The 72,089-nt window shown below is 37.6% G+C and overlaps 3 protein-coding genes and 1 pseudogene across 3 annotated transcripts; all 4 read right to left on the bottom strand.

The window, feature by feature from the left end:
* Positions 1-19,814: 19,814 nt before the first annotated feature.
* Positions 19,815-29,102, bottom strand: LOC113281861 (annotated as a pseudogene).
* A 7,457-nt stretch (positions 29,103-36,559) lies between these two features.
* On the bottom strand, positions 36,560-39,252 carry LOC113279157. Its single transcript, XM_026527862.1, has 4 exons — positions 39,231-39,252; positions 38,119-38,797; positions 36,929-37,774; positions 36,560-36,692 (listed from the first exon to the last, which is right to left on the bottom strand). The coding sequence occupies exons 1-4, from the start codon at positions 39,250-39,252 to the stop codon at positions 36,560-36,562; spliced, it is 1,680 nt and encodes a 559-aa protein (XP_026383647.1).
* Positions 39,253-40,155: 903 nt separating this feature from the next.
* LOC113281860 (ABC transporter G family member 31-like) lies at positions 40,156-47,469 on the bottom strand. Its single transcript, XM_026530754.1, has 22 exons — positions 47,051-47,469; positions 46,371-46,491; positions 46,119-46,292; positions 45,708-45,870; positions 45,481-45,557; positions 45,227-45,368; positions 44,831-45,132; positions 44,470-44,751; positions 44,042-44,358; positions 43,817-43,977; positions 43,630-43,733; positions 43,362-43,518; positions 43,183-43,248; positions 42,949-43,076; positions 42,543-42,869; positions 42,164-42,454; positions 41,978-42,061; positions 41,689-41,822; positions 40,962-41,361; positions 40,772-40,859; positions 40,519-40,685; positions 40,156-40,422 (listed from the first exon to the last, which is right to left on the bottom strand). The coding sequence occupies exons 1-22, from the start codon at positions 47,383-47,385 to the stop codon at positions 40,156-40,158; spliced, it is 4,287 nt and encodes a 1,428-aa protein (XP_026386539.1). The 5' UTR covers positions 47,386-47,469.
* A 435-nt stretch (positions 47,470-47,904) lies between these two features.
* LOC113281859 (protein MICROTUBULE BINDING PROTEIN 2C-like) lies at positions 47,905-50,612 on the bottom strand. Its single transcript, XM_026530753.1, has 5 exons — positions 50,249-50,612; positions 50,043-50,126; positions 49,049-49,390; positions 48,362-48,577; positions 47,905-48,224 (listed from the first exon to the last, which is right to left on the bottom strand). The coding sequence occupies exons 1-5, from the start codon at positions 50,450-50,452 to the stop codon at positions 48,054-48,056; spliced, it is 1,017 nt and encodes a 338-aa protein (XP_026386538.1). The 5' UTR covers positions 50,453-50,612; the 3' UTR covers positions 47,905-48,053.
* Between the last annotated feature and the right edge of the window lie 21,477 nt (positions 50,613-72,089).

The raw sequence follows: 72,089 nt of genomic DNA, 5'->3' as shown, positions 1-72,089 counted from the left end.
AAGAAGCCACAAAAACAGATAGATAACAAAGAAGAACAGGAAAGATGCTAGGCAGTGGCTGTTTTTGGTTAAATCCTTGTCCCTAATGGAGCTAGGTGGAGGTTCTAGCCTGCCTATGTTCCAGGGCATACATAAATGGAATGGAAGGAGAAGAAGCTTGTCCAACTGTTTTACTCCTAGCATTGACTGTCTTTTAACAGCACAATCAATCACAAGCAACAGTGGACACTAAATTCCTCCATTTCTCAATCAGCTCAATTTACATGAATTCTAACCTAAACTTCCACCACTAACAGTGAACAAACTTAACATTTGAGGAACTAAACATTAAACACTAAACATAACAGTGAACTAACAGTGAACTATTGAGAAAACACAATGAAGGGAGACAGTAAACAAGAGTGATGAAAGAACACTAGGATGTTGAATCCACCATTAACCTAAGGGATATTCTACTCACAGCTAAGATAATTACCAAAGTGCTAATTGTCTGATTAAAGCACAACTAGTCTAAGGGCTTAGCAACACTGAACATGAGCTGCACATGATGAAGACTATCTCAGCTGGTTCATAATTTCATCTAGTCCTAGCATTTGGGATTCAGAACATACATAACAGAAACAGTACAGAACATGATACAAATATTACAGAAACATAACATAACAGGAGACATGAAACATAACATGGATAGCAAAGCACATTACATCAAATGGAGAAACTGAACAATACACAGAACATGGAAAAACATGGATAGCAAAACAGTGAAGAACAAAGGATAAAAACAGAGCATAAAATGGAATTTTTTACAGAACTCACAGTTCTGGACACACTGGCTAATCCAGGCATACCCAACAACACTTACATCAGTTCTATTTATACCCAAAAATCCCAATTTGGGTTCAGACCCTGTTTTCCCCAAATTCCCAAAATACACAGTGGACCTAGGGTTTCGACAAATTAGGGGAATGGTTTAATTACTTACCCTATTTCACTCACTCCTCCTCCCAATTCTCTCTCAACAGAATTAGGGTTCATATACAAAAAAACCCCCAAATTGACAGTAGACTAGGGTTTTGATTTTCGAACTTACCAAACGTGATAAGACGAGTCCGTCTTCAACCCATGCTTCTTCTCCCTTCTCTGCTCCTTCCCATGCCTTCAATTTCTCTTTCTAGCTCGACATATTTCACTAATCTCTCCTCTAGGGTTTCTGAAAAGGAAGAGAGAATGGTGAAATAGGTAGGTAGAAGGGTAGGATAATGATGGGTTTCGATTGGTGAGAGCCATGATGGCTTTTGGTGGTTGTGGCAGAGGTATGGTGGTGCTAATGGAACTGGCGAGGGAGAAGGTGTTTCTGCAGAGGAATGGGGGAGAAGAAGTCGATGGAATGATGGAGGGTATGTTTGGTTAAGGTATAGGCATTAGGTACTAGAGTGTTGGTCGGGTGTAGCGGATTTTGATGATTTGTGAGGGGAATCCGTAGGATGATAGGATGAGGGAAAGATCCAATGACGTGATGTGAATGGATGTGGAGCGACCGTCGGATGCCTGATACAACAAAACTGACGGCTCAAGATGGAGTTAGGTGCTGTAGTGTTGGTCAGGAATTTCAGACTTTGATGTACTGGCGATGCTGCGACCGTAGGATGCTGAGATGATACAATCTGACGGCTAGAAAGGGAAAACGGGTATGGATTTTGGGTGAGGGTTTTGGGCCTTGGGTATGCCAAGTCCATATCTTCTTTAAGAACAATTCTTCCTCTTCAAGCCCACTTCTAGCCTCTTGGTCTTGTGCACAACATTCTTCGCGGCTTCCTTGTGTAATTCCTCCCGGCTTTTCACTACTTTTCTGCTCTTTTCGCTCCGCTATTCATCCAAACTTTATTTATTACCTAAAAATGCAAAATTAATTAATAAAAATATTTATTCTTGAAAACAATGAAAATACAGAATATGGGATAAAATGTAGAATTAATGCACAAAAGATGAGTTAAATGCCAAGAAAAATATATAGAAATATGCACTTTTTAGCACTCATCACTAGCCGTGAGTGTGTTTGAGATGCTGAGAAATAGGCTTGAGCACTAGGTAAGGCGTGTGCCTATCATGTGAATCTCTCCGAGATTTTGCGAAGAGATTTGAATCTCTCCGAGATTTTGCTGACGGATCAAAATCTCTCCGAAGATTTTCGTAACGTATCTGAATCTCTCTATGGTCAGCTGGGACTCGTCCTAAGAGAGAAAAAAGACTTTGTACGCCCAATTAATGCCTCTACGAGACTTTGGCTCACTTGTCTTTGACCAGCGTATCTTGCAGAGACGTGCTAGGAATCAACTATGTGTCCATATGATGGGCTATCAAGACCAATGTATCCGAAAAGGATGTTCTAGGAGTCTGTCGAAAGGGCCCGGAGGAAGAATAACCAGCGTATCTCGCGGGGATGTCCTAGGAGTTATTCGTAAGCCTCAGTAAGTCGAGTCAGATCCTAGAGCAGGCATCACCAGTGTATCTCGCGATGATGTACTAGGAATCAGATCTTGATCTCAAATAGAGTCGTGCTTACAAGAGAGATATGCAAATCTCCGCTCTGGGTCATAAGTCCATTGGGGACGTATTTACGCATCTACAGATCCTACATGACCAGAAGCATCTCGTTGAGGATGTATACTAGGAATCATGGCATCACAATCAGCTGCGTCTCGCAAACATATGCTGGAATTGTGGTTGTTCTGGTTCATAAGTCCGCCGAGGACGTTTTACGCTCTACAGAATCTACGTGACCAGCAGTATCTCGTCGAGGATGTCCGCTAGGAATCACGGCATCACGACCAGCAGTGTCTCGCGATAACGTATACTAGAAATCGTGGCTAAGGATGCCTTGAGGGACAAGGGCTTAATCTCTTTCGTGAGAGTTGAGTTCTGCCTATAGGGTTGAAATGACACTTTTTCCCCTTATCCAAATTTCACCATCTATAACGTGGATAAGGGGTGTTGAATTTTACTTCCATAATGACCTAACATAAGTCTCGTCATGGTTCCCAAAAAATTGTCTCAGTTAACATAGGCATAGATTCAAAGTTGTTCATGTTAATCTATTGATAAAGTCAGTCAGAAACCATCGTCGTCCCGTTAGCTCTATTGGTTAGAGCATCGTGCTAATGTCGCGAAGGTCGTAGGTCCAAGACCCGCATGGACCATTAAAGTCAAAATCATCATATTTTTATGTCATTTTCTGACCCATTCTAAAAGTTGATTCAAGTGGTTGCATTTATTGTTTATGCACATTCGGATAAGAGAAGACCTCCCTCACTCCATATAGGAAAAACTAGGGTATTATTCCGACCTACGGCCGGAGCTCAATTTTTCTAGTTATCCAGTTTTGTGGTGTTTGCATTTATTTTTGCACAAATCCTGATGAAAAAAACACTCCATACAGGAAAACAAGGAATCATTTCGACATACGAGCTCAACCTTTTTCCAGTTTACCTGTTTTAAGCTTAGATATTTGGGGCAAGGCATGATCCACGTCGTCCAGAATTTTAGAAATTTCTTTGTGGTTATCCATAAGGTTAGCTTTATTCGGGCATGTCATGATTTCAACAGTCCTTTGTGCAAGATACACAACGTATAATTATTTTTTTCTTTAAGAGCTCTGCTAATTGCGCAGGTTAGAACGCTTGATTATATTTTGGTGATATTTTCTTTTCATTTTCTTTTTTTAGAGGGGGTTAGTCATTTAGAATTTCTACAGATTTTTGAAGAGATATGAAATCTCTGGTTAGTGGATCTAGACTCTTTCCAAAAAACACCAATCAATTGAAAAACCCATATACCTAGGCATTACAAACAATTCACAAGAATCTCATATGGTACGAAGTATAAGATACAATCATTTGACCTTATTAAATTTAATTTAATAATATGGTTAAAGAAAACTTACTTGAAGCAACGATGAACAAAGGGTTTATGCTTCAATAAGTATCCATGTCAAATCTCAAGTGTAGAGCAGAAAAACATCAAAAACAATTTGCATATCCAAAATCACTTCTAGATCACCTTGAATTCCGAAAATACGACAAATTCAGAAACACCATCTTGGCCAAATCAAATGCAGATAACCTGACATAATCTCACTCCTTTAAAAATATGCTTTAATTTGCTTTGTACACAATAAATTAAATCAAATCCTCCACATACTTGATAACATCAAATCAGTTGCGTCTTCAAAAAAATTGACGAACCAGAAAACCTAAAAAAACTTCTATATTTAAATTTTCAACCTAAAACTCTGATACCAATTGTTGGGATTCAGAGCGATCTACACATGCTAAAACAAACTAGCAAACAAGAAATCCTAGATTTCGCGGATCGCTTCATAATCCTAACTACGATCTAGAATGAGAAAAAGAAAACCACAAAGATTGCAAGTCATAAAAAAAAGAAACAAGTAAAGTACTCACAAATTTAACATGGTTCAACAATATACGTAATGTGTGTATACCATCTACATCCACCAGAACGGCTACGACCTCTATCTTTACTATAGAACTAGCAACTGAGAATTACACAAGAATTGAATAATCAATCCATTAACTCACCACAATGTGTCCGAACACGAGAAACTCCCGCAAACGCTCTATATTCAAAAGTAGTATCCACCCGTATGACATAATGTTTACCATATTATCTACCACAATGGATGATCTTCTCTGACACCCTGACATGAATTATCATGGCGCATGCTCAACACCAATAATTTACTCCAACACCACCAAGATGATCTTATCTTTTGCCGAGATGTCTTATCAACATCTCCATACAGATACTCCATAACAATATATCTCTCAACATCGACAAGTATTCATAAGCGCCATAACGATGCACTCCTTCCACCATTAATGGTCTCTCGCATCTACCAAAAAATATGGGATGAATTCCTCACATCTCTAATGAGAATTTCCTTGAGAACTCATATCCAAAAATCAAAGCCTAAACCTCATTTTATACGAGTCACATTACTTATCCTGCAAGTTTAGGGTTTCCTTAACTTAGCTATTAAATTCCTAGACTTTAGGATCAAGCAAACAACTAAGAATTATCCCAAACCCAAACTGACTGACCAAATAAGTTTGACTTTTCTCAAATTTAAAACCGACTTAATTACCTACATATTTGGGAGGCGTTTACATGTAATTAGGATTTCAGGGATTTAGATAGAATATTATTTAACCTGTAGGTAAGTGTAGTATAAATTTTAGGGAGTGCTTCATTCAATCTGATGAAAAGCCAATAAGAAATCACCGCCCTGCAAGTTTTATTAAGTTGGTCGCCATCTCATATTAATCCCTTTAGTTTTAGGTCCTTGGCTTAAGTTGTTTTTCATGGAGTTTTCTTGTTGGATTTCTTAATAACCTCAATAATTGTTAATAAAAAAGATCCTTTGTATACAATATGAGTTACAAAAATAAAATCCGCAACACTATTGTTTGTGAATTGTATTTGAGCGATGGTTGTTAGAAAAACCTCAAAGAATAAAAGAAACACACAAAATCTAAATAGTGCCTACTCGAACTTACATTGACTAAGACTTACCAAGGAGAAATAGAAGTGTTGTTGGACAATGAGGAATGAAGGGTGCATTTATGGTATCACTTGAGGGGCGATATGCAATGTGTTGGATGTTTTTGGTTAGTTTCGCTTTCTGTACATTTAATGGATACTAGGAGTGTCTGCTTTCAGACGAAAAACTATATTGATGCTATCTAACTTTTTCTTAACTTTCCGTGAAGGTATTTCCAAAACATATGTGAATCAGAATTAGTGTTTCTGTATATGCCTATACGGGTACCAGTTGGTAGCAATTCTATATTTGATAAAATCAGTGATTTGGTTTTGATGTAATCAGAAAAATAAAAAAAATGAGTCTGTTATTAAGTGTCAATATGCCGCAATGGTATGGCAACAAGTGTGTAGATATTTTAGAAGATAAGAACCAATTTGATCTTTGTGCTTATGATGTTGGGTGTCCATGTTACAAATTCCATTCACATTATAATATTATTACATTGCCTGACTTATGGGTTGATATGGAATACCAGCCATAGTTACAAACCAAAGTACGACAACTGACATTACCCGGTCATTTACAAGAACCTAAAGGCCAAGTCGTTACTGCACGGTTCATATACTAGTTTATAATATAATAGAAAAATGATTAAGAAAAACTGAAATCCAGTTGGTCTCTAATTGGTTATTATTAGGATCATAGTTAATAAGAGTATCATTTTGTCGAGACAAATAATACTCCAAATTTTTCACGCGTCGAACTATCTCTATCCATCAAATTGCTAACTACGCCCGATATTAGTCTCCTAAAGATCTACGCTTACCTGCCTTTTATCTTTTCTTCCCAAGGCTTACCAATTATGCGAGGCTAGGGGTGAGCATGGGCCGGTATGGACCGGTTTTCACCTCATCCGCATCCAATCCAATGTACTACGGATTTTAAATTTGGCATCCGCATCCAATCCAGATCCAACGGATTTGCATCCGATGGATGCACGGATGGACGAATTGGATGCGGATAATCCAATGGATTTGTTTTAGTTAAAACTTATAGTAAAGAAAATAAAGCCAACACAAATGAATCCTTATAGAACCTACATATCTATATAGGACTGGGTGTGTTTTGTGTCGATCATTTGTGTTATAGAACCTACATATCTATATATGGATTTGTTTTAGTTTCCCGGGCCTACAGTAATATCGCAAGTGCACGGTCGTCAGTTGTAGCTCGTGCAAGTACGGGTCGATCCACAAAGACTGGGTGTGTTTTGGAGTTTTCCAGCTATTTTTGGGTTCTAAATTGCTATTGGGCTTTTGAGTTAAGGTGATAACAATGGGCTATGGGCTTTGGTACCAATGAGTTTTGAGTACCAATGAAGTGAACTGATCCTTTGTACTCAAGTGGTCTGGGCTCAATATTCTTGAAGTGAACTGAGCTTTGGGCTCAGTTGGATAGGCCTCAGGTTAAGCTAGGCTTTTGGTTTACACCTGAACTTGGCCTTTCCTTGGAAATGAGATGAACTGAGCTTGGTAATGAACTTGGGTTTTTGCTTGACTCAACAGTGGACTGGGCCTTTGGCCTTACAATGAGCTGGTCCTTTGCAAAACAGAATGCAATTAAGAGACAATGGCCAAAGCAGGGCAGTAAGCTAACAAGCCAAGACAATGGCTCTAATGAGGCAAAGGAAGCTAGAGAAGACAATGCTATTTACAGTGAAATGAAAACAGAAAAGAAAAAGCAGCCCAGTTGCAGCAGCAGCAGTAAGGAAAAGAAAGCAGCAGCAGCATCAGTACTGCACAGCAGCAGCACGACAATGCAAGTAGTAGCAGCAGCAGAACAAGGAGTAGTTGAAGTAGCAGGAGCAAAGACAATGCAATAAATAAAATGTAAAGAAGCAAAGACAATGAAGTAAAGAAGACTAACAAAATAGCAAAGAAAACAAAACAAAGAACATCAATGACAGTGGAGGAAAACAAAAGTAACAAGGAAACAATGGAGGAAATGGAACAAACCAAGGCTGTTTTAGCCAAGGGCGGTGGAGATGGTGAAGGTGAAATGGTGAAGGTGAGCCTAGGCATACTACTAGAGTGGTAAGAGAACCAGTTTGCTCACAGTCACTAGTGAGCACTAGTTTCTCCCCACTGCTCAATCAACACAATGCTCTAAAGGCTTTAGCCTAACATTCACACAAAACAGTAAACATGAGTGATGAAAGAACACTAGGATGTTGAATCCACCATTAACCTAGGGGATATTCTACTCACAGCTAAGAAAATTACCAAAGTGCTAATTGTCTGATTAAAGCACAACTAGTCTAAGGGCTTAGCAACACGGAACATGAGCTGCACATGATGAAGACTATCTTATTTATTCATGGTTTCATCTAGTCCTAGCATTTGAGGTTTAGAACATACATAACAAGAACATTAGAGAACATGATACAAACATTACAGAAACATAACATAACAGGAATATGGGAGTGACAGCAGAGAACAAACATAACAAAACAGTGGAGTTCATAACAGGAACAACACATAACAACATCACAGTGACATAAAATGGAGAAAATCAAAACATTAAAATGGATAAACAGTGAACATACTTAACATTAAACATTTACAGTGAACTAACATGGCACTAACCTGACATTAAAATTAAACATAATTAAAACATTGCATGAGATCAAATATCCTAAACATCAGACAAAACAGGGGTATAAGCTAAATAGGGCATGGAACTGGAGTTGAGATTAAAATTAAACTAACATAAACCTAATTGCACTAACAGTTGAAAATTAAATCAAGATCAAACTTGCTAAACACAAAATTAAACCTAAACTGAACTGTTGAAATTGAAATTGACATTAAAACAAACTTAATTGTAACTGAAATAGAAAATTGATTTGGAATTTGAAATTAGAAATTAGAAGTGAACCTAACCCAAATTGGGTGGTTACTTGGCTAGTCCAAGAACACCCTTAAATTGCTCTACACACTCTCTATTTATAACATACAAAATACCCAATTTTTGTGAACCCTAATTTTGAAATTAGGGTTTTGAAAATCCGAAATTTACTCACCAAATCCGCTGAATTGGTGGTGACCCATGCCTCTTCTCTTCTCTCTCGATCCTTCTCTGCCCTCAATTTCAATCTATAGCCTCATCTATTTCATCAACTCTTCACGCCTAGGGTTCCAGCGAGAAAGAGGGGTAATGGGCTGATGTAATAGATGGCTAGAGAGTAGGGGGATGTATAGGTGATTGAGACAGAGGAGTTGGTGGTAGAAATGGTGGTGACAGGAGCGATGGATGATGGAAGTAGCAGGTGGAGGTGATGGTGGTGGAATGGGTGTTTCTGCAGAGGAATGGGGGAGAAGAACGGAAGAGAAGAAGGGAATGAGAGAAAAAACTCTCGATGGTTTTTAGGGTATAGGAATTTTCACTGTGGATCATGTACATCGGAGATGATGCTCAGAAAAGTTGAGCGTTGGATGCAAATATGGTTGGTAGATCTAACGGTAATATAAGAGAAGAATCACTTCGACCGTCGGATTGTGAAATACAACGAAGTCAACGGTGTTAGATGATGTTAGGTACTGTAGTGTAAAGCGGGAGTATCTAATTTTGATGCACAGGCATAGAAGCGATCGTTGGATTCAACTACAATCTAATCTGAAGGCTTGGAATTTATGCGCTGTGGCGTTTGGCAGAGACTTCAGATTTTTGATGATCTATGAATGAGCGACCGTAGGATGATGAGTTGGATCCAATCTGACGGATGAGAATGGAGGCGGTTTTGGTTATAGAAAATGGGTTTGGGTAAGGGTTTTGGGCCTTGGGTATGCCAAGCCCATATCTTCTTTAAGAGCAATTCTTCCTTCTTGAGCCCATTTCTAGTCTTTTGGGCTTATGCGCACCATTCTTCGCGGCTTCCTTGTGTAATTCCTCCCGGCTTTTCACTACTTTTCTGCTCTTTTCGTTCCGCAATTCATCCAAACTTTATTTACAACCTAAAAATGCAAAATTAAGTAAGAAAAATATTTATTCTTGAAAACAATGAAAATACAGAATATGGGATAAAATGTAGAATTACTGCGCAAAAAATGAGTTAAATGCCAACAAAAAGGGATAAATATATACAATATTAGGCACTCATAAAATACCCCCAAACCTGAATTTTACTTGTCCTCAAGTAAAACAAAACTAAGGAAATCCTAACTATACCACTGTCGCTGGTCTCTCGAATGCATTTAGCGTATGCACTAAGCCTTTTAAACCACTAAGTGTCCCTAGTGGACGAGTTGAAGTCTCGTGAAGGTTTGCTTAGAACGTACCTACAAAGTTCTAGGTCAAAATATAAGCTCAGATTCCATCAAATGTGACATGTGCAAGTCAGTTTAGCTCACAGCAAAATGGAGATGTCAATCTAGCTATCGAAGGCACAATCCTAGCACTGATAACAAAAAAAGACATGTGATAAGAGTGTAAAGTGTATCTACACATGTGTAAAGAAAGATCTGAAGTTATGACTACTAATCACCAAGAGATAGTTTCTCAGGCTAAGAACCAAGGTCGAAATCTAGCTAGCTGTCCGGACTTTACGAGAATTGTTAATGAGTTGGAGGTATTTCACAATTACTCGCGTTGTACATCAATGGCATACACCCTCCTTGCTTATTACAGTGAAACAACAAAATGACTATTTACATGACTCTTATTTACATTGACTACTCTCTTTTATTTTTGGAACAAGAGAGAATGGAATTGATAAACACTTGGTTTTTTTGTATTTTTTCTGATATTTTCTTTTTTTCTGAATATACATCGTTTTTTTTTTTTTTTTTTTTTTTTTTTTTTTTTTTTTTTTTTTTGATAAAGAAACACTTTTGATACAAATACAAAAGGAAACAAAAGATTACATGACACTTTGCAAGAGGTAGCCCTTTTTGATGCACCCAGTTAAATTCGATGGTTGTCTTTCTTAATGTAACCTCCACCTTCTATCCCAACCAACCAAAGAACAAGCTAGTCAAGTTTCGTTCAGTATTCTGAAGTGATTGGCAAGTAACTTCCTATCAAAACCTTGAAGATCGAGGCCATACATGTATTGGTAGATCGTGCGCGTGCAAATTTCTTATCACAATGTGAATTGTGCTAGAATCAGGGTGCCTAAATATCTAGATTAAGACTCCTAATAAATGAGCTCCATTTTTATGTTTTTTCAATTTTTTAATTTTTTGAATTTTGATTTTTCAATTTTTTTGGAATTTTTCAATTTTTCAAAAAGAAGAAGGAGTTCGTTTTCAATTATAGCATATTATCATGGTATCTACTCTATACCCCCAAACCTAAACTAAACATTGTCCTCAATGTTTCAAAATATGGAAAGAATTAAAATGCAACATATGGAAAGGGACATGCTGAGTAGAGTAAAAGGAGAGAGAATACCCGATTTCGGCGAAAGCAGAATTAAAACTCCGTTATCCAAGGCAAAACTCCAACATATTCGGAGTCACAATGGATGAGCACAAAATATACAAAAGGAAATTTAACTAACACATTATCTACAAGAAAATTGGTTTTTAATGGGATTGGACTTTTTGGGAAAAATTTGGTTTTGTCGGGAGACATTTGAAAAAGAAAATTTGGTTTAAAAATGGGAGCAAAGTAGAAATTTGGTTTTAAAATTGGGAGCAAAAGAATTTTTTTTTTTTTTTTTTTTTTTTTTTTTAAGAACAATAAAATGAAGAAAATAAAATTTGGTTTTTGAAATGGGAGCACGCCCACTGTTGGTTTTGTGTTTGCTTTGGCCCAGCTAGGTTGAAAACTTTTGGTTGAACTGAGTCCAAAATCTCGGCCTAGAATTTGGGTACTCGGCCCACTAACGAGTTCAACTAGCGTGATCGGTTACAAGCTCAGCTGGGTTTAAACCCAGAATACAAGATACAAGTCCAATTTAAACAAGCTCACAAAAATTAAATACAAGCCCACAAATTAAACAAACAAGCCCACAAAAATTAATTACAAACCCAACAGAAAATAAAAAGCCCAAAAATTGGAGAAACTAGTGCTCACTAGTGACTGTGAGCAAACTAGTTCTCTTCCCAGTCTAGTTGTATGCCTAGGCTCACCTTCACCATTTCACCTTCACTGTTATGTGCTTCCCATGTTATGTTATTGTGTTTAAATTCATGTTTTGTTCACTGTTAGTGGTAGAAGTTTAGCTTTGAGGCACTGTATTGATTGAACAGTGGGGAGAAACTAGTGCTCACTAGTGACTGTGAGCAAGCTAGTTCTCTTCCCACTCTAGATGAATGCCTAAAGCCATTGCCTTGGCTTTGCTTGTTTTTCCTTCCTTTTTTTTTTTACTTCACTATCTCCCCTGCCCCTGGCTTAGGCCTTGGTTTATCTCTTTGTCATTCTTTATGCCATTATCACCTTCACCATCATCATTGTTGTTTGCTGTTTGCTTATGCCATTGTTAATATGCACATGTAGATTATTGTTGTTTCATCATTGTATATTGCCACATTGTATATATTGATACTATCTCCATTGCCATCCTCACTGCCTTGGTCTTTCCCTTTGCTATATTGCCTTGTTTTGCCCTGTTATGCTTCCCTGAGCAGCCTGCATTACCCTTCTGATGCTGCTGAAGCCACTGCTGCTGCTGCACTGAGCTTGCCTCAGCTAAGACCACAGTTCAGGTTAAGGCCTAAGGCCCAGTTCACTGTTACCAAGCCCAGTACACATCAAAAGAACCCAAGCCCAAATTCAAAACCAAAGCCTAGTTCACTACCAAGCCCAGTTCACAAGTGAACTGTTAAGCCCAGTCCACAGTTCTCTCCAAAAGCCTAGTGTACTGATAGGCTAAAGCTGAAGCCCAGTTCATTCCCAAAGAACTCAAAGGCCCAAAGTACAATCATAACCCATTGGTTACCAAAATCCATTGGTACCCAAAGCCCAACAATAGCAATTTAGAACCCAAGATAGCTAGAAACTCCAAAACACACCCAGTCTCTGTGGATCGACCCGTACTTGCACGAGCTACAACTGACGACCGTGCACTTGCGGTATTACTGTAGGCCCGTTTTCATTTCGCTTTAATTTTATACGCATCTCTGGGACCACCAAGGTGATTCTTTATACTTTAAGACCTCATTCTTCTCACTACACTTTGTGACAAATAACCACATATGTCCCACAGGATTAGCACTACCACACCAAATACCCATATATTTGTCAAAGAACTAAGTTCTGCCTGGATTGCGTAGGCCAAATATGCTAGTTATTTGAAATTAATCAAAATAAAGCATGGTTCGATCTCATTGTGCTCTACTTCTAGAGTAACTATTTATGGATTATATCATCATTGTGCACGCATGATCCTTCCATTGACTCATATATGCATTCTCATAATCTGTCAGGATATCATTGTTCTCTAGAATCATTTAAAACTTCGGAGCGTCCTCCAGTTTGATTCATGGACATATTCAGAGACAATCTTATGAGATGATCTCTGATGATATAAATAAGTTGTGCCTTACTCACATACTTCCTTTCTAGGTGAGGATTGATCGAAGTAAGTGATCTCTCCAACTTCCTTTATGGAGCCACGACCTCAACCACACTTCCACTGAGTGTAGTTGCAACATCTTAGTCTATGGTGTATATCCCGTATTGAGGATTTAACTTTGCAGGTAGGTTTGCAGCTGGTATGTGTGATCTCATCACTTTAGCAACATCAGTGTACATTCTGAAAATCGAATATTCTTTATCACTTCATATTTACATTTGTGGAGTACAAGAATCAATATGAGGCACAGTGGGAACACACCACGACAATTCCTGTCGTTCCCTTAGAAAATTCTTTTTCTTATCTCCCCCTAACGATGGGAAGATTGTCTCATTAACGTGATAACCCGCAAATCTAGTGGTAAGAGATCTCCTGCCAAAAGTTTTAAAATGCGGATAATTGTTGGGAACTCATTTTCAACATAACTACTTAACAGTTTTGAAGACCTATCATAGTACGATGTGGAGTCGTAATGCCACATATGTAGTGCAACCAAAAATGTGTAAGCACACGAATGTCAGGCTTAAATCCAGTTACCAACTGGTACGCAGAAAATGTTGACTAATATTGGGTTCTAAAAACGAATTAAGTAAGATGCGTGTAATATTGCATATCCCCAAAGCAATAAAAGATAGGTTGGTATGCATAACCTATTCCTTAGGCACCATCTGTAACCTTTGATGGTAGCCTCTGCGAGACCATTGGGTATAAGATGCTCTATATTGATCCTATTAAACATGCAATATTCACCAAGTCCTTTTGGTGTAAATTCTCTAGCATTAATAAGGGTGATAATCCTTTGCACTTTGTATTGTGTAATAAGCGCTAGGAGTTTTTAAACGCAAATTTCTTGGGAACTATAACTAGTCCAAAATGTCAAAACATTCACCAGAGACATAAGTCACTTTAATGGTCCGCGTTCTGCATGAATATTTTTCTAAATTTCACCTTGTTATCTTTGTAATATGGATTGTTTACCATTTTCATCTTAGGATGGTCTCGATCCTATTTTAGTGAAGACTTTATAAAATGAGTGATATGCTCTCTTACTTAAAAGCATAATGCGAGGGAGGAGGGGGTTGTGTATGTGGTACTTTAGAAAACACTTATTGAGAGATATGTCGTTACTTCGCATTCTGTCAATCTTTTTCCCGTTGTCTCGTCCACTCAAACACAGTGATGTACGTATAAGTCCTTTCAAAACGAAACATCATGTCACAACCAAAGTGCATTTATAGTTATGTCAAAGTCTGTATGAGTCAATTTCCAACATTTCATCGTTGGAGTCAATATGGATTCAATAATCCAAATTAATAATATAGTGATTTACATTTCACTAAATTGACTCATTAGTCTCTCTAAAGTATGTTTTCTTCCAAATACATTCGTGACTATAAAAGATGCAATCATTTACATTATCATCACAGTCAGGTTTCACATGATATCCATTTGCATGGGTTTCTTTGGAATTCAACAAGGTGTGATTATCTCTCGGTACATATAGAGATTTTGTGACGTCTTTGTTCTATCTTGAAAACAAACTTTTGAGCAGTGTTGCGCTCGATGATCCAATCCTCGTAGTCACATTATAAGGAAATAGTTCAACAACTAGTTTAAATTCCTTAAGCTAGTGGAAGAAAAACAACTATGAGTTAGACATTTGAGTCTTGAGAGTTTTAATAAGTGGTGTGGCCTTATTACGTAATAAAAGTGGGATTCAACTCAAGTACTTTAGACTGAATATAAATTACGTTTCACCCAATATATCTCAAATACTTTAGAGAATTTATGTCTCGTGTTTTTATTCCATAGGTGCAGATATTTGATCTAGTTCAGCTGAATAAGATAGTCAATTGGCCCGGCAAAGTTCTTGTTGCCATTAAAGTTGATGTGAAAATTGGTTGCTATTATGATACATACATTACATTGTATATACCAACATCTGTGACCAGGTGTATTTCCAACTCTTTCATTTATGATGGGAGCTAGAGTTACATTTTAGCTTCGTCCCATATTCAGTTGATACCTGTACTTTGGTGTCGTCGGTACTGGGGAAATAAATATATCTTTGTCTCATGATATATATGTCCCTTTTCACATGCTTTATATGAGTCAGTACGTCTAACCCTCATTACATCGGGGTTCTTTCCATTTTCAATTTTTGCTACATTTAGCTTAATTTGAGAAATTTCTTTATCTCGATATGCCAAGAGAATCTCACTACACATGTCAACCACTTACTTTAGGTTGAATATATAACTAAAGATAGTTCTGTTTTTGTCATACTTCCACATGTACTGGTTTGTTAGTATCATGGATGAAGTAAAGAAATGGAATTTTTCTGACTCATATCATATTTTGTGAGTTCTTCCACAAAAATTGGAATACATGTGATTTTATTTGAACGTATCTTTTGAAACTACTGACAGATTAATAGTCGAGTAAGTGGATTACATTCCACGAAACGTTCGAATTTTGGGAGAAAAAAATCGAGTACACAATAATGTTCCAAGTACTTCTAAACCCCAAATGCATTGGAATCGAGTAGGTACAACCAATTGAACAAAAGAAACCATTTAACCATAGCCAATATCATATTCAAGAGAACAAAATAACATTAAGGCCAAAATTCTTAATGATCGAGATCAGCAATCATAATTTAAATTGACCCCTTATATACCGTGGAATTATCTTAAGACAAAATAAACAAAACTAGGCATGCTCTAAAAACAAATAAATAAGCCTAGCAAGTTTTCAATGTAAAAATCCACGTTATACTTACATACCTCACACTTTGGTTCCCGCCGTATATAGACAAAATCGGAACAACATTGGTCGCGCACGCCCCGGAACATAAACCCATTGCTGGAACAGGACAGGCTCAAGGCAGGGACGGGACTGGACAGGTACCGATTCGACTCGTCTGGACAGGGACCGATTCGAATCGGCTGGACAGATTTTACTCGAGGGGTTTCCTTTCTCCTCCGTCTTCCTTTTCCCCTTCATTTTCCTCATGATTCCAACACCCACACTAATTGCCCACAACACAGGCACACAAATTCATTATATTATACTATAAAATATAATCACCCAATTGGATTTTCTACGTACACCAAATCAATTACTACATATCGGTATACAACCACAGATCGATATACTACATGCATCAAATCACTACATACATATATCGAATTACTACATACATATATCGAATTACTACATATCGAATTACTAAATACATCAAATCAATTTTCTACCACAGATCGATATACATCCACAATTATATTGGATTTGCACAGCGACAGCTTTTGTACGGGACAAATTAGATTAAATCAATTCTCAATTAAATCACTCAACTAATTATGGATTTGCACAGACATAGCTTGTACGGGACAAATTAGATCAGATTAATTTTCACCATGAATTTAATAGCTACTATGTATATACAGAATCACGATCATATTAGATATGCCGAAATCAAAATATAGGGAAAAAAAAGATCCAATTTAGCTAATTGATTTGATTCCAACGGAGAAAAACAAATATATAATATCAATCGATCTAGTCTAGCTCTCCGTTATAGCATCGTGCATGAAAACGTGATTGAGGAGAATCAGAGATGTAGAGACAAGAAAGAGAACCATCATATAGAGAGATTAGTTGTAATACATAACTAGGTTACATGATATACACATAAAGGGGAAACTAGATGGACCGCACATTCATGGATCGTAGGCCCAGTAACACTTAAAAATTTATAAATGATCAATAGTATTTTTTAGAACTATATAAATGCCCTTAATTTAACGGATATGGATGTCCAACGGATTTTCAAGGTTGCATCCGTAATCTGTCGGATTTCAAAATGCATCCAACCCATTAACGAACGGTCCGGATATCCATCCGCAAAAGAATGGTTGGTCCCGGTAAATCCGCGGATTACGGGCCAAATGCTCACCCCTACGCGAGGCAGAAGATACCATAACTTTTGATATGTGGGCTTCGTAAGACTTGAACCACTTGGTAGAAGGGGAGATCAGGCTAAGGCCCAAAAGAATTATTAGTCTTATTGTCACACCCAAAAGGTTCTTCAGTTTCTGTGACAACCTGCCTTAATTATTTGAAATTATGAAAAATTCTGCATAGCCCGTTATGCTTCCTATTTTTCCAGGGTATAATTGGCAAGTAAATTAGAATATAACAAATTTAAAAAATCGTTCCTTGGAATTTTATAAATTTATCTCTTTGGAAAGCTTTTAAAGAGATCTAAACAACGAGTACAAATAACAATATCAAATATAAATTTTTCATGAAAAAGTCGGAAATAATTGTTCTTTTAGGCAAAAAAAAAAAAGAAAACTTGTTACATAATCATTGTGTAACTACCACAAAGAACGCGTACCACATTATGCAGACACCACAAAGACTGCATAACATATTATGCAGCCATATTTTGGTTCATGCATCTGTTAATTTGTTATGCAACCACTAAAACGATATATGTACTTCAAAAATATCATTCGAACAAAAAAAAAAGATGTATAATGAATTATGCAGGCACCACAAAGAATGCATAACGCCACAAATGATGCATAACTCCTTGTTCAGCCATATTTTAGTTCATGCATCAACTAATTTGGCTATGCAAACCACTAAAACGATGTATATGCCAAAAAAAGTAACACTCCAACAAAACGAAAGATGCAACAATTCACTTATTTCAGTGCCAAGACCGGCTCCTATGGGTGTGGCAAATCAATAGATTTGCCAGTTTTGCACCCACTATGGAGCTGGAAAACAAGCAAACTGGCCTGGCTAAGTGGCAAATTTGCCACTTAGCCAGGCTAGGTCAAGTTTCCACCGTCTCGACCGCTCGGTGTAGCAAAAACCGGTAGGTATACTTTCGACCGCTTATATCATCTCATCTAACGGTCATCATTTCATCATCCTATAAATACAATATCAAATTTCATTTCAACTCACACCATTTCTTCAATCTCCATTCTTTCACTCCACAAATCCAACATGTCAGTTCGAGGTTGCAGATTTAGCATGGCTGAAGATGAATCCATTTGCAGGCATTACGTTTTTGTTATACAAGATATGGTCAATGCTGGACAACAACAACAAGGAGTTCTTTTATGGAGTCACATATTTCAGAGATTTCAAGAAGAAACATTGAACCTCAATATTTGATGCAAATGGGTTGTGTCGTCGCTTCAGAATAATCAGGAATGATGTGAATTTATTTGTTGTTGCACTTACTGAAGGCTATCGAAACCAACAAAATGGCCAAAACGCATTTGATGTGGAGCAAATGTATCGAAACAATTCAATGGTTGTTATCTTATCTTGAGGGTGTTTCCCCAATATGCTGAGTTTAGATTATTAGCCCAAATATGATGCATCTTTCATTTGTATCAAATTTTAATCTTAAGATATTATTAATATAAAACTAGTGCATCTTTCATTAAAAGTTTAGAATTTTAATTTAGATTAGCGCCTCTTTCATTCATCTAGATAATGACATAACTTAAAATAAAGACTTTAAAAGTAAAAAATTGAGACAATGTTTTTCATCTTGTTTATCTTCTTCATTTCACCAAACTTCCAATCAATGCGCTCATGAACGGAGTTTCTTTTGTTTATCTTCTTCTTTGCCTTCAAATTTTCCTTCCCTTGAACTTTTCTTAGTTGGAGGTTTGATTTGGTTAATATCCAAAACTTATAGATTTTTTTGGTTTTTACCTATTTCTTTATAACCTTCACATATCTTACTAACGGCGGCTTCAAACACCACTCCGTAAAAATCAAGTCGGGTAGTCAAGTCAAGTTGGGATTCAAACTTTGCCATTTTGAAAGATAAGATAGATTAAGATAGAAATTTTTTGTGTAAAAAATTTGGTGTAATTTGTGTGTGAATGTCACATTTTTATAGCGGTGGAGAAAGAGCCGTTGCAGGTTTAAAATCAACCAAACGGTGAAGACTCGATCGCTTAACATTTTTACCATAGTAGCGCGGCCGGGTTGTCAGGCCAGCTTGCATGGCAAATGGATGGGTTAGCCACCCCCATAGGAACCAACCTAATAATAAGTGATTATATAATGCGTTATGCAGTATTTTCTCGACGCATAACAAATTATGCATGCATCTTTGTAGGTGCATGACAGGTTATTAATCTTTTTTTGTTGATTTCAATTTTAACAAAAAAAGTTGATGCACGGCGCGTAATAATTAAAATCATATTTCCAAACTCGCTCACTCTTAATTACATATCATCTCGATCAATAAAAATTATAATTTCACGGGATTCTGATCAATCCCGGTTCAAAACCTAACCTTAATTTCTCATAAACCCTAGTTCCACAAATCACAACTACAGTATCAAACAAACAGAGTTTATTCTCAATAACCTCTAGAAAACCAAATTGAAACCCAGCGAACATAGTAACTTCACACAAAAAAGATGGAATTAGACCTAGAAAACCACTGAATCAGCTCTATTCAATGAAATTTGAAATAAGATCACGGACTTGAAACCTAAAAATGGAATCGTCTAACGAAAAAATTAAAATCGATAAGAATAAAAAAATCAATGAAACCTAAGGAGAATCTCAATTACTCACTCTAATGAAAGAAAATCAGATATTCTCTTTTCATTTCGCTTCTATTTCTTCGAGAGTAATTTCACTTTGAAATAATTCACTTACATCAGGATATACCACAAGGACTTGAAATCACTTTGAACTTCTTCCAAAAATCTTATCATTTAACAACAACAACATGATTATCCTCTATTAGTTTCACCATGTTCTCTCGGCAAAAAAAGGTAATCATACAAGAGAAGATGAAGGAAACAGAAAGTCGCGAAGAAAAAAAAAACCGAAGAAGAAGAAGCGAAGAAATAATTTTAGAAAATATGAGTGAGGAAAATTTTAACCCAGAAAATGGGTGTGCGCGTGAATTTTTCCGCCCGTGGGTTTCACGGTGAAAAGAATCTGAGAAATGGGTTTGACAATAGTTCCCACGTAGTAGAATCTTCATAGTACACTTCAACTATTCCGCAAATGTGAATGATGTTTTTGGATCCTTCTGCTATAATTGAGTTCTCTGAAATTCTGAGTCGGGCCTTTTGTTGAAGTACAAATCCTCAGTTTCAATAACACCCTGGTTAGTCAAAATAAAATAAAATATTGAAGGGTAACCTAACAGGAACATTTCATGTGGTAGAAATGATTTTGAAACAGCTTTAAGCGATAACACATACTCGGACTCACCTTAAGAATCATAATGGCAGCACTCTTATCAAGAACTTCATTGTACTCGTGGCAAGATAGAGTCTGCAACAACCAAAGACCATGAGAAACGATAGTTGTGGAGGGAGGGAGGGATTCTGAAACTGATTTTGTTTCTACATGGGAGGAAGGGGAAATAACCTGAACACAGTTCGGGCAGCCAACATTCATAGAACAGCAGCCTCCTGTGACTAGTTCCAAGGCAGCACCTAACAGTTCTCTAAAAAGAGGTTGTACCTAAACACAACATTTCCAGTTTCCACATTTCACAGGCACTCTACTATACGAATTAATGGCGTGTTCATTGTTTACTCGTATAAATAAAGGGCTAACAACAATGCTCATGCATAGAAGATTCCATGTTACTTGCCTGTGCAGAAAGTCCAATTCCACCAGGGTGCTGATCATATAACAGAATTCTTTCTGGAACATAGCGAGTATCGTGAGGATTTGCACACTCTGTATCCATGTCAGAGGAGTTGCACTGTATGAACCTACATGCAGTTCCAATATAGAATAAGTACACTCACGAGTAACAAGATGCAACAATGTGATCAACACTGGGGAAAGGCATATTGAAATGTACAAGCAGTTAGGAAGTCAAATATGAATCAAGCTCAATCAAAAAAGGAAAAAAACAACTGAACATCTTTGCGTAGCAGCCAATGCCGTGATTGAGAATAACTCCATCAAACTTTTGCACCAAAAACTATTATTTCAGTGTTATCATCTAACAGTATAAAACCCACTAGTTCTGCAAAGATAGATTTGGTGGAGTACATGTTAAGTTTTACTTTTGTCAACTTACAGAGGAACCACATTCAGAACAGCATGTGAAGCAGCATGCAAGCCTGCACGAAATGAGTAACTCTGAGTTTCCACGTCTTTCTTGATTGATTGTGGAACCCGAATCCAAACTGCCTGTTATTTAAGGTAAAAGGAGGACTGCAACGATAAAATCATGCTTGAAGACACAAACTTTCGCTATGATTTTGGAACAAAAAACTGATTTCTAACCTGTGATTCATATGAATATTGAGGAAGTGTAAGATCAACCGAGTCAATGATTTCGCCGCTTCCTCGCTGAGTGCGAAAGAAGCCAAACCAACTGGTGGTTACTTTGCAAGTATGAGCTTGAGAACTGGTTCTTGAATGCTGGGTCTCAGGAACCTTTACAGGATAGGCCTGAGCATCAAAATAAATACGGCGATTATAGTTCCTTTTCTACATCAGCGCCTTTATTATAATCTGCTGTCATTTAGAGACCTCTACTAGGCAAGTATTCACGGAAAAAATTGAACTAAACAGATTAAAGCAGATGCAAGTCTACAGAGTACAGAATGACTAAATCGAACAAGTATTAAACATACGACATCCCCACCAACCACATGGATGTCTGTGCAATCACGTGTTTTTGTGTAGTACTTTAAATCAGCTCGTTGACAAAAGGCAAGTTTTGACGATAAATCTAGGACCTTCACTAAATAAGTTTTACCTTGATGCAGACATACTGCACCTTCATAAATCTGCATGAAAAAGTAGATGTTATTAATAATGTATTAATGTTCAATCAAACAAAAAATAAATAGATGTTTAATTAAAGAGGATAATACATGCATCAGTGAACATTAAATGCTACATAGGGATGCACTACTGCAAACATGTGAAATGAGTGGAAACCATTTAGTGAACAACCAAAAAAATCCAATTTAGAACAGCGACAAACATCTCAGCAAAGAGTAACCAATATTCCGTGGGACAGAAAGCCATTTCTGTCCAAAAGGCATACTAACTCACATTCCTGTCAAAAGAAAGAAACCCATGATTTTTGGGCAAAGGCATGAAAACTACACTGGTCATGCAGAAAGGCAAAATAACCATGGTACCCAGGAAAAAAAATCAAGGTTTTTGCAAAACTGGAGAACACATGCCTGGGTAAGAAATGCAGATGTTAGGGGGGAATGAAAGCTAAACACTGAGCTCATAAAGAACTCCACCGATATACCTGAAAGAAAGCCTTACTTTCCTCGATTTCTTCAAGGACTTCATCTGTTTCGTTGTTTATTAATTTGTACTTCTCAGTCTCAATTGCCCGAATACTAGTTGCATGTGAAGGTCTCTTCTGATAAACATTTTTATTTGAGAAAAGAACATAAGAAACATGAGAGTGCAGTTATTAATTATCAAAAAGAGAAGAAAAAAAAAGTTGCGTAGTGCAAAATTCAGTAAGACTTCTTGTGATACAGGTCCTATACCTCATGGCCAATATAGCTCCATATACGGGTTGATGAATCATGCATCGGATGATAACTCAGACATCCTTTATTGGTTAAAGCCAATATTGCATTATGTAAACCCGGACCAAAATATTTTTCATCATGTAACATATTTAGTGGGTGTTCCTCAGCCGCACACATAAGATGCTGCTCAAGCACCTACAAAGATGACATAAACTATATAAAAAGGCAACTCTGACCAAGCGATATGGACAATACCATAATAAATGTAAAAGAGCAACAGTAATTTAAAAAGAATTATGAAATACAAATACAAGACATCAAATGTTTTAAGTACCTGCTTGTTTTGAGAATCAACGTGACAACACTCGATTGGTCTCCCAAAAAGCTTTTGCGGAGATTTCATGAAGTATTGGTCAAGAGGCCCTTCAAATGCGACATATACTGCAAGTGACGGTCTTTCCCTTCTCCCAGATCTTCCAGCTTGCTGCCACAAACTAAATATCAAATAAACAACCAAATATCAAGACTCAAGAGGATGAAAAGAGGATCTTACATAGAAAATTCACTGACAACTTAATCATTAACTGTCCATAGTTCAACCTTAGCAAGAATGTAGATGGCTAATATTAATGAGTACCTGGAGACACTGCCAGGAAAGCCGAGATGCAGTGTTGCATCAATGTGTCCAACATCAATACCCAATTCAAGTGCATTCGTGGCGGCAACCCCACGAAGCTTCCCTGTAAAGAATTCACTCTCTATTCTCCTCCTATCCTGTGTTCATGTGTGAATTCTATCATTTCGACTTATTCTAGGTACAGTGGCAGATCTTTGGAAAGAGGATAACAAAAGCTTCAGGTTACAACTCAGAATCTTATGATAAATTCATTTATTTCCTAACAGTTATTTTCATAAAAAAGACATAACAATGAACTACACCTGGCAAAGCAATTCCAGTTTATATGGTATCAATAATAACGCAATAGGAATGATAAATACAAAACAGATAGGGTTTGCCTTCTGTGAGTAATAGGTGTAGGAAATATAACAACAGCGGCAAACCTGAGCCATGTAGCCAGCACGATAAACACATATTGAATCAGCTAGATCAGGTGCCGTCTCTTGAAGAATTTCTTGCCTGTTACAGCGTAAAAGTTATAATAAACATCCTTTTCATTAATCAACTAACAACTAAAAAAGGCTCGAAAACCGATTAAAAAACAGATGAAAAGTAGTTCAGCAAATCCAGAAGGTCGATACATTTAGTGCATTTAAAAGAAAGAACTATATGAGGCTGAAGTAACATACGTGTAACATAAGACAAGCTCACTGAGTTTACGCGTTTTACAAAAAGCGATGCATCGAAGCCCATGCTGAACATCTCCGCAAAGAGAGAGGATACCTCAAAAATTGGGCTGCATATCAAGAAAACATATGAAATAATACACAAACTGTTCTTTGTAAAAAGTAAAGATGTAGTGTCCCTGCAATAAATAAATAAATATGCAATACATTTACAAAGCAAAAAAGCACACAAACTACTGTGCTCAGAATCAAGGTATCATGCCAGACATGGAAAATTCCGAAAATGCCATGCCCCAAGATACTTTTTTTTTTACCTTGACCTTCTGGTGATCACCACTTTTTCTGGAGATTTAGTTGTACTCGTCCTGCTCCGAGTTTTTGAAACCTGTAATTAGACAACTTTGGAACCTAATAAAAACAGGGATGCAACTCGAACTAGAAAACCTTGTTTACAAAAGACACCTACAGTTTTCATATATAAGGGAGGATTCTACAACATGAAAAGCTTTGGGCCACAGGGGCTTCCATCATTCTGAATTAGTTCCACTGTTTGGAGGTTAGCAAGCTCCTGAAGCAGTTCACATTCTTGTAAGCCTCTAAGAATTTATAAGGTTTTATAAAGCGATGTAATCAAGATAATAGTCATTTCTCTCTGCAACTCGTACCATAGCATGCTCACGGGGATTTGCAGAGGTTGCCGTACAAAATACAAATGAAGGATCACTACTGTACACTGCAAACAAAGGCAACAGAAACTAGATTTTAATTAAAATATTTACAAAGTGAAAAGGAATCATGAATAGCAAGTGAAATGATCATTTAATTCCAAAATACCATGAGCACAGAGCCTACGAAGCCTCCTCAGTATAAGAGCGGTATTGCATCCAAATGCCCCCTTATAAATATGAGCTTCATCAATGATGACAAACCTGATATAAGAATAGATATTTAAGGTAATTAAAAAAAATGAATGCAGTTAAACTTGCAATCAGAATGGGCACCACTACTAAACTATCCACTTGAAAAATGCAGTTTATCCCATGCAATTATGGGTACTGGAAGACATATGAATCACTGGCGTGTTTGGCAACTCACAAGATCTTTATCAGTTGACAGCAGTCTCAAATTAATCATTTCTACCGTTCTACGGTACTACGAAAGCAAGAAAAATTTAGTGATAGTTGAGACTAAAATCCTAAAAGTATCTTGGGCTACCTAAGATTTGACAAAATCCGCTGGAACTGAACATGGAATGGCAGGATTGACATGTGCAACATATCTGGATTTGTAATCAACTGCGGAATGATGAACTCATTATAAACATGAGAAACTGTTAAGGTTAATGGAGAGCATCTTTCAAAAGGTAACTAAACTGAAATAGATATACCAGTCTAGCATTGTCGCGGAGCCACATCCTGTCCCCTTCTGAAGTGTCACCGTCGTAAACACCAAAATTGAAGCCATTTTGCAATCCCTTTGTCATTTCGGACAAAGCTCTTAACTGATCTTGAGCCAAAGCCTACAAAAATCAACAACTTAGGTTTTCATGAATGCTTTAGGAGAACCATCATGGAAAGCCCAAAATATGTATACACACATTCTTCTTACACAACCTTTGTTGGAAATATGTACAAAGCGCATGATAATAAATTATCAGACAATGCTTCCAGTACTGGCAAGTTGTAGCAGAGAGATTTCCCACTAGATGTCATAGTCGCCACGACAACATTTTTCCCAGCAAGTGAAGCTTGTATTGATTCAGCCTACAGTTAATATTTAGAAGAGGCAGACGTAAATAAAAATATGGATAGATAGATAGATAGATAGATAGATAGATAGATAGATAGATAGATAGATAGATAGATAGATAGATAGATAGATAGATAGATAGATAGATAGATAGATAGATAGATAGATAGATAGATAGATAGATAGATAGATAGATAGATAGATAGATAGATAGATAGATAGATAGATAGATAGATAGATAGATAGATAGATAGATAGATAGATAGATAGATAGATAGATAGATAGATAGATAGATAGATAGATAGATAGATAGATAGATAGATAGATAGATAGATAGATAGATAGATAGATAGATAGATAGATAGATAGATAGATAGATAGATAGATAGATAGATAGATAGATAGATAGATAGATAGATAGATAGATAGATAGATAGAAAGATAGATAGATAGATAGATAGATAGATAGATAGATAGATAGATAGATAGATAGATAGATAGATAGATAGATAGATAGATAGATAGATAGATAGATAGATAGATAGATAGATAGATAGATAGATAGATAGATAGATAGATAGATAGATAGATAGATAGATAGATAGATAGATAGATAGATAGATAGATAGATAGATAGATAGATAGATAGATAGATAGATAGATAGATAGATAGATAGATAGATAGAAGAGTGGAATATTCTCTGTTCACAATAAGAACATCATATATATGGAGAGACAGTAAAAGAGCGAGAAAGGTAGAATATCACGACCAAGGCCATACTTGGTGGCTGTACAATTTAGAGATTCCAATTCTTCTAAGAGCGGACTGTGTGATTTCTGAGAGAATGTTTGGGATCTCAATGTGTACTGCTGTTCTTGCACCAATTTCTTCTACGTGTACTATCTGCATGAAATGAAACTCTACAATGGATAAAACTTTCATTTCACATCTTGCTTCCTCAAGTAAAAACACAAAGTCTGGACGATACCTGCCCATTAGACCCAATGCCCTTCTTAAGATGTTCAACCATTTCAACTGGTGACAATGGGTTTGTTTCCTGTAGAATCAGACGTTTTATCAACTTAATGAGACAAGTTCAATTTACACTGGTACAGTACTTTAGAAGTCAAAATTACAAAAACAGATAAACGCAGTAGATGGGAAAGTTTTATAGGCAAAGACCAAGGTACATCCATCCAATATTTTCACAAACTTATTTAACAACTAAGATTTCAATTTTTTGGCACATCAAGGAAATACTTGAACTGAGGAATTAGTGGAACATCGTCTCTACAAGTGATTGAATTTGAGGAAGGAAAAGACAATATCAAGAAAACACAAAAAGTGTTAAACGAAGTGCGGACACCTACACAACATCTTGTTTGCCCAGATTGAGAACTTGAAGAACGACGTTTACTCGCACATTTCGCGTCTCTGTCTTTTGAATCTGCAACATTGTAACCCGTAGATATGAGATCTTCCAGGGACATAAGCTTGTCTATCTTGTTTCCAGATACTGTTTTATTCTGAATATTAAAATCAGTGATTAGTTGACTGCAGCGATACAGATTCTACAACTGGAGCTGAAATTGCAAAAGATCAATAAAAGCATCATCTGCTTATGGTATAGTGTTTCAGGGAAGGCAAATGCAGCTTTCCTACTGGAAATAAACTAGTTTGGGATTTTTTTTTTGCCTACCGAGACAACTTAATCTATAATTTACAAGCATTAACTAGTAACTTTAGGTTCAAACTTTTGTATCAACCTTCATCAAATTTAAAAAGATGCAAATTTACCATAGAACTTTTAACAGCCTTCAGTAAATTTGTTCTAAAGGAATACTCCCGTTTCTTTATCAAGTTCACAATATTTGAAGCAGGAGTCCGTTTTTTAGCTTCTGCACCTGCACATCAAGTAAAGAATACCAAATCAAAGGAAACTGTTATTTCAAAGACATGGGAGGAGGAGATGAAACATAAGCATATTGTCAACATACCTGCTCTGAAATTATTCGTCGAATTATATAGCCCATCCTCTTCTGTTGAAGAATCGACAATAAGAATGACATCGCGGAATTTTGCACCTTCAAACTCTTGATTACCGAGTCGCAGAACCTAAGAAGCAAAAGAAAAAAAAATATGTTCCAGCAAAAAAGAGAGGATAGAATACGAAATGCACCAAATTCACTTAAGGCTCCAGTATCTAACTGACATTATAATGACATATTGAATTTGATAAATCCTTACAAGCTAAGAGGAATATGCAAAAGCTACCACAACATTATTTCCTTCATTTCAATACATACAATAGACTAACATTACTTGCTCCACGTCAACAATATTACCTTGGGACAAAGAACTGATATACGCTCCAAATAATCAATACCAACTTCACATTCCAACCTGCCAAGTTTCTCCAACAATCTTTTTAAATTATCCCGTGTTACATTTTCACCCTGCATTTGCATAAACCCGGAGAAAATATTTACAAGAGAAAAGATTTTCATAGTTGTCTTCAACCACGACGGACAAAAGCAAGATTTCATGACATCAGAGTACCCATTCACTAAGAACATACAGGTTCCAGTCTGTTCATTTAACAAACAATTCACCGAATCCAAAACCTTGGTCCTTTCAATTCCCTCTTCATCAAAACTTTTCCTCCTCAAAATACTTTCCAAAACTTCATTCGATAAAGAAACATTTCCACACCTTTCCCCTTTTCTCTTACGTTTCATACTCTCTGAACTTCCTTCTCTTAATTTCTCCCTTTCTCCATCGAACAAATCTTTATCTGGAGGTCTCTCAGATAAAGATGAGATATCTTGCATTATATCATCCCACGCTGAATCCGCAAACGATGAAGATTTAGGCGGTGGTAGTGTATTCTGATTAATCTCTAATTGTTGATTCTGTACTTTCTTAGTAAAAGGAATTAGAACTATGAAATCACTATCTTCTATACAGTAACTGTTTATCTGATTTCCCAAACTCATTTTAGAACCCTATAAACAAAAATAAAATACCATATCAAGAAAATGAACAGAAAATGTAAAAACCTAAGAAATTTGAAGTTGAGGTTTTTTACCTTGAAGAAGAGATGGAAATTGGGCGAATGTTGGGCAGGAATGAAGACTTGCTTCAGTAGGAGTTTTAGGTCTTGGATCGTAGAGCTTGGAGATATCGAAAGGGTACAAGATTCCCCACTCAGGGTTCTAATTTGAACATTTCTCTCGCTCTCTCCCATGTTTTTCCCGGGAGCCGTATTCGTCGTTATTGGAAATTGAAACCCTAAGTCCCTAACGTTTATTTGGCGGGGGACCTACGTGGCATTGCTGACCGCTTTGGGCCTGCGTGCAGCGACTGCAACGGCTTCAGCCTTCAAGGAGGGTGATGCAGAGTTGGTCGTGTATGCTGCTCATGACTGCTAACCGTAGTTAGTAATTCTCTGAATTATTCCCGAATAATTCACGAACCTATCCGAACTGCCCGAATCCGAATGATATTTTCGAACTATTTATATTCCGAACCTAGTTCGCGGATTATATGGACCTCACGAATGATTCGCGAACGTACGCAAACTTACCGAATCCGAATGATATTTCCGAACTAGAGCTCCCGTAGATAACTCTCCGACCAGAATTATGTTGATTGGTTTTTGTTTGATTTTGTATATACTTTATATTTAAATATAATTATTCAGTTAAAATTTCCTATATGTAGTTGTTTAACCAGTATTTTATATGTTGATTTTTGTTTAAAAGTCTATAAACTCGTTTTAAATACATTTATGCGATTAAATTGTTTACTTCTTGTTAAATAATCAAGCAAAAATATTTTTTGAACTACTACCCGTACTCCGAATTACTAACTAGGCTGCTAACTGCTTGGAGGACGGTTGCTTGGAAGCTTCTTATTGAAAGAAAAGAAAAATGAACATAGTCCCACCCCACATACTGCGAGGCATTTCATATGTGGCTAATAGCGCGTTTGGATTTGGGGAAAAAACTGTTCAGTCCAAAACCGCCCCAAAAGAAACAGATTAGTCCAGACCTAGTTGACTAGGTACAATTTAATCCAAGAATTGTATAAAGTCTATGCTACCCCTCACACGCTTTTATTAAAGCACACGTGCAATGAAATGATTCAGTTTTCTAACTGAAACAATCAACGTGGGTGCGACACGTTAGCATTCATTAAAAACTGATTAAAATCGGCGTAACGGAAAAATATTTAACTGCACCATTTTTGCTTTATCAGAAACTTCAGAAGAAAAAAAAATTCAGAAGAAATTTTGCGACCAAACCCTAGAAAAATTACAGACTAAAACCCTAATCAAAACAACTAGAATGTTAAACAATCTGAAAAATAAATGGCGAAAGGCAACAAAGTTGTTTCAAAGACAAACACACCAACAATTGAATTTTCAACATCAACAGAAGAAGAAACAGAAGAAAAAAATCCAACAGTTGAAGCAGCCGAAATCCAGAAATCAACTTCACCAACAACGAGATCGAAGTCAGCATTGAAGGATTCAAAAGAAATTTCATCCCCAACTGCAGAAGAAATTCGAAAATCAACAGGTCCAAAAACTAGATCTAAGAGAGGATTAGAAGTTTCAACATCAAAATCAGTAGCAGAAACTTCAAGAACATCACTAGTTAAGAAGAAATCAAAGACAACAAATCCTTCAAAATCAATTTCAGTACCAGAAACATCACCAGATAAGAAGAAATCAAAGACTTCAAAGGCTTCAACAACTGTTAACAGAAAAAAAAAAAAAAAAAAAAAAAAAAGGTAACAATTCAAGTCCAGTTTTGTCTGTTTTTGAGTAATTTTTATGATATTTCTTGTATATGTGTACAGATATGTACACCACCATGTTGTTGCAGAGTTTCATGTCCAGTTCTGCATATTTTGAGCAATTTTATGAGTTTTGTTGTTGGTGTGTACAAATTTTTACACCGCCGTGCTGTTGTACTGTTTCATGTCCAGTTCTGTGTGTTTTAGATCAATCTTTGTAAGAATTGTTGTTTGTGTGTAAATACTGGTACACCACCATACTGTTGCAGTGCTTCATTTCATGTTCTGTGTGTTTTAGACCAACTTTTTTAAGAATTGTTGTTTGTGTGTAAATACTGGTACACCATCATGCTGTTGCAGTGCTTCATTTCATGTTCTGTCTGTTTTTTAGCGATTTTTGTAAGAATTGTTGTTTGTGTGTAAATACTGCTACACCGTCATGTTGTTGCAGTGCTCCATGGCATGTTAAATGTGATGTTATGGTTAATGGCATGCTAAACAGTACCCAAATCTAAGTGTTAGTGATGTTATGGTTAATAGCATGTTAAATGTGATTCATGGCATGTTATGTGTTTTTTACTCATATCTTTCCTAGTGTACTCACTATATGTATCAGTGTACTGGTTTGTACTCACTATCTGTACCAGTGTACTGGTTTGTACACCGGCATTTTTGTATGTTTTGTCTGTTTTTTTCACTCACTATCTGTACCAGTGTACTGGTCTGTACACCAGCATTTTTGTATCAGTATCATGTGCTATGCTTCTCTTTTCTTATTCCCATTTGTCTATTTTCGTAGATACAAACAAACCTTATAGATCAGGTTTTAATGCAATCAACGAGTTTGTGAACAAGAACTTTGAAAAGGATGGAGAAGTGCGTAAAAAGAGACGTGACAAAGTATGGTTCACAGAATTTCAGTTAGAGAAACAAAAGGAGAGCCCTTTTTGGCCTGTAGTAGATGTCTTTGTTAACAAGAAAGCTGAAAAGAAGGAGGAGGAAAACTCAGAAAAGAAACAGGAGAAGAAGAGAGATCTGTGGTTCAAGAGTCCAGAATCAATCTTGAAGATTGTGAACCAGTTCCGCCATGATCATTCAGGAAAAAATGTCATTGTTTTCAATACTGCCGAGGAGAAAAAGTTTGTGGAAGTAGAGAGTATGCCAGAAGATTTGTTCTTCATTTTTGGATTACAAATGGTGGGATCGGAACCTTTTGAAGGAGAATGTACCAAAACTAGAGCTGAGCAGAGATTCGGTTCACTAATAAACCGATTGAAACTGAAGGAAAAATCTAAGTTGGGGAAACTAGATGTCGAGAATGAAATCTTGCGTATATGAAGTTAAAACCAAAGTTGGATATCGAGATTGAGAGGAATGCTGAGGACTTGGTAGTGTTGTTTGCGATGTATCTGTGCATCACTGTTTTTTTTACCACAACAAATGGAAGCGGGATTACCAAGAGCAAATTTGCTCCCTACTTTGAATCGTTCGAAAGAATGAAAAAAACCAACTGGCCAGTGCATATACATAAATATTTAATGGATAGCATAAGGAAAAATGTTGAGGAACCACTTAAAGTTAATGGTTGTATGGTTTACATGTTGGTAAGTTTACATGTGTACATTGTTTTACACAAGTTTTAAGTTGTACCAATTTACATGCTTTTGTTCACTGTATTTTTTGGGTCCTAACATTTCTAACTCTTTTACCTGTTTGTCAATGCAGTATTGGTTTGCTGAACACAACAACAGTATGACGCCAAGCAATGAACAAGGTTTTCTTAGGTTTCTAAGGTGGGTGATAAGTGACATCAGCAATACAATAGAGAAATACATTAATGAAGCTATGAAAAAGGTAACTCGATAACTTTCTTACGATAGTGATTTCTTCCTAGATGTGTACATTAGATATACACCTTGATAAGGTTTACAAAATGGTGACAAAATTTTGTCATGTGTACAACAATATACACCTGTAACATAGATGTAAAAAGATGTACACCTGTTATCCATGTTGATACTTTGGCATGTTTTTAGATGCAACCTGGATGGGTAAAACCTTGGAGTGATGAGCAGCAACAAGTTATGGAAGAGTACAGGAAAAACATGCAACAACATAGCACAGATGCACTGAAGGAAAAGTTGTACAAATCACAACAGCAAAGAGATAAAGCATTGGAAGAGCTTTCAGACTTGCAGGTTAAACATCAAAAGCTTGTTAGCTTCATTGAAGAAAAAGCCAAGAAAATTTATGAAGCTGATCTGAGGAATGTGCAAAATGATAAGGATGTTGTTGATTTATTTGTTGAAACCTTACAAGAAATCATTTCATTAAACAAAGAATTACAAAGTGAGGATGAGTGTGATGATGATGAGCAGGAGGAGGAGCAAGGTGAGAAAAGTGAGACAAGTGGCAAAGCTGGTGATGTGGATGACAGTGATGATGATGATGATGATAGTGATGATGATGATGATGATGAGGAAGGTCAGGAAGGCAATAGAAGTGGCAAAGCTGATGATGTGGATGACAGTGATAAGGATCAGGAGGAGGAGGGTGATGAGGATGAGGAGGATGGTGGTGGAAAAGGTGGTGGAAAAGGTGGTGGCAAAGGTGGTGATGATCAGCAGGATGAGGAGGAGGGTGATGGCAAAGGTGGTGATATTCATGATGATGATCTGCAAGGTGGCAAAGGTGGTGATATGCGCGGTGATGACACTGACAAAGAGGATAACAAAGGTGGTGATGACGAGGGTGGCAAATTTGAAAAGAGAAGGTATAAAATCACTCTTATTAAATGTGGCAGTCATTTATTTTTATGTGTGTAGATAGTTGTACACCAGTATGTTATAACTCATACCCTTTCTATAAACTTGAATCTTTTAGCACTCCTCTGTCAAAGACAAATGAAGAGAAGGATCGCAAAGATGGAACAAGGCAAGGTGTTGAGTCTGAAACTGCTAAGAAGCCTAGGTATAAAATGATCTCATTTCTTTTCATTTTCTATATATGTGTACCAAGGTGTAAACCTAACAAAAAATGCATTTTTTTCAGAACTTCTCTGCCAGAGACAGCTGCATACAAGGATGCCACTGAAACAGCTGAAATTGATGAGGCTACTATAATCGCAGCTGAAGCCATATCTCAGCTGGACCCTAAAGGCATGTTGCCGGTTGAAGAAGATTTGCTTTTACTCACACATGGAGAAGATCAGAAGAATGATCCTTATGCATCAATTGAGGACCTCCTAGACAACTTGTCTGAAAGTGTTTTCATAAAGCTTGAAAAAGGTTGTTACAGAATGGCAGCATCTGACGTGAAGGAAAAGATGGCAACCGTGATCCACGAATGTCCAATATTTCAGTTGTTGAGCCAAGAAGATCCTAAAGAAGAGCCATCGCAAAGATCATTATCCAATGATGATGTACGAGAAAGGATCGTTGCTGAAGCAGTGCAGTTCATCCAATAACATGGAGATGCATTTTTTAGCAGTCAAGAAGTAGAAGAGAAGAAGACACCACCAGCAAAGACAAGAGCTGGGAAGATGAAGGAAACAGAGATGTTGAAGACAATAGCTGCTGGCAGGGTGTCCAAGACACCACCAAAGAGAAATGCAAAGAAAAAACTTCCTGCTGATTTCACTGCCGAGGGTAAAAACAGACAAGTTAGGACGAAAGTGGATCAAAAAGGCAAGGGGGTCCAAAAATAGGAAGAACAACAATTGTATCCTGCACCTAAAAGGAGAAAGGAAAATGAGTATCATCCTTATCGCCTACTGCCATATATCCGTCAATCATCACTTTACCATGCCATGGACCCAGGACAGGACAAAAAAGGGTACAAAAATTCTTTGACTATGCAAGCCTGACGTAAGTTCACAAAACAATACCTTGCACTATATGAATGATTAAATCTTATTGAAAAAGAGTTATGTGCACTACTATGTACACCATGTTAACATTTCCTTTATGATTCCGCATCTCTGTAGCTTGGGAACTAACAAGGCTCGAAGATCCGAGAGTCAGGGAAGATGTTATGATTGTGGGAAAAGTACTTGTTGAACTGATGTTCAACAAGTATCTGGATCAAGCGGTATTGCAGTTTTACATCCATCGACGTTGCAATGCAATGGTCAGAGACAGCATCCGTCATCCAGATGATCAAAAGTAAATGAGATGCGAAATTATGAGTCCTACTGCATGTGTAAGTTTCTCAAAAAACAAATAAAAAATGTCATATATAGATAATTTAATGATGTGTACATACTAGTACACCTGATTGACATAGATATACACCAGTATGCCTTTGTAGATTTCTTTAGGAGTGGAAATAGATATACACCAGTATGCCATATGATTGACGAATGCTATGTTAAGTGTTTGCATGAATGCTTGATTGTTAGATTTTATATAGGTCTGATTTAGGTATACCTAATTAATTTTATTTTCCAACAAATTATTGATTTCAGTACTATGTGAAGAACAACAACATCAGCGAGGTACAAAGGCTTGTGGTAGATTTCATACGGGACATGCCTGACAATCTGGAAGTTCTTCTAATCCCCCTCAATCACTCTACAGTACAATTGGTAGTAGGACTTCACTGGTCGCTTTTGAAGTTTGATTTCATAGCTGAAGAGTGGAAGTGGTACAACTCGCTGCACTCAAATGAGGACTATAAAAAAGATGCACAACAACTGGAAAATGTGGTGCAGTTGGAACTCAACAAGAAGAGAGCGCTAAATGGTGATGCACTTATAGAACCGCACGAAATAAACATCATGCAATGCCCTACCCAAGGAATCAATCCAGATTGCCTCCTGTACACTTGTTACTTTATGAAACGAGGTATGAAGAAGAGAAAGAGTATGGAAAGAGATCAGTAGAGGGCCGAAAAAATTTGTCAGGATATGAGAGCGAAATTGGTGGCAAAGATGCTGAAAAAAGTTGGAGCGTTTGAAAAGGTGTGGGATGTAGCAACGGATGAAGAGCACAAGCAGTGGCGCCTGAGTATGGAAAAGAATCAGTTGAGGAAGAAGAAGAGTCTTTTCTAAAAGTTTTCTATCTTTCAGACAACTCTTCAAAATTTCAGTTTTTATTACTTTTTTTATGACTTGTCACTTTGTTTATGACTTATCTCTTTTCAAATTTCAGTTTTTATCAATTTGTTGATGACTTATCACTACTATAAAGACCTTGAATTAATATATTTTTATTAGTTTCAATATTAATGTTACAAGTTTTTGACTTATCTCATTCACCAAGTTTTGAAATATTAAGGTGTACTTGATTGTGCACAGTTACTGTTAATGTTACAAGAGCATAAAATGTTTAGAAGGTGTATATAATGGTTCTAAATAGCAAAGGTAATCACTAATTATACATATCTGAAAACATATAATACTACTAAGCAAAAATAGACTAGAAGCATCCATTGTACACCAAGGTGTACATAGAGGTACACCTGTAAAAAGACAGGTAAGAAAAATTGAAGTTTACAGGAAGGTGTACATAATGGTACACATGTCCTGGCACTAATTATCCAAGACAAAAGAAAATTGAAAAGACATTACCAAAAGTCATAGAATCTTTTGAACAAATGAAACATAGTAAAAATCATCAAATCATGGGGCAGGTAGTTCTGTTGTGGTGACCAAGAGTGAAGCACTTTGTGCACATCATAGCCCTCTTTTGCTTCTCATATGCATTCTTGATGCGATGTGTTCTTCGTCTACCCGGTGGAGGAACAGGAATAGGAACAATAACCTTATCACTAGGATCACAAGACTTGGCTTGTCATAATTGGGGATTGGCAAGATGATGTGATGGTATGTCCTGTTGTACCACTCGGTGGTGAAATATGGCTCAACAAATGAATAGATGTCTTCTCTCGTAGCTTGAATGGCAACACAAGCATGGGCACAAGGAAAACCATTAACTCGCCACCTGTGACATGTATAAGTTTTCTGCAATAGATCTACAGAATGAGTCCGGGGAGACCTGACTTCATACAATCTTTCCATGGACTAAACAACAGTCCAAGTACGACCAATGTCAATGGTTTCCTTTAGTAAAGCCTCATATTCAGGAGTGAGCCTAGTGTTGAAAGTTTCTAGACCTATTATCCTTCTCTCAGACATCTTCTCTATAACCTTCAAACTAACATAATAAAAACACAAAACATAAAATCAAAAACATGATCCAAAAAGGAATGCAGATAAAACATGTGTACAACAATGTACACATTAAGGAAATCCATGTGTACAACAATGTACACACAGTTGCAGATTCACAGATAAAAACATGTGTACAAGTATCCACAGATTAAAGCAAATCCATGTATGCAAACAATGTAGACAGACTTACATAAATAAAAAACTAAACATAAAACTCACCGTATCGCATCGAGAAGAACAAAAGCAGACAACTTTTTGAAAGGAAGAACCCAGTTGTTGAAGGACTCAGCAAGAGTTGAAGAGTGAGCACCATATCTGCATACAGAGAAAAATGCATTTGCCCATTTCTCTTTTGGAATAGTCCTGATATAGTTAGCAACATGCCCACATCCAATTGCATGCATGCCCCGCAAAGCTTCTTCAAAGTTTGCTGGTGTGTAAGAGTACGCAGCTTTGTAAAACAAATCAAGAACGGGCTTCGAATTCACATCACCTGATCCAATGGGGAGATTGCATTTGATGTGGTAAAAGCAATAGTTGTGATGTGAATTAGGAAAATATTTTGGAATGCCCTGTAAAAGTCCTTCTCCACGATCACTAAGGAAAACAATCGGACGACCATCGACAAGTTTTTGAAGATTCTCCAGAAACCAAAACCAATTATCTTTGGTTTCAGAAGAAACAATAGCAAAAGCAAATGGGTAAAACTCATTGTTTCCGTTCATACATGTTGCAGCCATCAGAGTACCCCTGTATCTACCAGTAAGGAAAGTAGCGTCCAAGTAAATCATGGGCCTGAGATACCTATAGCTATGCTTGCAAGCACCGTAACAAACGAATATCCTCTGAAATCTATTGGTTCCATCCTCAACTTCAAACCTCACATAGCTACCGGGATTAGTTTCTTCAATTGCTTTGACATACCAAGTAAAATCACTATACGACTTCTCATCATCGCCATACTGTTCTTCAAATATAACTTCTTTCCCTCTACGGGCATGGTGATACTTAATATTGGACCCATAAGTTTTCTTGAAAAGTGAAATGATCTGTCTGGGTTTTAAGCTAGGATCACCCTGTATATTGTCAGCGATCAAATGCTTGACTAACTTGGTTGTCACCGCAGGACTCTTCAACCTCAAACCAACACCACAACTACAAAAAAAAAAACTGGAATAAGTAATGTGCACCACAATTTACACCTAATAAAGATCTCAAAACCAACACTATGAACATACACACAAACCAAGCAAGAACATGTATTTTAAGAGTACAACAAGTACAGTGCACCCCAATGTACACCTAAAACAAATCTACATATATGAGATGCACAACTATGTCCACCACTATGGACATAAAAACAAAAAGCCTAAACATAAGTAATGTGGACTAGTATGAAAACCACTAACCTGTGAGCGTTAGAATCTTTCAGCACGAACCGAGAAGTATCACCATTCACAGGCCCAAAGTGAATCCTCCAAGCGCAACCATCTTCTTCACATTTTGCAGTAAAATGAGTTGTGTCATTTTTAAGAATAACAATCTTGTGACCAGTAGCCATCTTGTACTTATCGAGAGCAATCCTAACAGCTTTAACACCACCCATGAATTCTCTACCAATCTCGTCAAATACATAATTCCATTCATCGATAATAAGAGGCTTCCCCTTGTTTGCATCATGATCTAACACCCTTACCATCTTAGGACTTTCAGTTTCACAAGCAGACTTAAAACAAGAACCAGAACTACTGCTGCAACCAGACTTAGAACCAGAACTTCTGCTACAACCAGACTTAGAACGAGAAGTATGATTCGGAATCATACCCACACGCAAATACACATCTTCATTATCAATAAGAATCATGAAACCAATTAAGCTTTGTAGTTGTATATCACCTGTCACAAAAACTACTTGAGCATTGTCCATATAGCTGAAACATATACTCCCAGGGGACAAAGACCTCCACTGCTTGCATGCTAAATGCTTCAATTCTTCTACGGTTATTTTAGTATTAACACGAAAAACCGCAGAATGCTCACCATGATTCAAAACAACATTAATAAACTTGTCAGGATTCTTTGGTATCCCTACATATTATAAAAGAAATGATTAAAATCATCTGAAGCTTCAATTTCATACAACCTAAAAAGTAAACAGTGTACATGAAAGTACACATTCAATCAAAGCCAAAAACATCAAGTAACAGTAAGCCTAGATAAAAATACTCCATCAATTAATCTCCAGAATCTTACTGGAACACATAATTGAATAAAATAGAAGACTAGAATCTAGTATCAGTTCGATTTCATATCATGCATCATAAAACTAAAAAATCAACATCAAACAACAGTAAACAAAAATCGAATTTATCTAGTATTAACAGTAAATCATCATCATCACGAGAATCAAAAGCTAGTATATAACAAAATATCAACTCGCGATCATACGAATTGATATCATCAACTCATAAAATCAGAAAAACTGAAAAGTAGATTAAATTACAACCAAAAGAAAACTAACCTGAGGCTGAACTCTGCTCCATTAGCAATCAAATCCAATCTAAGCTCCTAGAATCTGTTAAATCACCTCCGAATTAAAACCTGGAACGATCTATCTCTCACTCTGTGGTTTCTTCAAATCTGAGATTAAGAATTTTCGACTCTAGAACACACTCGAACGTAAACTGAGTTGAGATATGATGAAGAAACGATCAAATCCTCTCTGAAACTGTTAAATCGCCTCCCAAATCATCTCAGAGCTGCATCCTGTTTTGAATTCAAGTTTCAGATCCAAAAATTTCGATTTCAAAATCAGGCTTTATATAACAGGAATCGTTCAAGGGTAATTATGGTAAATGGGAAACTCGCAAAATCGGGACTCGTCCGTGGTTTTGGACTAACTCGTCCATGTTTGGACTAATCTGTTTTGGACATGATTTTTTTGGACTAAACTGTACTGGGCTTCAGATGGATGGACTAAAGCGTCCTAAGCCCAGTAATTTTGGGACCAAACGTCAATTTCTACTTTGGATTTACATCCAGAAGTAAATTTTTGTGTAAAAGTTACACCCCAAAAGTTAGTTTGGATGTAAAATTTTAGAACTGAGAGGCAAACAAAATATTTGATGTTCAGAATGGAACATGTACAAATTGGTATTGGTATGTGTTAGAATAGATCGAGTGTTTAATAAATGAAAACTTCAAGAGGGGGATCATGGAGATGAAGATGACCCAAGCAATAATAAAAGAAGCAGCTAGTATCCATGATTTTATATATGTATACATGAAGACTGGATAAAAGTTTTGAGACTGGACAAATGTAAAATCTGTTTTTACAAAAACAACAATCGTTATAAAGGAAATGTCCTAAAATTCTTCAGTGAACTTTTTTATTCCGTGTGTTAATTCTTGCTCTTCATCGCCCCTCGGGTAGCTGTTTTTTGTTTTTACCTTCTCTGGAAGTTAAGGATCTTGATAGAGGTAGCAAAGATACCAAAGAAGAAAAGGGAGAAACATAGAAGCACCGCTGCACTGACACCAATCATACCAGGACCATAGCCAAGGTTCTTCTGGATATACTCTTTCACAGTCCCGTCGAATCCAGCACCCACAATATGATCTTCTACATCACCTAGCTGCGATGTTATAATGCCGCGTAGCGTCCAAGCGACTGGGCAAATATAGTAAAACCAGAGCCACCATATTGGGATCATCTGCACCAAGTGAAGAATAAAGAGTAAAGACAACGAGAAATCAAGAAACATGTTCTTGTGTGAGTTCGTTAGCATTATGGTAAACCAACTACTTACAGGCTTTGGAACAAGAAAACCAGAGAGAAGATTCCACAATGAGTAAAATGCAGAAGAGAGCACAGCAGCCAAGTGCGTTGAAGGTGTTAACCCAACCGCCATCATCCCGTAGAAAGTGAAATACATGAACGTTAAGAACATAAACAACACGTACAGCAGGAATTTTACTGCAAAAAAAGAGAGAACTCAGTTATTTAACACCCATCTAAGAAGTTATCATATTTTCACTATAAGGATAACGTAACCTGTTTACCTAAAGTCCTCTCAAAGTTGATCATGAAGAAGGTGATGAAACCATATACTAATGTCTGGACGACAATGTATGGAATCTCAATAAGACCCTGTTGATAAGAAAAAAGAAATGTTCAGCACCAGCTTTGTCTATGAAACTTAAATAAAGACGAAATCCAAGGTGACATTTCTATAGTTGATATGGAACTTACTTGGGCAGCTGCATAAGGAAATGCAGCATACATTCCAGCTGCTTTCTCTCTGTAAAAGACCGTTCGCTCAATAGCAACTACTGGCTGTACTGAAGATGAATTATTCACACCAAGAAACAAGCATGCTGAATATAGAGCTCCCATAACAACCATCAAATCTTGTGTTGTTCCCCTTCTCGAACCAACATTCCAAAATACCGAGCCAATTATCAGTGCACTAATTGTAGTAAAGACTAACCGCACGACATTGTATTGAGGGCTTCTCCAGTAAACAAGATGTTGTTTCCATAAACAAGTTATGAATTGAGTTAAACTAGTTGTTGCAAATGTCGCTGAAAATGTCAGTGGTTCTGAACCAGGGGGTGGAGTACGCAATTCCTCAATCAAAGCTTCTACTCCCCTACAGAAAAATTGGAACAGGTTCAGATCTACTGGTTGAAGAGCATCTGATACAGTATAAAAACAGCAACTAGAAATTGTTGAGCATAGTCCTACATGGAGTATGAGAGCACCCCATGTGAGAAGCCAGTAAATGATGCCACAAGGACAGTAAAAGATTAGTAGTGCCCCAAGTAAATACAGAACTTGGGCCACTCAGTTCCAAATACTTTTAACTTTGAGAGCCTCACTTATGACGCTCTCAGCTTCCATCTTGGACTAACCAGACGGAAGACGTAAACCAACTCTGGGATGCATAGTTATAATGAGAATGCTTCTGTGGTCTTACCTGAATTGTGCAGAATCCCTGTATATATCCGTAAAGTCTTGGCCAATTTTGTCTTCGGTAGCTGGTGTAGTGACCTCCAGCACCCAGGTCGCTGGATTGTAGTCATCGGGTATAGGAGGAATTCCCTCAATACTCTGCAAAGGTTAGAAAATGATCCGAAACGCTGTTAATATATATGATTATGTACAAAACCGTATCAGCTTTGACACACTGCAAGGATTATGCAGTACTTAAACCACTTGGTCACGTATGTCTGGAAATATTGCAAGTAGGAGAATTTGCCAAGTACCTGAAAGTAGTCGATCAAGATATTTGAGCGCTCACCAAGCTTCCCACCGTATATAACTCGACCTCCTCGTTTCATCAAAAGTAGCTAAACCCAGACCAGATAGACAGCAAGATATCAGTGAGTATGAATATGTTTTAGGAGTTTGAGTACTAATTCACAAGATAAAAGGGCAAACAAATGACTAACCTCATCAAATGCTTCAAATATGTCAATGCTGGGTTGGTGTATGGTACAAACAACAGTCCTTCCCGTGTCAACAGTATTACGTACAGTACGCATTACGATAGCTGCTGCTCGAGCATCTAATCCAGAAGTGGGTTCATCCATGAAAATTATAGAAGGATTTGCTACTAGCTCCACCGCAATGGTCAGACGTTTTCTTTGCTCCGTTGACAAACCAGTGCTCCCAGGCAAACCAACCAGAGCATTTCGTAGACTATTAAGCTCCACCAGTGCCATAACTTCTTCAACAAACTCCTGCAGTATGCAGTCATGGATTAATTTCCCCTCCACAAGGATCGACAACAAACAGAAAGAACAAAACATCATAGAAGTAGCTACTAACTTTCTTGGTCTCTTGGCTGACTTCGTTTGAAAGACGAAGTGATGCAGAGAACCAGAGTGACTCCTCAACTGTTACTTGAGGTGAATGTATATCCGTTTGTTCAACATATCCTGAGATTCTAGCAAAAGTTTTTTGCTCTTTTGGGTACCCTGATATCCTGATATCACCTTCTATGTATCCACCAGTCTTCCTACCAGCAAGCACATCCATCAATGTTGTTTTTCCCGCCCCACTAGAACCAACTAATGCGGTAAGAACACCTGGTGAGAATGCTCCGCTCACATTTGACAAGAGTTGCAACTTCTTTTCTTTGGTACCTTTCATTTCCTGAGGGTATATGCACAATTAAGTAAAAAAAACTTTTAAAAAAGCAAGTGAATGAAAACCAGAAGATTTAGATATTTACCTTGGGCATGTCAACAAAGTAATTGACATTATGGAATGTCATTGTTAATGGTTTAAATGGAAGAATCATCCCCTTGTCAGAAGCTCTTCTTTCCAGAGGAACCTGCTTCTGTTTTGAATTATCTATTGCTGCAATTGTCAAGTTACTCTTACTGTGAGAAAAAGCATGTGTAATTTTTTTTATAGAAACAACCAATCCTGATACGAAAATAAAGAAAAAGAGTTTTGAACTGACCACTAGTTTCATTAGCATTTTGTTCTTTGTCATCGGGAGTAATCATTGCTTGCGCCTTTGAAAGAGCTATACAGCAAAGCACATACATCCATATGTTGTTAAGTTGTAATAAAATGTGAAAAATCCAAGAAACAAAAGATTTTAAGATCTAAAGTGGAAACTTAAAGTTGCACACTCACGATTTAGGTAAGCCAATGCAACAGTCACCAGGTTATTGAACAGAAATGCAAAGCCTAATAAAACACCGACGCCAATCCAATACCAGTAATCTTCAGTAGGAAGACCATGTGATTGGAGAACATTATCTCCTACTGTGGTGTTTGCATATTTAGAATGCTGTCATAAAAGAGTGTAGCAGTTAAAAGACTGATCCATATTACTCAAAATTAGCAGTGTTTATTGAACATAAAGAAACGAATAATTAGCATAACTACTCTGTTACAATACCTGCATCCATCTTGTTGCAGTGAACTCATTGACGGAAATTGCACGTTGTCCATATGATAACGGGGACAACCAAAAAGCCCAAACCCACCATGGCTTGATCATTGCTGGAGGTGGAACACTAGAGCATTAGGGGATTATCAAGTAAGAGTGTCACGCTACATATTGAGTAAGGATAACTAAAGCAAACCTTTCGGAAGGACAAATCCACCCAACAGGAATATAATCAGGATGGCAGCAGACCCATATGTATTAGCAATGATCATATCCCTTGCAGTAGCAGCCATCAATCGGAATAGGCCCAAAGCCATTTGATGTACAGAAAAGAGTAGGAGTATGAACCGGAAAAACCTACAATAAGGAGTTGGTAAGTGAAAGGTGCAATTAAATGTAGTGACATTATCAAATAACTTACCTTCCAGCACCAGGGGCAAAGCCAACAGTGTAATATACCACAACTGCCCATACAACAGCTTCAATGATGGAGTAAGGTACACGCAAAAGCCAACTTGGTATAGACCATGCCCAGGCAGGATGAAAGTAGTTATCTCTCTGCTTATAAAATATCGGGAGCCGGGATATCATAATAGGTAATTCAGAGAATCCATTGAACATCATATGAACCAGCGCGAAAAACAAGCATGAAAGATAGAGGTTTCCGTTTATCTCATCTGTAGGATGTATTCTTGTTCGTAGAAACATTGTGCATGTGATAAACCCAACAATCGCAACCTGCAAAAGACGCAATGCAAAATGATACACAGAACTTTAATGTGAAAAATACACAAGTTCTGGTAGTACAATAGTGAAAAGGAGAAACAAAGAGATCTGTATACAACATACTTGGAATGTTCGGAATATATAAAGAAAGCGATGCCTGCTAAGCAGTAAACTTTCTCGAGCTAAGCATGTCTTGAAGAGTTCTTTCTTTGATACAGCATACTGCTCTTGAGAAAGAGCTGAAGGAAGAGACTTTTGTTTATCACACGGAACAGAGAGATTTGAAGCCATAGCCCTTCCATAAATAGAATTTTCAAATGCTTCTCTAATTTTTAAAACAGGAAGATATTCATATGGTCTTGAATGATCAGCCCAGTATTGTTCTTGGTCTTTTACCGAAGTAACCTGAAATTCAAGTTAAGTCACATACTGGGAATGATATGAGTAAATAACTGTAGGTGAATGATCATTACAACAACTCTACCTCTTGAAGAAAATCAGCAACACCCTTGCGAGGTGGCAGTTTAAAGCCTAATGATTCAAAGAACTCTACAACATTTTCTAGAGGACCTTGATAAACAATGTGCCCTTCCGATAGTAGAATTAGATCATCGAACAAATTATATGTCTCAGGTGCAGGTTGAAGTAGAGCCATCAATACAGTACCGCCCATTTGATGCACAAAATTTCGAACACATTTCACAATTTGATATGTTGTAGAACTATCAAGTCCAGTGGAAATTTCATCCATTAAAAGTGTCTTTATTGGCCCAACTATCATTTCTCCTGCATGTATGGGAAGAAACTTACAGTTAACTGAAACATCTACACAAAGTTAATTGATAAACAAAGTGTGAACAAAAACAGCAAAATTCAGTACCTGTAGTAACTCTCTTTCTTTGACCACCTGAAACACCTCTAAGCATATCATTACCAACAAGGGTATCACCACAAACGTCAAGGCCAAGAACTTTCAGAATGTAATCTGTTGCTAGACTATGTTTACCCCCAACAGAAGATGCCTACACGTTTAAGTTTTATTTCGAGGTAAACAACATGGAACCAAAAAGGTGAATTCTAAAGACCAAAACTGATGATAGTCCTTGATATAGAGGTAACAGAATTAGTAAATACCTTCATAAATGCATCGATTTCTGGATTTGGACGTATATTCTGTTCCTTCTCTAGTCTAACTAGATCTTTCAAGTATGCTGCGGATGTAAATTAGCCACCAGTTAGAATCACAAAATGTAGCAGCTAGTTATTGAACTAATCTTAATACGAGTACCTATGAAAGTTGTGTAAAAGCAGTAGATTTGATATGTTAACTTGGAAGTAGAAAGAGACAAATGATAATTCACCTCCGAACCCATCGCTTGCACCTTGAAACCTTGCAGCGTAATCTAAAGTTTCACGTACTGTTAGCTCTGCAATATGATTATCTGTTTGGCCAATGTATGCGGCACTCCTTTTTACACAAAATTCATCAAATGTTTGACCATTGAATGTAATAGTCCCACTTTTCTGATGCACAAATGTGATGTATACATTGTGTCAGTTCTTTCAAATTAGTAAACCAACCTTTTCCCAGAAAAAATAATAAATATCCTTATTTGAGAACAATTGCTAGCAATCCATTTTCCTCTGGTTAAAACCCCCTCCAACATTTTGGTAGAATGCAAAATTGGCGGGCAAATTTGTGTATACATAAATTTACTAGTCAATGAGTCTACCTTTAGGATATCATCACCGTATCTACATATACTACTAACCTGTAATGTTGATTCAAGCTTTCCGGCAAGAGCTTTTAACAATGTTGATTTACCAGAACCTGGTGGTCCCAGAAGCAATGTCATCCGTCCAGGTTTAACAAAACCACTAGCATTGTTCAAGATAGTCAAGGAATGCCTTTGTGGGCGAAATATCTTCAGACTAACTAATACGTCCTGCACAAATTATATTCAGTTATCAGAATATTGTATAAGCGAAAGACAACGAGAATCAGCAAATGTTTTGGTATTTACCTCCATGGTGTCACGAACATAATTGACAAGAGTAGGTAATGCTCTAGAGCTTGTTTGAACATCAGCTGTGATGTGCAGTCTCTCAAACCTTACTTCAATTTCCGGAATCTCCAATCCAACTCTGTTAGAAAATTGGAAATATGTTTAGAGTCTAGAGGCAACAGTATTCCATTTTTTGAATTCCCCATGGCTAGACCAAGCTCTCTTTTTGTTGGCCCCTACTGTAAGCCTTAAATTTGGCTCCACCACTACTGCCATTGAATAATTTTACGGGCAAAGTGAGGAAAGAACAAGCCTTAAATTTTTATGCAATAATACTGATGTTTCTGTAAATGTCTGAAGTTCTCCAGACGACTCTCTGCCAATCCAGACAGAGCATGACAAACAAGATTTGGTACCTCTATGAGAAATGATCTGCATGTTGTGAAGATCTAGATATCATCTTTTTATCAAACTACTATGTACATATTGCATTAATCAATAAAGACTTCATTGTGCACGAGATAAACAAAATCATGCATGAAGATCTCTCTAACTTGATGACCTAAGCGATTATGTCTTACGCTGGCTTTTAAAGAACACACAAAGAATGTGAGATACAGGTGGTGATCACATAAAGGCAATAACAACAACAAAAAAAGGAAAAAAATCGATGGCTGATTCAGTAACAGTGTACGTACCGGTTAAGTCGATCTTTAACAGCAGATAAAAGCTTATAATTGTCTTGTTCATTGGTAGCAAAAGCTTTCTTAACAACAAGTTGACGACCAAAACGATCAAGTTTACGAACATCAATGGTTTCATGAGTAGATTCCTGACCATCTGATTCAGATGGACTTTTCTTCAGTATAGCGATATTTGATCTCTTTTGTGTTGGTAATCTTTCAAGTGCTGCCCATAATAACTCTTCTTCATCTTGTGCATATGATTCTGCATTTGATGGCCTTGCAAATGATTCGTTTCCTGTTTCTAATTCTATCTCAAAATACTCTGATCCATTGGATGCAGCAGCCATCGAATGCACAATGAATTCTTCTTTGAACTAGTTAGGGTTTTTAAACCAGTCTCTGTACAGACTGGAATTGCATGGTTTGATCGAAAACAGGTGTTTGGGAATATCAAGTAAAACAAACTCTTGAGTCACCCCTTGTTTATAGGAGTAAAAATACCGGATCACAAACAAAAGCTTTTATTTCAACAAATGACAAGGGCTGTTATTTATCATCCAAAGGCTAGTATTAATAACAAGCTATGTATAGAGTCTACGCGTCTAGCCGACTAATGCAGTTATGATGCAGTTTAAGTTGCATTTTGCTTATTCTCCCATGTTTTTCCCACGAGCCATATCCGTTTGTTTCTAGAAGTTTTGTACCTGACTCGGTTGGCACATATCTGTCTGGATTCAGGCAAAACAAAACTACTAAAAGTAGTAATGGACAGAAGTCTGATAGACGATGACCATTACATGTTAGCCATATATCTGTCGGCTGGCACATATCTGTCTGGATTCAGGCGTTAGAACTTAGACGTTATGTACCAGGAACAAAACCATTAAAATTAGTAATGGACAGAAGTCGGTTTGAATGTGGTATAACAACACAAATCTTCAAAGACGAATACCATTACATGTTAGTCATATACGAGTTACTACAATCAAACAACTCAGCATTGCTTATTTTTTTTTTATCTAGAAGAAATTTTAGTTCCTAGAACAAAAGATTGAAGCCGTAGTCTTGCCTTGACAGCCAATGCTAGTGAATCCTCATCTTGGATTTCTTTTGCAGTTGCAAGAGCAGAGATATATGCCTCTCTTGCCTCTTCCATTTCCTGCATCTCCTTCTCATCCATATAACCCTGAAACCAAGTTTGACGTTTTGGTGAAAAATCAACAACTGCAAGCAGGCTAAGTATCAAACATCAAAATTCCCATAGTCACCTAACCAAGAAAAAAAAAACGAATAAGTAAAAAAACAAGATAAAAATAAGATTACCATATACGGAATATCTGAATGATACGGAGTGGCATCATAATCTTCAGCATAGGGTTTGGAGTCATTCTTTGATAATCCTTCAAGTAACAACATAAAAGCGGAAACCTCTCCCTCCATTGAATCGATTTCCTCCTGTAGCTTCTCAGCTTTTTTATCAGACATGGACGCTTCCCACTGCAATTTTTCCAGGGCGGCCTGCCTGTCTGCAAGCTTGATCTGAGAGATAAAACACAAGGATTTGGAGTTACTCTTTTCTGTTAACAAACAGACGTAAAAAGTTAATTAGACCAACCAAAAGCAGTCCCTAACAGAGAAGGAAAATATAAGCCCAACTTCGTTAGACTGTGCAAAAATTTATTGAAATGCCTTCTACTTTGCAGTTTGCATCTAATTTAGGTGACATGTGGCATCATCGGGATGGTTCAAGCCAAATGATGAAGAATAAGTTAGTTGGTGTGTTTATATCCATGCTCTAGTCTAAGATTTTAAACCAGTTGTATCTCAAGAACTCTTGATATTCGAGTAGTATTCTGTGTAATTTTCACAAGATTTTACATTACTAGAATTTGATGGATTTGAATTTAAGAAAGCTCAAGACATTTCATAAGGCTGTTAGTGTTTTTTGATGAAACTGGAATAGTGTATTCATTTGGATTTGCACTGAGATTTTATGAGAAATTTACATACCTTTGAATCAGAAAGCTGCAAATGAGCAGATTTAATTAATGAATCCTTCTCTGCAGCTTGGCGTCTTAGTTCGTCAAGCGTCACGTTCACTGAGTTCATCTGATCCAGTGAAGTCTCTGTCGATTTAAGGAGTGTTTCTTTCTCCAGTAATTTCTTTTGTAGATTTTCTACTTGTTCCTGTAGAGCAATCAAATCTTCTCTACCCTTTCCCGGCGAAGCCCTTGATGAGAACATCTTAAACTCATCAGCACAACCATTTCTGCTTGGGTCATTATCTCCAAGACCCCTTCTCTTTTTACCAGGTATAGATTGAGTTGCTTTCCTTCCTTTTGGTTCACCAATCTGCGACATCATAAGTAAAGTATCAGCTGATAAATCCAAAATCAAAACATTAACTAGCAATAACAAATTCAGCATAAATGTGTCACTTCCCCTCAGTGATATCCGACTGAAATGTAAAGAAGCTGAAAAAACATGCACAAGATACCAAATATTTAAAAGTCTCAAAACCCTTGTATTAGTATCATACTATCTGACAATTTAGTTCACTCTACCCACTACATTGTACTTCAGTTGTACGCCTATATTCCAAACTTGGCTACAATTATTATGAGAACATACAAAACTCAACAAGGTATAAGAAAAATGTATCCCCCTTTTGTCTCCACATTCCAAATTTTGGAGTACTTATTGAGCCATTTTATAAAGAAATTGTTGAACCACAATTTTGAATTGCAAGTAACAGCATAAGCTGCATAACCAAAACTAAACTCTACTCCTCTTCAACCACATTACCAAGTTTCAAGTAAAACAAAACCCTAAACCAGTGAACCATGTATCATCTGCACAGCACTACTAATCTCAAGTAAAATTAAGATGCTAGCACATAATTACCCGAGATTAATACATACTCCTTGATTTACAAAATTTACTCCAATACATTAAACACCATACCTTCAATTGAAAAATCTCCTAAATGAGTAAATTCTCTCACCTTTTTATTAAATGAATCTCCAGATGGAGTCTTCGTGCAGATCAGAGACGCTCGCCGAGTAAATGACGGATTAGTTCTACGATCCTGAATTAAAAAACACCAATAAATTTAAACCCAAAGATTAAAAAAAAAAAATCATAATAGGAAAAAAAAAATCAAGCAAAATTGGGAAAAATCTAGAAGTGAAGGGGGTACTATATACTAACCATGAGAGATTCAACCAGAGGTACCATTTCAACAAGGTTCTTGTACAGTACTTTATCAAAATTACTTCCATTTCCAGAAGTAGGAGGCTTTTGATTTGGTGAAGATGACTGATCTTCTTTGGATAACCATGATTTTGGGTCTCCACCACCATGACTACTCCCATTATTATCTTGTAAATCTACAAAATGTTGTTGCCCAAACATTCTTTTTCTCTTCAAATGTAAGTAGAAAACGAACCCTAGAGAAGTTGGGTGAAAGAGTAAAGTTGAAATTTTTCCAGAGACTGAAAACGGATACTCTCTTCTCTACTATTTGTAAAAACGTCTGATTCTTTCCGGACACGAAGATCTAGTTTTGGAGAGAGAATATCGTGTGTGTTATATCTTTTGAACGACGCAGAGATTTTCTTTCGAATATGCCCTGAATGTTTGGTTGTATTACAGTAATGACACTAGTTTAGATTAAGCTAAATTATTGGATTTTGCCATTTTGGCGCCTGTTTAATTTGAAACACAAAAGAGTATTAATGTATTATTGTTCGACGGACGCCCCTCTGTTGGGGGTGTTATCGTGTGAACTGTGAACAGAGCTAGAATTTGAAAAATAAACCAGTTTAGACGTTGTATATTAAGTTACCAGTGTAAGGGTAGTGATGTATTTTCGGTGACATCATTAAAGCCGTCCCGCCTGCTGTTATCTGTCATCCTCTAGGCATACGCTACGGGCATAAGAATCCTCTCCTTTTATCAAACAAAGTCACATGCATTAGATGTCCACGCCTTGAAAAAGAGAAATGCTAGATGCATGACAGCCTCATGCATCAAGTCAGGTGTCAAGGTCCGGGAGAATGAATATGGTGTAAAATGCTATGGTCAGCAGCTCAAAAGTAAGCATAGTAAGAGAGTTGTAATAACATTGAATGAATCGATATATAGGGATAATCATATGCCTTAAATAGACAATGATTTAGCCACACTTCTTTCACACACTTTACAAGGAGCATAATGTTGACTTGACTAACACATATTATTACATTATCTAATACACCCCTCTCAAACTGATAAGGGCACACAAACAGTTAGAAAAACACAGTCTGAAGCAGCATGTGAATCACAAAGACCCTGTAACTGAAAAGCTAAGAAACAATGTCTGCAGAAGTGCCGAAAGAAAGACCCTGCAAGTGAACATCCATGAGAGACTGTATAAGCTTGAAGAAGATGGGAAAGCAAAGTCCTTTGGTAAAAAGGTCTGCAATTTGATCCTCACTAGCAATATGTTGAAGTGTAAGAAATCCCTACTCCACCAGTTCTCTAATTGTGTGATACTGAATTTCTATGTGCTTTGTCCTGTCATGAAAAACAGGATTAGAAGCCAAGAATAAAGCACTAGTATTATCACAAAGAAGTAATGTTGGAGTTGCAACTGAAACATGTAATTCAGACAACAGATCAACCAACCACTTTAACTCTCCAGAAGCTACTGACATACATTTATACTCAGCCTCTGCTGAGGATTTAGACACAGTTGGCTGCTTTTTAGAAGACCCAGAAACTAAATTGTTACCCAACAATACTGCATAACCTGAAGTAGATCTTCTTGTATTTGGGCACCCAGCCCAATCAGAATCTGTGTAAGCTTTTAAATGCTGTAAACTGTCTTTCTTTAAAGTAATTCCTAGACCAATAGTACCTTTCAAATATCTCAAAATCCTTTTTACCAACTGTAAGTGAATATCTGAAGGAGAATGCATGAATTGTGATACATAATTAACACCAAAACGTATATCAGGCCTTGTAATTGTTAAATACTGCAAGCTACCTACAAGTGTCCTGTATTCACTAGCATTAGGCAATTTATTTCCATCATGTAAAGAGACTTTTGCTCCTTTAGCAACAGGAGTATCACAAGGTTTGCTATCAAGCATATTGTCTTTGTCCAACAAATCAAGTGTGTACTTCTTTTTGTGTCAAAACAATGGAATCAGGTCCTCTAACTGCTTCAATTCCCAAAAAATAACCCAATTCTCCTAACTTCTTCATTGCAAACTCTTGTTTAAGAGAAGTAATTAATGAATCAATCAAACTAGATGAACTTCCAGTAAGCAAAATATCATCCACATATAGCAAAAGAACAAGCATTCCTTGGGGAGAAGAAAACACAAACATGCTATTATCTGAAATTGCCTTCTTAAAACCATAATGAATCAGAAAGGAACTAAACCTATGAAACCAAGCCCTGGGGGCTTGTTTCAACCCATATAAGCTTTTCTTCAATTTACAAACATAATTTGGAGGATAATCAGGATTTATAAAACCTTGAGGTTGTGCCATATAAACATCTTCGTTGAGATATCCATGTAAAAAATCATTACTAACATCCATTTGCCTAATCTGCCATCCATAAGCTAAGGCCATACAAAGAACAAATCTGACCGTAGTAGCTTTCACAACTGGGATAAAAGTCTCATTGTAATCTAGGCCATATTTTTGATCATACCCTTTTGCAACTAATCTAGAGTTAAAGTCTATCAATTGTTCCATCTGGTTTTTGCTTAACCTTGTAAACCCATTTGGAGCCTAAAATGTTCATATGAGGTTCTGGAGCTACATAATCCCAAGTATCATTATCTCTTAAAGCTATATATTCATCCTTCATTAATACTTGCCACTCAGGAATACTCATAGCTTGCTTAAAGATTTTAGGCTCAGAGACTGTAGTTAACAAAGAAGTATAAGCAGAAGAAATTGGATATTTTATAGAACAATGAGACACATGATCTGGAAACTGTTTAGGCTTAGAAATACCTTTCTGAGACCTAGTAACCATAGTAGTTGAATTAAGATTATCAGAAGAATTAAGAACACCAACAGGCAAGGAAGAAATAGTAGTGTCAGCTCGAGGAGAAAAAATATTTGCAGAAGGCAAAGATGGATTAGAAAAAGCATTTTCAGGATATAAAGATTCTCGAAAATAAAAATGAGTTTCATCAAAAGTAACATTTCTGGAAATATAAGACTTTTTAGTAAGTGGATTGTAACATTTATAACCCTTATGTAAGGGACTATATCCAAGAAAAATACACTTTATAGTTTTAGGAGAAAGTTTATCAGCTCTTGCATAGGCTAAATGAGGATAACAAACAGTTCCAAAAATTCGTAAAAAGGAGTAATCTGGAGGTTCACCAAACAAGAGCTCAAAAGGAGATTTGAAATTTAAGAGTTTTGTAGGTGTTCTATTTATAAGATATGTGGCAGTTAAGAAAGCATCATACCACATATCCTTAGGACAAAAAGCATTAAACAACAAAGCATTGCCCATTTCAGTAATGTGTCTATGCTTTCTTTCAGCTAGACCATTTTGTTCTGGGTTTTAGGACAAGAAATCCTAAGTTTAATGCCACTTTGTTCAAGAATAACCTTAAAAGGCCCTTTAACAAGTTCAGCAGCACCATCAACTTGAAAAGAAAGAATTTTTGTAGAAAACTGATTTTCAGTGTGCTGTTTAAAATGAGTGAAGCACTGAGAAGCATCAAACTTCAATTCCATTGGATAGATCCAATTGAACCTACTGAAATCATCAATAAAAACAATATAGTATCTATAACCAATTAAAGAAGGAATAGTTGGCCCCCAAACATCACAATGAATAAGAGAAAGAGATTTATTTTCATGAGAATCTGATAAATGAAAAGGAAATCTTTTGCTTTTAGCAAGCTGGCATGGATGACACAAAGAAGGTGAAATAGGAGTGGATAAAAAAATTTGTTTTGAAGAATTTAACTTTTGAACTATAAGACTAGATGGATGACCCAATCTATTGTGCCACACTTGAGAAGGGGCAGACAGAGAAGCTGATAAGGACAAATTGTGAGAAGAGAACAAAAGAGAATGGTATATAAGATATAAATTGTTAACTACATTCCCTTGAGCAAGCAAAACATGAGTAGTCAAATCTCTTATCTCATATCCATAAGGGTGTAATTTGAAGTAACAATGATTATCTCTAGTAAATATTGCTACGGAGAGTAAATTATGTTTCATGTCAGGTACTAATAAGACATTTTGAAGCCTAAAGGTAGCAGTAGGTGTATTAATAACTGAATTTCCAGTAGAAGAAATAGTAAGAGACTTATCATTGCCAACTTGAATTGTCTCCTTTCCCCTGTAGCTAAAAGTATTTTGAAGAAGACCATCATTTCCAGTCATATGAGCAGTAGCTACTGAATCAGCCAACCATTGTGGAGTCTCAAAAGTAGAAGGAGCAGTATAATGTGAAAAATAACCCTCTTCTGACATAAAATGTTGTTGTTGAGCTACATTTGCAGAACTAGTACTTGGAGGTGGATAATATCTGAAATGGCACCTACTAGCATAGTGACCCTTCTTTCTACAAATTTGACATTCAACCTGAGAAAAATCTCTTCTCCCATTAACAGTACCAGAAGAAGAAGCTTCATAAGAAGTAGTTGTAGGTAGTTTCCAATTTTGAGTGTTTTTATTAGTACTATATCCACTACCATTATTGCTAGCAGTATTATTCTTATTCTTTCCTCTCCTATAACCATTACCATTATTGCTACCATTATTACCACTTCTTGAATACAATGCAGAAGAATTTTGTGCATCAAAGACTAAACTTGTATCCTTATGCTGGTCAAGAATCCATTGTTCATGGTTTAATAACCTTGGTTTTAGCTCAGCAAAAGTAAAGGGAACATCTCTATTTTGAGCATAAATTACAAAACTATCAAACTCCCTTCCCAATCCACTGAGTACATACATTACTAAGTCAGATTCAGAAACCTTTTCTCCTATGACAGCTAAAGAATCAGCAATAGTCTTGAGATTTTGAAGATAAACAAGAACTGTATAATTACATTTCTTGCAACCATGTAATTGATTTCTCAACATACTTTTCCTAGCCATGAACTGATTTTTGAAGCTTACTTCAAGAAAATACCAAATTTGTTGTGCAGAAGACAAACCCAATACATCACCAGAAACAGAAGATGTAAATGTAGCTTTCAAACAACTCATAACATAAGAATCAACTTTCTTCCAATAAACCCATTTCGGATTAAGAGAAATAACTCCATTAACAGTAACATTCTTCTCTGGCTCTACTTCTTCCCCAGTAACATATCCAAATAAAGACACATGATATAAAATCGACTCAAATTGATCACGCCATAGCAAATAATTGGAAGAATCTAATTTCATTGAAACAAAATTTCCAATATTAGAAAAGGGTGTGATGAAATTACCATCAGCAGCAGCGGAATTTGTACTTGAATTCATCTTGTTTCTCCTTGTATAAACAATAATAGACATCAAATAGTATTGTAAAAGTTGCTTGAGCCAGAAATCAAAGAACCCTAAAACGGATCTTGATGTAGTTGTTGGAAGAATTGAATCAAGAAAAGATTATTATGAAAAATATTTGTAATGATTCAGAAACCAAAGAATCGAATCTGCTAAAAGGTATTGATTAAAATGTGTTTGCAGAGAAAGATTTTGATGAAAAATTTTGATGAATTTTTTTTTTTTGATGAAATATCAGACCGACCCGAGTGATACCATAAGAGAGTTGTAATAACATTGAATGAATCGATATCTATTACAGGGAAAATCATATGCCTTAAATAGACAATGATTTAGCCACACTTCTTTCACACACTTTACAAGGACCAGACTGGTCAAGTCAACTAATGTTGACTTGACTAACACAGATTATTACATAACACAGGGGTGAGCAAAAAGTTTTTTTTTTCTTTTTGTTGCTACAAGGAAAGAACAAGAAAACTTAAACAACGGGAATACCATCTTGTGTCTTGATATAGAAGTGGGGGTTTGAAGAGAGCCACCACATATTGGAATGGTGTGATAATGCATATTTAGCTAGAGTATAGGTTACATTATTCACATCTCTTTTGATAAAAGCAAATTTTACCTCAGTCACTTTTCTAGTCTGAGCTTTGATCTGGAAAATTAGATCACATAATCTGTAGGGGACATTGGCATTTTACTCGGTCAGCAACTTGATCACCTTCTCGGCATCACTTTCAATAATAACTTTATGCAGGCCCATAACTACTGCGAAGCAGCTGTCATGATAACATCCCTTGTTTCTGCTTCAATAGGACTCAAAACTTCATGAGACTTTGTTCCACAATCTTTGAAAGCAACATCAGAATCTCTTGCAACAACTGCCCACCCTGCCTTGAAGTTATTAAAGGTTGCATCCACATCCAGTTTAATCCAGTTAGCTTCAGGTGGTTTCCAATCAGCTGCACTTTCTCTATAGTGATTAGTTTGGATCTTCAATTCATCCTCCGGCAGTACAAGGCTAGAGTAGTTGAAAGAAAATACAGCTTCTTTGATGATGCTTTGGATGGAGCGGTTCTTACAGTTGAAGACTTTGTCATTTTTGTTCTTCCATTGAGCCCACATAATACAACTACCCATTTTGAACACATCATAGTTCCCTTTCTCAGCAAGCCAACCAGCAATAATTTGTTTGCAGTTCATATTTCTATAGTTTTCTGTTCTACACCCTAGAGGCGAGCCAAAGAAGGTTGGGATAGCCACAAGACAGGTAAGAAAGATGTGCTCAAGGTCTTCGATTGCAGCATTACAAAGTCTGCACTCTTGGTTTATACCTGTAATGTGTTTCCAAAGAGTCTTGAAACTGGCTAAGCCCTCATGAAGCACTCTCCAAATTAATATTAGAATTTTAGGAGCTAAATCTTTTATGTTCCAAAAGATTTTCCATGGGAAAGTGTCATTATGAGTACTAGAAGTACTATGTTCTTTTTCTTTAAGAGTTTTTATAAGAGATTTGCATGAGAACGTACCATTTGGATGGGGTTTCCACAGAATCCGGTCTTCAATAGCTTCATCAGCATTTCAGAATCTAAGTAGATGAATGATCTTGGAACAACTGAAGAATGATCTCTTCATACCATCTTGTAGGTTCTTGCAGAATTAAGTCCGGGACTTTGCTTACGCTTCCCAACGAAATGTTATCTTTCAGTTCAGGTATGCTATTGACATGATTATGAAGCCATGGATCTTTTGTAATGTGAATTCTGTCTCTTTTTTCAATGCTCCAGATGCAGTTGTCCTTAACATCTTCTCTGCATTCAATGATGACTTTCCAGGTAGAATAACTTCTTGCATTTGATAATGCTTCCCAAAATGAAATATCCCTGAAGTATTTGGCTTTCTTGATTGCACCCCAAGTACAGTTTTGATCATCGATTAGTCTCCATACCAATTTTGCGATTTGGGATCTATTGAGATGGGTTAGAGATCTTATTCCTAAACCACCATTTCCTTTCTCATCAAGAAATCTGTTACAACTTATAAATTACGGATAATTATGTCAAGTCTCGCAATGACCTTCTTTGGAAGGACATAGGTGGCCATGTACATATTTTATCAACACCATCTTACCTGTGTGATTGAGATGTATCATTTTCCAACCCGCGAGCTTGATGAGAAAATTTTCTTCCAGTAAATCGAAGGATTTTATTCTGTGGGCTGACTTTAGGAGCTGAAATCCTAAATATTTGTCATTACTTTTCATCTGGGAAGCTCCCAAACTCTCAGCAACTTCATTTCTTCTTTGACACCTTTACTGAAAAGAATCGACGATTTCTCAAGGATTGCTTGCTGATCTGACCATATAACATACACAGTTAAAACATCTTTCAGACTCTGAATGGTTCTATCATCAAGGGTACTGGAAAAAAAAATCGTCTGCGAACATTAAATGAGATATATATATATATATATATGGGCCCATCTGTTAACTCAATAGCCATTGTAGATGCAGTTTGCTTCCATCTTTCTTACCAACCAAGATAATCCCTGAGCACAGAGTATGAAAAGGTAAGGTGAGAGAGGGAATCCCCGTCTCAGCCCTCTCCCACTCGCAAAGTGCCCTTCAGGGGTACCATTTACAATAATAGAGAAAGTGGTCGTTGTTACATAATTCATGATAAGATTGTAAGTGTCGCCATTTATGCCATAAGCTCTAAGACACTGACCTAGGAAAGTCCAAGAGACTCTATTTGAAAAAGCGGGGGTATAACAACCACACCCAATATTTCGATTAGCAATTTGTATGGACTAACTCCAACATACTTTCTAGAGAATCAACTAGACAGTCAGACTCAATCTAGAGAAAAGTATATCGAGGAGTTAATATCTCTCTCACTTTATTTGATATTTACTCAAGCAAATAGAAATATGCGAGTCTTTATCAAATACAAGGACAATAACTTGGATGGTATCAAAGACCAATATCCAAGTGTCAATCAATCTAAATCAACAACCAAAGGTTGAATATTCTAATTGATTGATCTTAACGCACAACCTGTGATATTTCAATTATATAACAAAATATAATACGGAATAGAAATAACACGGACACCAGAAATTTTGTTAACGAGGAAACCGCAAATGCAGAAAAATCCCGGGACCTAGTCCAGATTGAACGCCACACTGTATTAAGCCGCTACAGACACTAGCCTACTACAAACTAACTTCGGTCTGGACTGTAGTTGAACCCTAATCAATCTCACACTAATTCAAGGTACAGTTGCGCTCCTTACGTCTCTGATCCCAGCAGGATACTACGCACTTGATTTCCTTAGCTGATCTCACCAACCAAGAGTTGCTACGACCCAAAGTCGAAGACTTTAATAAACAAATCTGTATCACACAGAAAAGTATATGATAGGTAAATCTGTCTCCCGCAGATAGACCTACGATTTTTTGTTCCGTATTTTGATAAATCAAGGTGAACAGGAACTAATTGATAATCCGGACTTATATTCCCGAAGAACAACCTAGTATTATCAATCACCTCACAACAATCTTAATCGCATGGTAGCGAAACAAGATGTTGCGGAATCACAAACGATGAGACGAAGATGTTTGTGATTTCTTTTTATCTTGCCCTATCGGAGATATAATCTCAAGTCAATTATTCAATTGAAATCTTACGATAGAAAATGGTAAGATCAGATCGCTCAACTACAAGAGAAGTAGGTTCGCCTGGCTTCACAATCCCAATGAAGTCTTTCAGTCGTTAACCTACAAGGTCTCGGGAAGAAACCTAAGGTTAAAGGAGAATCGAATCTAGAAAACTAACTAGCATCACACAGGAGGTGTGGGGATTAGTTTTTCCAGTTGCTAGATGTCTCCTTTATATAGTTTTCAAATAAGGGTTTGCAATCTAAGTTACCTTGGTAACAAAGCATTCAATATTCGCCGTTAGATGAAAAACCTGATTTCTCCAAGCTAATACCTTTCAACCATTAGATCGAAACTTAACTTTTCATACACAAATGAAACGTGTTTCATTTAGGTTTGAGTAACCGTACCTAAACGTGTACACGTGGTTGGTTCACAAATAGTTAACCGAGGTTAGCCATATGAGTACTTTCATATCAACCATATTCATCTTTCTCATAACTAGTTCAAATGACTCATAAGAACTAGTTGATAGAGTTGTTCAATTGCTTAGGTCTTTATTCATAGACACAACTGAAACAAAATCGGTTTGATTCACTTGAATCAATTCATGAACAATATATCCATGGTTTGCAAAGATTGCATTCCTTATTGATTTATTGTTTTAAGTTCATGAACTTCCTATTTGAGAAATAACCAGCTTGGGTACGCATACGGGTACGTGTACCTTAGCTACCGGATTTGAGTTTAGAAACTCGGCAGAAATTTCGATTCGAAAACTTCCGTGAGTACGCGTACGGGTACGCGTACCTAAGGTGACTGGTTTTCCAGTTTGTAAACTACAAACTCCAACAGAAAACTTCCGCCCCATACGCGTACCCAACCAGGAGTGGACTAGAACTTCGTATGAATGATGGATCTTTGGCAGTTTCCGAGTAAGATTCCATGGGAATATTCTCATAAACCCCTAAACACACACAAATTCGCAAACTTCGAGAAGTGAACTTGTCTGGAGATCGAAAACTGGCCAGGAGTGGACTACTATTGGACTAGAACTTCGCAAGAACAATGGATCTTTAGCAGTTTCTAGGTAAGATTCCATGGGAATATTCTTATAAACCCCTAAACACACACGAATTCGCAAACTTCGAGAAGTGAACTTGTTCGGAGATCGAAACCTGGCCAGGAGTGGACTACTATTGGACTAGAAATTTGCAAGAACGATGGATCTTTAGCAGTTTTCGGGTAAGATTCCATGGGAATATTCTCATAAACTCCTGAACACACACGAATTCGCAAACTTCGAGAAGTGAACTTGTTCGGAGATCGAAACCTGGCCAAGAGTGGACTACTATTGGACTAGAACTTCGCAAGAACGATGGATCTTTAGCAGTTTTCGGGTAAGACTCCATGGGAATATTCTCATAAACCCCTAAACTCACACGAATTCGCAAACTTCGAGAAGTGAACTTGTTCGGAGATCGAAACCTGGCCAGGAGTGGACTACTACTAGATTAGAACTTCGTAAGAACAATGGATCTTTAGCAGTTTCCGAGTAAGATTACATGGGAATATTCTCATAAACCCCTAAACACACAAGAATTCACAAACTTCTAGAAGTGAACTTCTTCGGAGATCGAAACCTGGCCAGGAGTGGACAACTATTGGACTAGAAATTCGCAAGAACGATGGATATTTAGCAGTTTCCTGGTAAGATTCCATGGGAATATTCTCATAAACCCCTAAACACACACGAATTCGCAAACTTCGAGAAGTGAACTTGTTCGGAGATCAAAACCTGACCAGAAGTGGACAACTATTGGACTAGAAATTCGCAAGAACGATAGATCTTTAGCAGTTTCCTGGTAAATTCCATGAGAATATTCTCATAAAACCCTAAACGCACACGATTTCGCAAACTTCCAAAATTGAACTTGTTCAGAGATCGAAACTTGGCCAGGAATGGACTAGAACTTCGCATGAATGATGGATCTTTAGCAGTTTCCGAGTAAGATAACATGGGAATATTCTCATAAACCCCTAAACACACACAAATTCGCAAACTTCGAGAAGTGAACTTTTCTGGAGATCGAAACCTGACCAGGAGTGGACTACCATTGGACTAGAGCTTCGGAAGAACGATGGATCTTTAGAAGTTTCTAGGTAAGATTCCATGGGAATATTCTTATAAACCCCAAAACACACATGAATTCGCAAACTTCGAGAAGTGAACTTGTTAAGAGATCGAAACCTGGCCAGGAGTGGACTACTATTGGACTAGAAATTCGAAAGAAGGATGGATCTTTAGCATTTTTCGGGTAAGATTCCATGGGAATATTCTCATAAACCCCTAAACACACACGAATTCGCAAACTTCGAGAATTGAACTTGTTCGGAGATCGAAACCTGGGTAGGAGTGGACTACTATTGGACTAGAACTTCGCAAGAACGATGGATCTTTAGCAGTTTTCGGGTAAGATTCCATGGGAATATTCTCATAAATCCCTAAACACACACGAATTCGCAAACTTCGAGAAGTGAACTTGTTCGGAGATCGAAACCTGGCCAGGAGTGGTGGACTACTACTGGACTAGAACTTCGCAAGAACAATGGACCTTTAGCAGTTTCCGGGTAAGAATCCATGGGAATAATCTCATAAACCTCAAAAGACACACGAATTCGAAAACTTCGAGAAGTGAACTTGTTCGGAGATCGAAACCTTGCCAGGAGTGGACTACTATTGGACTAGAACTTCGCAAGAACGATGGATCTTTAGGAGTTTCCGGGTAAGATTCCATGGGAATATTCTCATAAACCCTGAACACACACGAATTCGCAAACTTCGAGAAGTGAACTTGTTCGGAGATCGAAACCTGGCCAAGAGTGGACTACTATTGGACTACAACTTCGCAAGAACGATGGATCTTTAGCAGTTTTTGGGTAAGATTCCAAGGGAATATTCTCGTAAACCCCTAAACACACACGAATTCGCAAGCTTCGAGAAGTGAACATGTTCGGAGATCGAAACCTGGCCAGGAGTGGACTACTATTGGACTAAAACTTCGCAATAACTATGGATCTTTAGCAGTTTCCTGGTAAGATTCCATGAGAAAATTCTCATAAACCCCTAAACACACACGATTTCGCAAACTTCCAAAAGTGAACTTGTTCAGAGATCGAAACCTGGCCAGGAGTGGACTAGAACTTCGTATGAATGATGGATCTTTGGCAGTTTTCGAGTAAGATTCCATGGGAATATTCTCATAAACCCCTAAACACACACAAATTCGCAAACTTCGAGAAGTGAACTTGTCTGGAGATCGAAACCTGGCCAGGAGTGGACTACTATTGGACTAGAACTTCGCAAGAACGATAGATCTTTAACAGTTTCCGGGTAAGATTCCATAGGAATATTCTTATAAACCCCTTAACACACACGAATTCGCAAACTTCGAGAAGTAAATTTGTTCGGAGATCGATACCTAGCCAGGAGTGGACTACCATTGTACTAGAACTTCGCAAGAACGATGGATCTTTAGGAGTTTCCGGGTAAGATTCCATGGGAATATTCTCATAAACCCCTAAACACACACGATTTCGCAAACTTCTAAAAGTGAACTTGTTCAGAGATCGAAACCTGGCCAGGAGTGGACTAGAACTTCGTATGAATGATGGATCTTTGGCAGTTTCCGAGTAAGATTCCATGGGAATATTCTCATAAACCCCTAAACACACACAAATTCGCAAACTTCGAGAAGTGAACTTGTCTGGAGATCGAAACCTGGCCAGGAGTGGACAACTATTGGACTAGAACTTCGCAAGAACGATGAATCTTTAGCAGTTTCTAGGTAAGATTCCATGGGAATATTCTTATAAACCCCTAAACACACATGAATTCGCAAACTTCAAGAAGTCAACTTGTTCAGAGATCGAAACCTGGCCAGGAGTGGACTACTATTGGACTAGAAATTCGCAAGAACGATGGATCTTTAGCAGTTTTCGGGTATGATTCCATGGGAATATTCTCATAAACCCCTAAACACATACGAATTCGTAAACTTCGAGAAGTGAACTTGTCGGAGATCGAAACCTGGCCAGGAGTGGACTACTATTGGACTAGAACTTCGCAAGAACGATGGATCTTTAGCAGTTTTCGGGTAAGATTCCATGGGAATATTCTCAGAAACCCCTAAACACACACGAATTCGCAAACTTCGAGAAGTGAACTTGTTCGGAGATCGAAACCTGGCAAGGAGTGGACTACTAATGGATTAGAACTTCGCAAGAACAATGGATCTTTAGCAGTTTCCGAGTAAGATTACATGGGAATATTCTCATAAACCCCTAAACACACACGAATTCACAAACTTCGAGAAGTTAACTTCTTCGGAGATCGAAACCTGGCCAGGAGCGGACAACTATTGGACTAGAAATTCGCAAGAAAGTTGGATATTTAGCAGTTTCCTGGTAAGATTCCATGGGAATATTTTCATAAACCCCTAAACACACACGAATTCGCAACCTTCGAGAAGTGAACTTGTTCGGAGATCAAAACCTGACCAGAAGTGGACAACTATTGCACTAGAACTTCACAAGAACGATAGATCTTTAGCAGTTTCTGGTAAGATTCCATGAGAATATTCTCATAAACCCCTAAACGCACACGATTTCGCAAATTTCCAAAAGTGAACTTGTTCAGAGATCGAAACCTGGCCAGGAATGGACTAGAACTTCGCATGAATGATGGATCTTTAGAAGTTTCCGAGTAATATTCCATGGGAATATTCTCATAAACCCCTAAACACACACAAATTCGCATACTTCGAGAAGTGAACTTTTCCGGAGATCGAAACCTGGCCAGGAGTGGACTACTATTGGACTAGAACTTCGCAAGAACGATGGATCTTTAGAAGTTTCTAGGTAAGATTCCATGGGAATATTCTTATAAACCCCTAAACACACATGAATTCGCAAACTTCGAAAAGTGAACTTGTTAAGAGATCGAAACCTGGCCAGGAGTGGACTATTATTGGACTAGAAATTGCAAGAAGGATGGATCTTTAGCATTTTTCGGGTAAGATTCCATGGGAATATTCTCATAAACCCCTAAACACACACGAATTCGCAAACTTCGAGAATTGAATTTGTTCGGAGATCGAAACCTGGCCAGGAGTGGACTACTATTGGACTAGAACTTCACAAGAACATGGATCTTTAGCAGTTTTCGGGTAAGATTCCATGGGAATATTCTCATAAACCCCTAAACACACACGAATTCGCAAACTTCGAGAAGTGAACTTGTTCGGAGATCAAAACCTGGCCAGGAGTGGACTACTACTGGACTAGAACTTCGCAAGAACAATGGATCTTTATCAGTTTCCGGGTAAGATTCCATGGGAATAATCTCATAAACCTCAAAAGCCACACGAATTCGCAAACTTCGAGAAGTGAACTTGTTCGGAGATCGAAACTTGGCGAGGAGTGGACTACTATTGGACTAGAACTTCGCAAGAACGATGGATCTTTAGGAGTTTCCGGGTAAGATTCCATGGGAATATTCTCATAAACCCCTGAACACACACGAATTCGCAAACTTAGAGAAGTGAACTTGTTCGGAGATCGAAACCTGGCCAAGAGTGGACTACTATTGGACTAGAACTTCGCAAGAACGATGGATCTTTAGCAGTTTTCGGGTAAGATTCCAAGGGAATATTCTCGTAAACCCCTAAACACACACGAATTCGCAAGCTTCGAGAAGGGAACTTGTTCGGAGATCGAAACCTGGCCAGCAGTGGACTACTATTGGACTAAAACTTCAATAACGATGGATCTTTAGCAGTTTCCGGGTAAGATTCCATGGGAATATTCTCATAAACCCCTAAACACACAGGAATTCGCAAACTTCGAGAAGTGAACTTGTTCGGAGATCGAAACCTAGCCAGGAGTGGACTACTATTGGACTAGAACTTCACAAGAACGATGGATCTCTAGCAGTTTCCGAGTAAGATTACATGGGAATATTCTCATAAACCCCTAAACACACACGAATTCGCAAACTTCGAGAAGTGAACTTGTCTGGAGATCGAAACCTGGCCAGGGGTGGACTACTATTGGACTAGAAATTCGCAAGAACGATGGATCTTTAGCAGTTTCTAGGTAAGATTCCATGGGAATATTCTTATAAACCCCTAAACACACATGAATTCGCAAACTTCAAGAAGTGAACTTGTTCAGAGATGGAAACCTGGCCAGGAGTGGACTACTATTGGACTAGAAATTCGCAAGAACGATGGATCTTTAGCCGTTTTCGGGTATGATTCCATGGGAATATTCTCATAAACCCCTAAACACATACGAATTCGTAAACTTCGAGAAGTGAACTTGTTCGGAGATCGAAACCTGGCCAAGAGTGGACTACTATTGGACTAGAACTTCGCAAGAACGATGGATCTTTAGCAATTTTCGGGTAAGATTTCATGGGAATATTTTCAGAAACCCCTAAACACACACGAATTCGCAAACTTCGAGAAGTGAACTTGTTCGGAGATCGAAACCTGGCAAGGAGTGGACTACTAATGGATTAGAACTTCGCAAGAACAATGGATCTTTAGCAGTTTCCGAGTAAGATTACATGGGAATATTCTCATAAACCCCTAAACACACACGAATTCACAAACTTCGAGAAGTGAACTTCTTCGGAGATCGAAACCTGGCCAGGAGCGGACAACTATTGGACTAGAAATTCGCAAGAACGATGGATATTTAGCAGTTTCCTGGTAAGATTCCATGGGAATATTTTCATAAACCCCTAAACACACACGAATTCGCAAACTTCGAGAAGTGAACTTGTTCGGAGATCAAAACCTGACCAGAAGTGGACAACTATTGCACTAGAACTTCTCAAGAACGATAGATCTTTAGCAGTTTCCTGGTAAGATTCCATGAGAATATTCTCATAAACCCCTAAACGCACACGATTTCGCAAATTTCCAAAAGTGAACTTGTTCAGAGATCGAAACCTGGCCAGGAATGGACTAGAACTTCGCATGAATGATGGATCTTTAGCAGTTTCCGAGTAATATTCCATCGGAATATTCTCATAAACCCCTAAACACACACAAATTCGCATACTAACGATGGATCTTTAGCAGTTTTCGGGTAAGATTCCATGGGAATATTCTCATAAACCCCTAAACACACACGAATTCGCAAACTTCGAGAAGTGAACTTGTTCGGAGATCGAAACCTGGCCAGGAGTGAACTACTACTGGACTAGAACTTCGCAAGAACAATGGATCTTTATCAGTTTCCGGGTAAGATTCCATGGGAATAATCTCATAAACCTCAAAAGACACACGAATTCGCAAACTTCGAGAAGTGAACTTATTCGGAGATCGAAACCTGGCCAGGAGTGGACTATTATGGACTAGAACTTCGCAAGAACGATGGATCTTTAGGAGTTTCCGGGTAAGATTCCATGGGAATATTCTCATAAACCCCTGAACACACACGAATTCGCAAACTTAGAGAAGTGAACTTGTTCGGAGATCGAAACCTGGCCAAGAGTGGACTACTATTGGACAAGAACTTCGCAAGAACGATGGATCTTTAGCAGTTTTCGGGTAAGATTCCAAGGGAATATTCTCGTAAACCCCTAAACACACACGAATTCGCAAGCTTCGAGAAGTGAACTTATTCGGAGATCGAAACCTGGCCAAGAGTGGACTACTATTGGACTAAAACTTCGCAATAACGATGGATCTTTAGCAGTTTTCGGGTAAGATTCCATGGGAATATTCTCATAAACCCCTAAACACACACGAATCCGCAAACTTCGAGAAGTGAACTTGTTCGGAGATCGAAACCTAGCCAGGAGTGGACTACTATTGGACTAGAACTTCACAAGAACGATGGATCTCTAGCAGTTTCCGAGTAAGATTACATGGGAATATTCTCATAAACCCCTAAACACACACGAATTCGCAAACTTCGAGAAGTGAACTTGTCTGGAGATCGAAACTTGGCCAGGAGTGGACTACTATTGGACTAGAACTTCGCAAGAACGATGGATCTTTAGCAGTTTCTAGGTAAGATTCCATGGGAATATTCTTATAAACCCCTAAACACACATGAATTCGCAAACTTCAAGAAGTGAACTTGTTCAGAGATGGAAACCTGGCCAGGAGTGGACTAATATTGGACTAGAAATTCGCAAGAACGATGGATCTTTAGCCGTTTTCGGGTATGATTCCATGGGAATATTCTCATAAACCCCTAAACACATACGAATTCGTAAACTTCGAGAAGTGAACTTGTTCGGAGATCGAAACCTGGCCAAGAGTGGACTACTATTGGACTAGAACTTCGCAAGAACGATGGATCTTTAGCAGTTTTCGGGTAAGATTCCATGGGAATATTTTCAGAAACCCCTAAACACACACGAATTCGCAAACTTCGAGAAGTGAACTTGTTCGGAGATCGAAACCTGGCAAGGAGTGGACTACTAATGGATTAGAACTTCGCAAGAACAATGGATCTTTAGCAGTTTCCGAGTAAGATTACATGGGAATATTCTCATAAACCCCTAAACACACACGAATTCACAAACTTCGAGAAGTGAATTTCTTCGGAGATCGAAACCTGGCCAGGAGCGGACAACTATTGGACTAGAAATTCGCAAGAACGATGGATATTTAGCAGTTTCCTGGTAAGATTCCATGGGAATATTTTCATAAACCCCTAAACACACACGAATTCGCAAACTTCGAGAAGTGAACTTGTTCGGAGATCAAAACCTGACCAGAAGTGGACAACTATTGCACTAGAACTTCGCAAGAACGATAGATCTTTAGCAGTTTCCTGGTAAGATTCAATGAGAATATTCTCATAAACCCCTAAACGCTCACGATTTCGCAAATTTCCAAAAGTGAACTTGTTCAGAGATCGAAATCTGGCCAGGAATGGACTAGAACTTCGCATGAATGATGGATCTTTAGCAGTTTCCGAGTAATATTCCATGGGAATATTCTCATAAACCCCTAAACACACACAAATTCGCATACTTCGAGAAGTGAACTTTTCTTGAGATCGAAACCTGGCCAGGAGTGGAATACTATTGGACTAGAACTTCGCAAGAACGATGGATCTTTAGAAGTTTCTAGGTAAGATTCCATGGGAATATTCTTATAAACCCCTAAACACACATGAATTCGCAAACTTCGAAAAGTGAACTTGTTAAGAGATCGAAACCTGGCCAGGAGTGGACTACTATTGGACTAGAAATTCGCAAGAAGGATGGATATTTAGCATTTTTCGGGTAAGATTCCATGGGAATATTCTCATAAACCCCTAAACACACACGAATTCGCAAACTTCGAGAATTGAACTTGTTCGGAGATCGAAACCTGGACAGGAGTGGACTACTATTGGACTAGAACTTCGCAAGAACGATGGATCTTTAGCAGTTTTCGGGTAAGATTCCATGGGAATATTCTCATAAACCCTAAACACACACGAATTCGCAAACTTCGAGAAGTGAACTTGTTCGGAGATCGAAACCTGGCCAGGAGTGGACTACTACTGGACTAGAACTTCGCAAGAACAATGGATCTTTATCAGTTTCCGGGTAAGATTCCATTGGAATAATCTCATAAACCTCAAAAGACACACAAATTCGCAAACTTCGAGAAGTGAACTTATTCGGAGATCGAAACCTGGCCAGGAGTGGACTACTATTGGACTAGAACTTCGCAAGAACGATGGATCTTTAGGAGTTTCCGGGTAAGATTCCATGGGAATATTCTCATAAACCCCTGAACACACACGAATTCGCAAACTTAGAGAAGTGAACTTGTTCGGAGATCGAAACCTGGCCAAGAGTGGACTACTATTGGACTAGAACTTCGCAAGAACGATGGATCTTTAGCAATTTTCGGGTAAGATTCCAAGGGAATATTCTCGTAAACCCCTAAACACACACGAATTCGCAAGCTTCGAGAAGTGAACTTATTCGGAGATCGAAACCTGGCCAAGAGTGGACTACTATTGGACTAAAACTTCGCAATAACGATGGATCTTTAGCAGTTTCCGGGTAAGATTCCATGGGAATATTCTCATAAACCCCTAAACACACACGAATTCGCAAACTTCGAGAAGTGAACTTGTTCGGAGATCGAAACCTAGCAAGGAGTGGACTACTATTGGACTAGAACTTCACAAGAACGATGGATCTCTAGCAGTTTCCGAGTAAGATTACATGGGAATATTCTCATAAACCCCTAAACATAGACGAATTCGCAAACTTCGAGAAGTGAACTTGTTCGGAGATCGAAACCTGGATAGGAGTGGACTACTATTGGACTAGAACTTCGCAAGAACGATGGATCTTTAGCAGTTTCTAGGTAAGATTCCATGGGAATATTCTTATAAACCCCTAAACACACATGAATTCGCAAACTTCAAGAAGTGAACTTGTTCAGAGATCGAAACCTGGCTAGGAGTGGACTACTATTGGACTAGAAATTCGCAAGAACGATGGATCTTTAGCAGTTTTCGGGTAAGATCCATGGGAATATTCTCATAAACCCCTAAACACACACGAATTCGTAAACTTCGAGAAATGAACTTGTTCGGAGATCGAAACCTGGCCAGGAGTGGACTACTATTGGACTAGACCTTCACAAGAACGATGGATCTTTAGCAGTTTTCGGGTAAGATTCCATGGGAATATTCTCAGAAACCCCTAAACACACACGAATTCGCAAACTTCGAGAAGTGAACTTGTTCGGAGATCGAAACCTGGCTAGGAGTGGACTACTACTGGATTAGAACTTCGCAAGAAGGATGGATCTTTAGCAGTTTCCGAGTAAGATTACATGGGAATATTCTCATAAACCCCTAAACACACACGAATTCACAAACTTCGAGAAGTGAACTTCTTCGGAGATCGAAACCTGGCCAGGAGTGGACAACTATTGGACTAGAAATTCGCAAGAACGATGGATATTTAGCAGTTTCCTGGTAAGATTCCATGGGAATATTCTCATAAACCCCTAAACACACACGCATTCGCAAACTTCGAGAAGTGAACTTGTTCGGAGATCAAAACCTGACCAGAAGTGGACAACTATTGGACTAGAACTTCGCAAGAACGATAGATCTTTAGCAGTTTCCTGGTAAGATTCCATTAGAATATTCTCATAAACCCCTAAACGCACACGATTTCGCAAATTTCACAAAGTGAACTTGTTCAGAGATCGAAACCTGGCCAGGAATGGACTACTATTGGACTAGAACTTCACAAGAACGATGGATCTCTAGCAGTTTCCGAGTAAGATTACATGGGAATATTCTCATAAACCCCTAAACACAGACGAATTCGCAAACTTCGAGAAGTGAACTTGTTCGGAGATCGAAACCTGGCTAGGAGTGGACTACTATTGGACTAGAATTTCGCAAGAAAAATGGATCTTTAGCAGTTTCCGGGTAAGATTACATGGGAATATTCACATAAACCCCTAAACACACACGAATTCGCAAACTTCGAGAAGTGAACTTGTTCGGAGATCGAAACCTGGCCAGGAGTGGACTACTATTGGACTAGAACTTCGCAAGAACGATGGATCTTTAGCAGTTTCCGAGTAAGATTACATGGGAATATTCTCATAAACCGCTAAAAACACACGAATTCGCAAACTTTGAGAAGTGAACTTGTTCGGAGATCGAAACTTGGCCAGGTGTGGACAACTATTGGACTAGAAATTCGCAAGAAAGATGGATCTTTAGCAGTTTTTTGGTTAGATTCCATGGGAATATTCTCATAAACCCCTAAACACACACGATTATGCAAAGTTCGAACAGTGAACTTGTTCGGAGAACGAAACCTGACCATGAGTGGACTAGAACTTCGCATGAATGATGGATCTTTAGCAGTTTCCGAGTAAGATTCCATGGGAATATTCTCATAAACCCCTAAACACACACAAATTCGCAAACTTCGAGAAGTGAACTTTTCTGGAGATCGAAACCTGGCCAGGAGTGTACTATTGGACTAGAACTTCGCAAGAACGATGGATCTTTAGAAGTTTCTAGGTAAGATTCCATGGGATATTCATATAAACCCCTAAACACACATGAATTCGCAAACTTCGAGAAGTGAACTTGTTAAGAGATCGAAACCTGGCCAGGAGTGGACTACTATTGGACTAGAAATTCGCAAGAACGATGGATCTTTAGCATTTTTCGGGTAAGATTACATTGGAATATTCTCATAAACCGCTAAAAACACACGAATTCGCAGACTTCGAGAAGTGAACTTGTTCGGAGATCGAAACTTGGCCAGGAGTGGACAACTATTGGACTAGAAATTCGCAAGAAAGATGGATCTTTAGCAGTTTTTTGGTAAGATTCCATGGGAATATTCTCATAAACCCCTAAACACACACGATTATGCAAAGTTCGAACAGTGAACTTGTTCGGAGATCGAAACCTGACCATGAGTGGACTAGAACTTCGCATGAATGATGGATCTTTAGCAGTTTTCGGGTAAGATTCCATGGGAATATTCTCATAAACCCCTAAACACACACAAATTCACAAACTTCGAGAAGTGAACTTTTCTGGAGATCGAAACCTGGCCAGGAGTGGACTACTATTGGACTAGAACGTCGCAAGAACGATGGATATTTAGAAGTTTCTATGTAAGATTCCATGGGAATATTCTTATAAACCCCTAAACACACATGAATTCGCAAACTTCGAAAAGTGAACTTGTTAAGAGATTGAAACCTGGCCAGGAGTGGACTACTATTGGACTAGAAATTCGCAAGAAGGATGGATCTTTAGCATTTTTCGGGTAAGA

Source organism: Papaver somniferum, chromosome 5, assembly GCF_003573695.1.
Source record: "Papaver somniferum cultivar HN1 chromosome 5, ASM357369v1, whole genome shotgun sequence".
Classification (NCBI taxonomy): Eukaryota; Viridiplantae; Streptophyta; class Magnoliopsida; order Ranunculales; family Papaveraceae; genus Papaver; species Papaver somniferum.
The sequence above is the reverse complement of the archived record's forward strand: the minus strand, read 5'-3'. Positions and strand labels throughout refer to the sequence as shown.

Bases quoted from the DNA above. Each gene is read 5' to 3' on its own strand.
- LOC113279157 (XM_026527862.1), bottom strand. From the start codon at position 39,252: ATGGAGCAGAGTTCAGCCTCAG. The intron at 37,775-38,118 runs GTTAGTGGTTTT...GGGTGATCCTAG, and splicing joins AAAGATTCTAACGCTCACAG to CTTAAAACCCAGACAGATCA. The intron at 36,693-36,928 runs GTGAGTTTTATG...TTATTATGTTAG, and splicing joins GTTCTTCTCGATGCGATACG to TTTGAAGGTTATAGAGAAGA.
- LOC113281860 (XM_026530754.1), bottom strand. From the start codon at position 47,385: ATGGCTGCTGCATCCAATGGATCAGAGTATTTTGAGATAGAATTAGAA. The intron at 42,455-42,542 runs GTTAGTAGCTAC...TGCATACTGCAG, and splicing joins TCAGCCAAGAGACCAAGAAA to GAGTTTGTTGAAGAAGTTAT. The intron at 42,062-42,163 runs GTTAGTCATTTG...GTCTGGGTTTAG, and splicing joins TATTTGAAGCATTTGATGAG to CTACTTTTGATGAAACGAGG.
- LOC113281859 (XM_026530753.1), bottom strand. From the start codon at position 50,452: ATGTTTGGGCAACAACATTTTGTAGATTTACAAGATAATAATGGGAGT. The intron at 48,578-49,048 runs GTATGTAAATTT...TTTATCTCTCAG, and splicing joins TGCAGCTTTCTGATTCAAAG to ATCAAGCTTGCAGACAGGCA. The intron at 48,225-48,361 runs GTAATCTTATTT...ACTTGGTTTCAG, and splicing joins ATTCAGATATTCCGTATATG to GGTTATATGGATGAGAAGGA.